The sequence below is a fragment of the Hyperolius riggenbachi genome, chromosome 4 (genome assembly GCF_040937935.1).
Source record: "Hyperolius riggenbachi isolate aHypRig1 chromosome 4, aHypRig1.pri, whole genome shotgun sequence".
Lineage (NCBI taxonomy): Eukaryota > Metazoa > Chordata > Amphibia > Anura > Hyperoliidae > Hyperolius > Hyperolius riggenbachi.
The window spans coordinates 188,916,039-188,988,127 of NC_090649.1; the positions used below are offsets into that span (position 1 = coordinate 188,916,039).

General features: G+C 44.8%; 1 protein-coding gene across 1 annotated transcript; it reads right to left on the reverse strand.

The window, feature by feature from the left end:
* Positions 1-13,145: 13,145 nt before the first annotated feature.
* Positions 13,146-53,501, reverse strand: LOC137571652 (fetuin-B-like). The gene is made up of 7 exons (XM_068281113.1): positions 53,193-53,501; positions 40,803-40,913; positions 37,581-37,668; positions 28,851-29,011; positions 20,607-20,714; positions 16,150-16,245; positions 13,146-13,792 (listed from the first exon to the last, which is right to left on the reverse strand). The coding sequence occupies exons 1-7, from the start codon at positions 53,415-53,417 to the stop codon at positions 13,238-13,240; spliced, it is 1,344 nt and encodes a 447-aa protein (XP_068137214.1). The 5' UTR covers positions 53,418-53,501; the 3' UTR covers positions 13,146-13,237.
* Positions 53,502-72,089: the final 18,588 nt, after the last annotated feature.

A 72,089-nucleotide genomic window follows, 5' to 3' on the forward strand; every position in this document is an offset into this window, starting at 1 on the left:
TGTTCTCTCCGTGTGTCTGCGTGGGTTTCCTCCGGGCACTCCGGTTTCCTCCCACATGCCAAAAACATACAGATAAGTTAATTGAGTTCCCCCTAAAATTGGCCCTAGACTATGATACATGCACTACATGATACATAAATAGACATAGGACTATGATAGGGATTAGATTGTGAGCCCTTCTGAGGGACAGCTAGTGACAAGATAATACACTCTGTACAGCACTCCGTAATATGTCGGCGCTATATAAATACTTACATAAATAAATAAATGTTTCACCATAAGATAAAAGTAATGCGGCAATCTTTCAACAGAAAATATTCATAACACAGCAATGATTCACTTGAAGAAAACCTGAACTGAAAATGTAAAAGTCAAAAATAGCACACACATGTCATACTTACCTCCTGTGTAGTCTACTCCTCAATCTCTTTATCCTCTCCCACGTCCTGTTTATCCATTGTGATCAAGGGAATTCTCCATCCTCCATTTTGAAAATTGCCATTACCCCATAACCGGTTTCTAGTCAGCACACTGTTATATATTTCAGTTCTGACAAAATGTTGTCAGAACTGGAAGGGATCATTGTCAGAAGAAAATGGTGAGCTTCTGAGAGGAACTGATGGCAAGGTAACTATGTAATGTTCATTTGAAGTTACCTCATGTGTTTATTTTAAATAATTTTACTCAGTTCAGGTTCCCTTTAAAATAATCGTAATGCTGCAATCTTTCACCAGAAAATAACCATAACGCAGCAATGATTCACCATAAATAATCCTAACTCAGCAATGATTCATCATAAAATAACCATAACGCAGAAATGATTCACCATAAAATAATTATAACGCAGCAATGATTCACCATAGAATAATCATAATGTGGGCAGCATTCACCATAAAATAATCGTAATGTGGGCAGCGTTGACCAGAAAATAATCGTAATGTGGGCAGCGTTCACCAGAAAATAATCGTAACGTGGCCAGCGTTCACCAGAAAGTAATTGTAATGTTGCCAGCGATCACCAGGAAATTATGCTAATGTGGCCAGCGTTCACCAGAAAATAATCGTAATGCGGCCAGCGTTTACCAGAAAATAATCCTAATGTGACCAGCGCTCACCAGGAAATAATCGTATGTTGCCAGCATTCATCAGAAAATAATCGTAATGTGGCCAGCGCTCACCAGGAAATAATCGTAATGTTGCCAGCGTTCACCAGAAAATAATCATAATGTGGCCAGCGGTGACCAGGAAATTATGCTAATGTGGGCAACATTCACCAGGAAATTATGCTAATGTGGCCAGCGTTCACCAGGAAATTATGAGTGTGGGTAGAGAGGTGGGCAGAGGTAAACAGAGAGGGAGGGAGAGAGTGTAGGTAGAGAGGGAGGGAGAAAGTGGACAGAGATAGACAATGGGTGGGCAGAGAAAGAGAGAATTACTGCCATTCAGCATATTCTGCACACTGAAATTAAGCTACCAGCCTTACAAGCTGACAAGCTGCTTAAACAGGCAGAACCCTCCCTGTACACACTATTCACTAGGAATGTCCTGTCAGGAAGACTCAGTAAAGCTGGCCGTACACTGGCCCGATTTGCCGCCATTCGACAGCAGATTCGATCACTGGGATCGAATCTGCTGCCAATCGATATCCCAAAATCGGATCGGTCCGTCGATCACGGCGTGCGGGAAATTACCGTCGATCGCCCGCGGGTAGGGAGCACGTCGCTAGCGGTGGCCGATCCGATACAGGTATACATTACCTGACGCTGGCTCCCGGGCATCTTCTCCGAGCTGCACCGCTCTGTTCCAGCTCCATCCCAGCGTACATTAACTTTCTGTGTCTGAGGGCGCTCTATTTGAACTTCCTGGTCACGGAGTGACACAGCGTACGCTGGGATGCGGTGCGGGATGCTGGGATGCGGTGCAGCGCGGAGAAGAGGAACCGGAGCCAGCTTCAGGTAATGTATACGGGGGGGGGGGGGGGGGGACGACAGGCGGCAGGCGCAGCTCAACAGATTGTGATCGGTTTCAGGCTGAAATCGATTCACAATCTGTTTGCAGTAAAGGCAGCCATACGATCCCTCTCTGATCAGATTCGATCAGATAGGGATCTGTCACTGTCAGTTGGTCGATCTAATGTGGCAAATCGACCCGTGTATGACTACCTTTAGTGTGCAGTCTGCACACAGAAGGGTGATGGAAAGAATCACTCTAGTGAGCTGCTTATCAGTTAATTCAGTGAGATGCCCGACATTCCAGCCAAGCATACACATTTTTAACAAAATGAGAACAGCGAACCTGACTTTTCTGTATACAGCCACTTAGTGAGATAAGAAGAATAAACACAAGATCTGCTGCCCTAACCCGCGGGGAAGCTGAACTAACAGGGCACATTCCTCCAGCCTTCTAGCCTGCTGTTCGCGCAGTGCATTTCAAATACAGCTGCACAGCACTGCTCATTATCCCTTTGCCATCACAGGGATCCTATTTGTGAAGAGGGCTGAAGCAGGCTGGCTAGTTTGCCCACCCCTGAGCTAGCTGGATGGTGGACCAGGAAGGAATCAGCTGGGCAAATAAGATTGTCCCCTGGCTGATGCTTACCCCTGCTTCAGCCTTCAGTCACTGCTCCAGTGTCCTCCAGAGTCCGTAGGGCTGAAGCTGCACCACCTTCCGATGTCTCCTTGCTGTCACTAGAGGGCGTGTGCACGCACAGTGATGATGACAGCATGTGAGGCAGCAGGTTGCTGGAGTCTTCGCCCCCATCAACCCCAGTGGCACCAGGGGGGAGCTACCACGCAAGAAACCCGGCCAGAGCCCTGCAGCCAGGTAGATATGCGGCCAGAGGTGCAGGAGTGCCCCCTGGAAGCCGGCGCTCAGGTCAAAGGCCGGTCATCGATCCGGCCCAGGTGTGACTGAGGGCATTGTGCAATATCAAAGCTTGGCGGATGAGCTTTTTGACCCTAGACTTGTAAAAATGACTAGGAGACATGATGTGCTCATGGAAGAAAAAAGTTTTTGCCATCTATTTAGGAAATAACATATCCAGAAAATGGCCAGCACAATGGTCAGAAATTCAAGCCGTCTTGTATAAAGCAGGCCATACACTGGCCCGATTTGCGCCCGTTTCGACAGCAGATTCGATCACTGGGATCGAATCTGCTGCCAATCGTTCACGCTACACGCCGAATTTCGATCCATTTCGTCCGATCCCGTCGATCGTGCCGTGCGGAAAATAACCGTCGATCGCCCGCGGGTAAAGAGCGCATCGCTAGCGGCGTTCGAGTGCCCGACGACCGACGCAATAGAGCCCGCATACATTACCTGCTCCGCCGGCACGACTGCAGTCTCCCGGTCACCGCTGCTCTGTCTGCGCTCTGGTCTCCAGGTCCGGCATGCCTCACTTCTTCTAGCCCGGCAGGAAGTTTAAACAGTAGAGCGCCCTCTACTGTTTAAACTTCCTGCCGGGCTAGAAGAAGTGAGGCATGCCGGACCTGGAGACCAGAGCGCAGACAGAGCAGCGGTGACCGGGGGACTGGAGTCGCGCCGGCGGAGCAGGTAATGTATGCGGGCGGGCGGGGGCAGCAGCAGCAGCACCACCACAACAGATTGTGAACGGTTTCAGGCTGAAATCGGTTCACAATCTGTTTGCTGTAAAGGTGGCCATACGATCCCTCTCTGATCAGATTCGATCAGAGAGGGATCTATCTGTTGGTCGAATCTGATGGCAAATCGACCAGTGTATGGCCACCTTTAGTCCATTATGGACAATCTGGCTATTGTTTCTTGGTTATAAGGTGTACCCCTTTATCAAGGCATATCACACAGTGTCCTATCACATTGTTAAAAGCTTCACATATAAATAAGCACTATACCTCAATACCAGTGCACCGATGTTATGTACGTGGGAGAAACTGGACAAACTCTGCGCAAACGTATGAATGGACACAGGCCAGGGCCGGATTTGTACTTTTTACTGCCCCAGGCCCACCTTCACCAGCTGCCCCCAACCGGCAGCATCCTACCTTTCCTCCCTTCCCCCCAACACGACAGAGATTAGATTGTAGGCTCATCTGAGGACAGTTAGTGAAGTGATGGCAAGGATAACATTATAAGCTCCTCTGCGGACAGTTAGTGACATGATGGCAGGGATTAGATTGTAAGCTTCTTGGCGGGCAGCATATTTGGCGAGCTACAGGCAGCTCAGAGATCAATGTAAGTGCCCGTTCGCTGCCCCTTCCTCCCTCGAGTGCCAAATCCGACTGTTAGTAGTCACCCACCGCTATGTGCAAACTCTGTGTAGCAGGAGGAATGTTCAGTAGACTAACTGTTATTACCACCCTGCTGCCCACAGCTCGACCCTAGCTTTCCTGGTGCCCTAGGCCATGGCCTATGTGGCCTTGCCTGAAATCCGGCCATGACACAGGCACACTATTAACGATACCAAATCACTTTCGTTCCAACGGACACAGCATGTATGATCTTTGTGTCACTGCCCTGAAGGGTGGCTTCAAAACGTCAAATGATCGATTAATAGCAGAAACAAAATTTATAAATTGGTTCAAGGGCTTGAATAAGGACAAAAACTTTTTATATTGGTATGAGGCTGATGATATTTAAACTCTTTCTCAGCCTGAATAAATTGTGAACTCAAAATTTACGATATCTGTGCCAGTCCAACTCCCAGGTCTGTGAGCATGGTGTAATCAAGGATCCTTATCTCAGCTAACAACCTCTCACCCCATTTAGATGTTCTGTTTCACTTAAGGCATCTTAATGACATGTATTTATGCTTGAAAAAAATCTATGTTTTCCCTTTTGATGTAGCATGCATGTACAGGATCTTCTCAAAAAATTAGCATATTGTGATAAAGTGCATTATTTTCTGTAATGTACTGATAAACATTAGACTTTTATATATTTTAGATTCAAATACACACAACTGAAGTAGTTCAAGCCTTTTATTGTTTTAATATTGATGATTTTGACATACAGCTCATGAAAACCCAAATTTCCTATCTCAAAAAATTAGCATATTTCATCCAACCAATAAAAGAAAAGTGTTTTTAAAACAAAAAAAAGTCAACCTTCAACTAATTATGTTCAGTTATGCACTCAATACTTGGTCGGGAATCCTTTTGCAGATATGACTGCTTCAATGCGGCGTGGCATGGAGGCAATTAGCCTGTGGCACTGCTCAGGTGTTATGGAGGCCCAGGATGCTTCGATAGCGGCCTTAAGCTCATCCAGAGTGTTGGGTCTTGCGTCTCTCAACTTTCTCTTCACAATATCCCACAGATTCTCTATGGGATTCAGGTCAGGAGAGTTGGCAGGCCAATTGAGCAGAGTAATACCATGGTCAGTAAACCATTTACCAGCTGTTTTGCCCTGTGAGCAGGTGCCAGGTCGTGCTGAAAAATGAAATCTTCATCTCCATAAAACTTTTCAGCAGATGGAAGCATGAAGTGCTCCAAAATCTCCTGATAGCTAGCTGCATTGACCCTGCCCTTGATAAAACACAGTGGACCAACACCAGCAGCTGACATGGTACCCCAGACCATCACTGACTGTGGGTACTTGACACTGGACTTCAGGCATTTTGGCATTTCCCTCTCCCCATTCTTCCTCCAGACTCTGGCACCTTGATTTCCAAATGACATGTAAAAGTTGCTTTCATCTGAAAAAAGTACTTTGGACCACTGAGCAACAGTCCAGTGCTGCTTCTCTGTAGCCCAGGTCAGGCGCTTCTGCTGCTGTTTCTGGTTCAAAAGTGGGTTCATGCTTCCATATGCTGAAAAGCTTTATGGAGATGAAGATTTCATTTTTCAGCACAACCTGGCACCTGCTCACAGTGCCAAAACAGCTGGTAAATGGTTTACTGACCATGGTATTACTGTGCTCAATTGGCCTGCCAACTCTCCTGACCTGAACCCCATAGAGAATCTGTGCGATATTGTGAAGAGAAAGTTGAGAGACGCAAGACCCAACACTCTGGATGAGCTTAAGGCCGCTATCGAAGCATCCTGGGCCTCCATAACACCTGAGCAGTGCCACAGGCTAATTGCCTCCATGCCACGCCGCATTGAAGCAGTCATATCTGCAAAAGGATTCCCGACCAAGTATTGAGTGCATAACGTAACATAATTATTTGAAGGTTGACTTCTTTTGTTTTAAAAACACTTTTCTTTTATTGGTCAGATGAAATATGCTAATTTTTTGAGATAGGAATTTTGGGTTTTCATGAGCTGTATGCCAAAATCATCAATATTAAAACAATAAAAGGCTTGAACTACTTCAGTTGTGTGTATTTGAATCTAAAATATATGAAAGTCTAATGTTTATCAGTACATTACAGAAAATAATGAACTTTATCACAATATGCTAATTTTTTGAGAAGATCCTGTATCATCCCGTCTGTACCACCAGGCTGCAAGCAAACAGGATGTAAGCCCGACGAAGGCTGCAAGGCCGAAAGCTTGCTTATTCTGATTCTTTTTAGTTAGCCAATAAATGGTATCATCCTGATTTAAAACTTCTTTTCATTACCAGTGTCACCCATGACATTTCCAAGAACTCCCCATTAAAGTGAACCGAGCACTATTTTAACACTTGACCTGCACTAATTCTTCCCCTTCACATCAGTTAACTACTCCAATTCTTTTTTCCCTGTTAGTGTTTACAGAGAAAAAAGTTATAAATCACTTTCCCTCCTCCGACCGCAAGACCCCTCCGCAAAGTCTCGCCGGCCGGCTGCACGCAGAGATTCCTGGGATGCCAGGAATGCATTGCACAGAATTCTGGGTAGAGTAGTTCTTTGTTAATCTGCTTGTTATCGCGCGAGAGAGCATCCCCAGGGACACGTGCACATTCCAGGAAGAGCAGCAGGCCGGTCAGCTGTGACAAAGATCATGGGAGCAGATAGCCCACACAAGATTTATTGCTAGAGGAGGGGTAATGTACACAACTCATTTTACTTCTCGAACAGAGGGAAACCTTGCAGGTCTTTCTGGCACTTATTATGCTCAAGGTGTCAGAGCAATGTGAAATAGAGCAAAGAATTGATGAAACTAGTAGCCCGATTGAGACTAATGGGCTTGTAGCTATAAACCATAGCACTGTCCAGTCCTGCAAGTGTGTTCCCTGTCTAAAGTTGGCAAACAAAATTAGGATTATAAATCACAGGACATTGTCTCACAGCTCTGCCTTTGCGAGAAGTATTGAATCTGCTCTGCCTTTGTGATTCAAGTTCAGGTCACCTTACTTAGCATGCAGGTAGCCACAAATATGTCTAGAAGCCATTATCTTTAAAATGTTTGTTTTTTATTAAAGTTTATATAAACGGTTCTCCTGATGGTCACAGTTTTACTGCTTTCCTTTTGTCACAAACTATGGCTAAAAATGGAAGTGCGGCTGGTTAAAGGGTACCAGAGCAGAAGAAAAAAAGCTTTTATACATACCTGGGGCTTCCTCCAGCCCCATACGCCTGGATCGCTCCCACGCCGCCGTCCTCCCCTGCCTGGATCCGCCGCCACCGGGTCCCGTCATTGCCGCGAGTCGGCCAGTCGGCCGGCGCACGCGGCCAATTCTCCGCATCACAGCGTGTTCCTTCCATACATGTACGCATGCGGCTGCTTACTGCGCAGCCGCATGCGTACGGATATGGAGGGAGCCCCCGTGATGCGGACAATTGGCCGCGTCCTCCGGAAGTGACGGGCCCGGTACCGGCGGATCCAGGAAGCGGCGGATGGCGGCGTGGGAGCGATCCAGGCGTATGGGGCTGGAAGAAGCCCCAGGTATGTATAAAAGCCTTTTTATATTTTACAAAACGATTCCCCTCTGGTTCCCTTTAAAAGCAACTGAGCTTGTGTAGTCCTTTGTCCCTGTGATGGTCGCCTTCCTGCCTGCAACCTGCCACACTTCAAAAGACCCATGTCTGAACCTCACTCCTGGCTGCAATGCATGTTGAAGCTTTATGCCATAATGCATGCTGGGAGCTATAGTTTGTAGATGTCCGTGCATCTCCTGCGGGGGAGATGTATGCACTACATCTCTGAGCATGTTTTGTTTTGTGGCCGTGAGCAAGCTTCAGACATGGGTCCTTTGAAGTGCGGACAAGATGGCGACCATCAAAGGGCTACACGAGCAGCCCTCTGTTTGTAGCCAATTGTTCTCCGCTGCCCTAAACCACCTTCTGACATCTTTAGCTGTAGCACTTGGCGCTAGTCTACTTTAGGGGACCCAACGCAAATCCCCATAGACACTTTCAGCTGTGCTGCAAAACGGAACAAATGTCTGCTTTCACCTTGTTTAAACCCCCACAAGCCTTATATCCATGGATAGGTAAGCATGTCCTGTAACGAATTTTGAGGTTTTCGGAAAAAAAAAAACGTTTAAATTGGCCATGTAGGAGCTGCCGAACGGCCTAAATCTCGGGTCCGTCGGCCATGTTAGTTCTGCTGTGCAGGTCATTTCTTCCTCCTCATTGGAGGGTTTGGACGCCCCCACCTAACAACAATCCCTCCAATGAGGAGGAAGTAACGACCTGCAGAGAACAACAAAGATGGCCGACGGACCCGAAATTGCGGCCGTTCAGCGGCTCCTATACAGTCAGTTAAAAGGTTTTGTTTTACCAAAAACCGCAAAATTTGTTAGAGGGCATGATTAGCTACCCGGGGATATAAGGCTTGTGGGGTTTTAAACAAGCAAACGGAAGACATTTGTTCCGTTTTGCAGCACAGCTGAAAGTGTCTATGGGGATTTGCGTTGGGTCCCCTAAAGTAGACTAGCGCCCAGCACTTTACAGAGTACATAGTACTGATTGTCCTCAGAGGAGCTAACAATTTATTTCTTGCTATAGTCATAGTGTAATGTTCTAGCATATTATTATTATTATTATTATTATTATTATGTATTTATAGAGCATTGGTATCTTCTGCATCACTTTACAGAGTACATTGTCATGTCACTGACTGTCCTCAGAGGAGCTCACAATCTAATCCTACCATAGTCATAGTCTGTCCTACCATATTATTATGTATTTATATAGCACTGACATCTTCTGCAGCACTTTACAGAGTGTATAGTCATGTCACTGACTATCCTCAAAAGGAGCTCACAATATAATCCTACCATAGTCATAGTCTAATGTCCTCCCATATTATTATTAGAAACACAGAAATGGAGAAGCCAAATGCTCTGAAACCCCCAAAGCAGAAACACTCCACTGGTGCAGGATCAGGCAAGCCACGCCAGAAGTAGAATCAACAAGGAAGGGTCCGCAGTCACAGCGAAGTTGTAAAAGCTGGTATTCTTTATTGAAACACGCCACAAAAAATGACACACATAGGACCAGGGAATGACTGACGCGTATCGGGCTCAAAAGTCATTCCCTGGTCCTATGTGTGTCATTTTTTGTGGCGTGTTTCAATAAAGAATACCAGCTTTTACAACTTCGCTGTGACTGCGGATCCTTCCTTGTTGATTCATATTATTATTAGAATGTATTTATATAGCACTGACATCTGCTGCAGCACTTTACAGAATACATAGTCATGTCATGGACTGTCCTCACACAAGCTCACAATGTATGTCCTGTCATAGCGTAATGTTGGGCAGCATGGTGGCGTAGTGGTTAGCGCTCTTGCCTTGCAGCACTGGGTCCCCGGTTTGAATCCCAGCCAGGGCACTATCTGCAAGGAGATTGTACGTTCTGCCCGTGTCTGCGTGGGTTTCCTCCGGGCACTCCAGTTTCCTCCCACATCCCAAAAACATACAGATAATTTAATCCTAGCATAGTCTAATATCCTACTATATTATGAGCTGTCCTCAGAGGAGCTCACAAGCTAATCCCAACCATAGTTATAGTCTAATGTCCTCCCTTATTATTATTATTATTATTATTATTATTATTATTATTATGTATTTATACAATGCTGTAAAAAATAGTGCTGATTGGTTGGCTGTTGTGGGTTCCTGCGATTTCCACAAGGCACAATTTCTGCCATTGATCTAATTCTGGGAACACACATTTAGTTACTGCGAAAGAATCTTTCCGATCGATGCCTTAGATTGTTAAAATTCCGTCATGTCAGATTCTCCGCTCGATTGTTTTTCTCTCGTTTTCTCATCGAAGTGAATGTTAAGAAAAACGGATGGAAGATAAGAGAATCGAGCAGAGAATCGACCGCGCAGAGAATCGACCGCAAGAAACGTATTGTGTGTCCCCAGCATAAAGTCCAAATGCAATCACCAGAGAGGAGGATGCTAGAGTCAACAAGACTATAAAGAAGCATTTCCCCTGTAGCAGTCCAAGTACCATAGCTACCCACAAAATATCAGATGGATTACAATAGCTCAGTGGCGTAGCTTAGGAGCTGTGGGCCCCGATGCAAGTTTTACAATGGGGCCCCCCAAGCACTCTATACATAACAATCGATATGGCGCACCAAAACCTACCAATGACAACTACAGTGTCAGAGGTGCAAGAAGGGGATGGGAACAGTTTGTTAATGATTACCACTATTCAAAGTATCTATAGAAGTGATTATTATGAGCACATGACCAATAGAAAGCTAATACTGTAGTTGAGGGAGGGCCCTTTGGGGCCCCTCTGGCCCAAGGGCCCTGATGCGGTCGCTACCTCTGCACCCCCTATTGCTACGCCCCTGCAATAGCTGACCTGTAAATGGTGGCTCCCCACCTCCCCCAGTCTGTGACAGGACCAGGACATACACACAGGGGAATTTCTGTGTTTCTGTGGGGATTGCTGCTGTTTACTTTACACATACCTCAGCTAATGAATCTTCACACTTGGGGGAAGGACAGGCTTCTGTGCAAGAACTGGTTGTGTTTACCCAATTAATCCTTTCTTTGTAGTGTGAGATAAGATGGCATCACATTGCCATGGATACTCTCCCCCCTCCTGCTGAGCCACGAGATTACAGGCACATAATGAGGATCATGGGGGGAATCAGGGAAGCATCAGATGTCGCTACCTTGCTTCTAGGAAAAAACATGGCAGCCCCCTGCTCTGCTGCTGAACATAGTAATAAATGCAGTAACAAGAGAAAAGTGACAGTCCATTGTTCTGGACTTTCAATCATTAATATTTGGAAATACACTATCCTTTTACACTTACTTTTTTAAAAATACATTTTATATGTGCTCAGTTCCCTTTAACCCTTGCAGGTGTTACTCTCCTTATCAGCAAGGGTTAATGAGTTCTTGGATTTTTTTGTGGGACACTGTGTGATAAAGGGGTTCACATTATAACCCCAAAACAATTGTTGAATTTGTCCATAATGAACGGATAAAAGATGGATGTCTGGTGTGCTGGCCATTTTATGAATATTTGGTTGTATGCGGGCGTTGCCAATCATCCTTGGCTGCAGCACCCATAACACATGGAAGAGGTGTGCCAACACTAATACTGACTTATTGAGGAAAGGGTTATTTACAGTAAGATTGATTAAAATGAGGAATGCATAACCACAGGAAGTGGTTTAAAGAGTAACTGTCAGGCTGCAAAAGCTAATTTAAACCTCTATTCTCCTGTGTTAAACAGTTTAGAAGGAAGCCAAAAAGGCAATACTGAAGTTAAAAATCTCTCTTACTTTTGATGTGTGCTGACAGCAAGGCTCTGTATTCCCAAGCCCTTAAAAAGGACGAGAGGCCGCATACCATACAGCAAAGCATTCTGGGGCCCTCCCCTCGGCTGCTAGTGAGAAGTTACAGGCTCAAGTTACAACAGCATGTAACTCACAGCACTGATAAATCTCCGGGCAGAGTACACTGCAGGAGTCCGCTATTGTTCCTAGCCACATGGCTAATTAATATTCACTGCACAGTAGTGTTATTCATTACGAGCTTTTTTGTGAGTGGAATCATCAGGAAGCAGGGAGGACATGACGACCCAATTGGCTTCATAGGAGACAGACAAACATGGAACCTGCCATGAGCTGTCAGGAGCATCATTCTCTGCAAATACTATATAAAAATTCTGTGAAGTACAAACGTGGGCAGTGAAATGCATATGTAATGTAAGTACAGCCAATCTTTAGCTACTGATATATGTGTTTATTTTCTCTGAGACCTTATACCTAACAGCTCCTCTTTAAAGGCATAGAGGCATAGATGCTTTCCTTGCATTGAAGGACATCCATGGCAGTGTTGATTCAAAGATTTTATTGGATTGCCATCTGGAGTCAGAAAGATTTTTTTCCCTTCTAGTGCTAATTGGTCCAAGCCTTGTAAGGGTTTTTCACCTTCCTCTGGATCAGCTAAGATATGTGAGGGAACAGGCCAGTGTTGTACCATATTTGACGATATACACACATAGCCGCTCACTCTGCTCCACCAATGAATTTCGCCTGACTGCTCCCCGCATCACCCAATCCCATGCACACCTCCAGGACTTCTCAAGAGCTGCTCCAACACTATGGAACTCCCTACCCCCCCCCCCCCATTAGGGTTTCTCCCTCCTTCAACATCTTCAAGAAGGCCCTCAGAACTCACCTTTTTACTCTGACCTACCCACCCTCACTAGTGCTCTAAACCCACAGCTGAACTCTGGACCCCTAGTTTTCAGGTCCCCACCTCTCTCTCTAGATTGTAAGCCTTCGGGCAGGGTCCTCCTTATGTCTCCTACCTGATCATGCACCTACATTACTGTACACCCATCCTATGGATCTGAGTGAACTAGACTTGCCTAATCACCATGCTCCCATCCAGTGACTGACTAAGCATTACCTGGTACTCATACTGAGCTGTGTGATCCGGTTTGCATGTATTCATGTATTGTTTTATTGCTGTATGTCACCTCTAAATATTGTCTGTAACCTTAATTAATGTACAGCGCTGCGTAATATGTTGGCGCTTTATAAATACAATAAATAAATAAACAATAAATAATTTCTGCTTTTCTGCCACTAATCTCATAGGAATAGTGTGTGGGTAGCTTTAGTTAACAAGTCAAGACGCTTGCCATATGTTTACTGCATTAATAAAGTGCAAACTTTTTCTGCTAAGAAAACTCTTTCAGTCAAACTACCATGTGGCTACTAAAAATAAAATGCTGATTTTTAATCATTTTTATATTCCTAGTAAAAAAAAATATAAATATGTGTAATATCTGAAACACACTAAACAAATGAATTAAACAAATATGAATGTATTATTTATTTATCTTGTTTTCCAGTAAAAGTAACATCAGAAACGATTCACAGACAGATCCTCTAATAAGTTTTCTACTTTGGGATTGTTGTTGGATCTTGTGGGGCTTCTATGACAAGAGTGTCTTCTTCCTTTGGAAGATTCTGTGGCTTTCCAGGGCATTGCTGTGATGGTGAGGCATTGTCGGGGAAAGGTCTAATGAATGGTGCAAGTAGTTTTCCTCTTCCCACAAAAAAATCTCCTCTTTTGGGTGGTTTTCCCCCTTTTTTGTCTTGACCTTTGGGGTCTGACGGGACTTCACCTCCATTATGATATGTAATTGTACCCGTAGGTTTTTGTGGCCCAGTTTGTGGACCATGGCCATTTTTGGATGGGCCATGATGGTGCTCATAATTGTGAAGATGTTCATGGTCATGCACATGTTCTTGCTCATGACTCTCACTGTGGCTATGGTCATGCTTGTGTTCGTGGCCATGTTTGTGATCATGCTTATGTTCATGTCCATGCCCATGTTTTTGGCCATGCTTCTTTCCTTTACCTTTGTCACCCTTCTTTCCATGGTGATCCTTTTTGCCACTCTCTGTTAATGTCTCTCCATCTGTATGTTTTTGCTCCTCGACAACAGCAGCCTAAACAAGTAAATAAATATTTATGTATTTAAGTCAAAGAAAAACAGGTAACTAAATTATGACATGAGTGTTATAGCAGGTTCATGCCCTGGACCATTTTCTGCAGACAGAATACATCAATCAGTTTGACCCTGTCTTTCGAAGACAACATCAGGTTACCCCAACACATATGTCTATTTTCAACAAAAGACTTGAGGCAGTATGACGGTAGAGGGGTTGAAGACTGAAGGCTTATTCCTATTAGAGTTAACAACTTAGGGACAGAGTAAAAGACTCATATAAGACTCATAGCAGTGGCTGAATGGAGTAATGGCTAAGGGCTCTGCCTCTGACACAGGAGACCAGGGTTCGAATCTCGGCTCTGCCTGTTCAGTAAGCCAGCACCTATTCAGTAGGAGACCTTGGGCCAGTCTTCCTAACACTGCTACTGCCTATAGAGCGCGTCCTAGTGGCTGCAGCTCTGGCGCTTTGAGTCCGCCAGGAGAAAAGCGCGATATAAGTGTTCTGTGTTTGTTTGTTTGTTTGATATATTTACTGGCATCCCCCGTGTCAAGGCATCCCTGCATGCTGACAGAAATGCTGGTGGCTAGTAGCAGAGGGGCAGAATTAAAATGCTTCCTGAATTTCTTTCTGCACTTGTTTTCAGCACCTATTCCAGAGGATGGGGGCTGTTTCTCATGCAAGGTGTTTTTTTTATGTGACTGTGCTTGAGTCTTCTCTGTTCGGGACACAATGATTCAGATTGATGATGTCACCAAGCCATGTCATCGTTTCCTAAACAGATAAGACTGGAGCTGCAGCGGCAGAGATTGGGTGCGATTGTGGAACAGAGAGGCTTGAGTGGCTCAGTAAGTATTTGCAGAGCAGGGCCAGGGAGCATTACAGAGGGAAGGGGTGGAGAGAGGACTGGGATTGCTACACACAGAAGGGAAGAGGAAGGGTGGGCTAGCACTGCAGACAGGTAGGGAGAAGAGGGGGGGGGGGGGGGTCACTCAATATACAGACAGGGGAAGAAGGGAGGGGGAATGCAGCTGCAGCTTCTCTGCTCTGCTGGCTCTTGATCACATAAGGGCTTCCCCAGGACAGCTGAATGCCTGTTAGCACACTGTGAGTAGCATAGATCGCTGCCCACAATGTGCTTGCAGGCTTCCAGCTGTCTTAGGGAATCCCTTATAAGTAAAAAAAAAAGTTGAGCTGGCGGAGCAGAGAAGCTAGAAATCTCCTCGGCTGCAAGAACGAGTGTAGCTCGTCCTTACTGTTTTCAGCATTTTTTTGCTGGACGAATCACACTCGTCCTTACTGCTAGTGAGGTTATAGCGATCAGTGGTGCTCAGCAAGATTACGGATATCCGAACTACCCAGATAATCCGAACTTTTTCCACTATCCGAATATGGAATAGCAATTTGGATATTTTTAAAAATCCGAATAGACTATCCGAGCAAACTCGCTTTTCCTATCTGAAATCTGAAATCCGGGCAGATAGTTCAGATATCCGAGCAGAAGCCAAAATCACCTTCAATGGCAAAAATCCCTTTCGAAGGCATCCAGGCCTAGAGGGAGAGAGAGGCCTCCGAAAGGGATTTTTGCCATTTGAAGACACACTTAGAAGCATTTTAAGCCATTTTCAGGTCCCTTTCGGTTTTGTATCCGGATATCCGAATCTGGACGGATATTGGGTTCGGATATCCGAGTTTACTCGGATACCAAAAAGTTCAGATTCGGATATCCGATTTGGATCCGGATATCTGGGTATCTGGATCCGAATCAATTCGGATTTTAAAAAGGGGTATCCGAGCACCCCTAATAGCGATCCCTAAACGCCCAAAAATTGCTCTAGTGGGTTCCAGCCATAAAAATGTTCCTTTGACTTTTCAGTTTCTGCCACGTAAAGTGAATCTGAGTCTAGCTCTTTATGGAACAAGTAAGTTTCCCTTCTCTTAATAAGGTGTTCAAAGTTTCACTAATGCTGATGCCCACTAATCCTGTCACCAATATCACAAGACTAGAGATGGTGACAGCTGGCCACAGGTTCACCGCAATACAATTTGCCAGCCTTTATCATCTATTGCATCATTGCATTCCAGCGGTTCTAGAGGTGTGTTTAGCTTCTAAGGGTACAATGGTTAATTTGCATATGTTCAGCAGTGTTGCATCTTTGACACATCTCAAGCTCACTCCAACCTGAATTATCGCAAATTCTTTGTTTTAGGAAAGCAAACTTTTGTTTATCATCTATATGACCCAGAGAAATGCCAATACACCTGCTTGTCTAGTCTGTCATTTCCAACTGCTATATAAATCACAATTTAGTATTCCTACAATTACAGTAAGTTAAATGAAATAAAGCAACACATACCTCTGGTTCAAAGATATCACAGAGGACAGACGTCACATTCTTATCATCTGGGGCGCTCCAGTGTGCTATTGCCACAGATTTACAATAGCCAGTGTGCTGGGTGAAAGAAAAACAAGTTGTTTAATGTGCACACAAAATACATTTTGAAAAAATAGTTTTATTTAATAGCTTATGGAGAGTTCTAGTTTGTTACATGTGCCAGTGGAGAAGATATTCAAAACCCTATGACATCACCTCTTAAAGCATCTGTGGTACAGACCTGTCTCCAGCCTCCCCTTCTTAGGTAAAGTTATTGAAAAGGCTTTCTATCTGCTACTTGAAACCTGGCTGTCAGTAAACAACATCCTGGACCCTCTACAATCTGGCTTTAAGAAACACCACAGCTGTGAAACAGCCCTCATGCAAGTCTGCAACGATCTGCTCATGGCAAGGGACAGAGGGGAATGTTCCATCCTAATCCTGTTGGATCTCTCAGCGGCTTTTGATACAGTTGACCATGAAATCCTGCTTAACAGACTGCAGGAGTACTGTGGCATCAGTGGATCAGTCCTCCAGTGGTTCAGATCATTCCTGACTGACAGAACACAGAGAGTATCCCTAGGACCTATAATGTCCAAACCTGCACCTCTACAATTCTGAGTGCCACAAGGATCAATCCTATCCCCTCTGCTGTTTGCAATCTACATGTTGCCCCTCGGTACACTTATCCAACGACATGGCCTGACGTACCACTGCTACGCCGATGACACACAGCTATACCTCTTCTTCAAACCTGGTGGAACAGACCCTACTCCAAAAATAAACTCTTGCTTAGCTGAGCTACAGGCATGGACCATGCCGCATGGATGAATAACTGGTTGAAACTGAATGCTGACAAAACTGAGGTCCTCTTTGTCCAAAGCCAGTGCTCTCCATCAAAACAGCTCTATCCTAAAGCAACACCAATCAGGATTGGGAATTCAGACATAAACAGCTCCAACCTTGTGCGCAGCCTTGGCGTACTAATCAATGGGGATTTGAGTTTCAGAAACCAAATTTCATCTGTAGTTAAATCTTCCTACTTTCATCTGAAGAACATTGCAAAGATTAAACATCTGATTCCCCCAGAGGATCTTCCAACCCTAGTTCACGCCTTCATCACATCACGGCTGGACTACTGCAATGCCCTTTATGCTGGCCTCCCCAAAAAGGACCTGTGTCGCCTCCAATTAGTGCAGAATGCTCCTGCCAGATTGCTAACAAACCAGCCTCGCCACTGTCACATTACACTGATCCTTTGCTCACTGCACTGGCTACCAGTAGAATGGAGAATACTCTTCAAGATTGGACTGCTGACATTCAAATCCCTGCACAATCTGGGCCCTGGATACATGAAGGACTTGCTGAAGCTGCACCACACCTCTCACAACCTCAGATCAGCAAGTTCTTTAAACTTGGTCACTCCCAGAGTGCACCTCAAAAAATCTGGAGATAGAGCCTTTTGTCATGCTGCCCCTACTCTTTGGAACATCCTGCCACACCCAGTAAAGACAGCACCATCCCTGGAGCTATTCAAATCCAGACTGAAAAGCCACCTGTTTAACCTGGCATTTCCGGACTTCTAAAATTCTTCCTCTGTACCACGATGGTCTGAGCCATGCTTATACGCTTTGAGTCCTATGGGAGAAAAGCGCTCTACAAATGTTATTTGTTGTTGTTGTTGGTATCCACCAGAGGGGGGGGGGGGGAAGTTACATACTCACCTAAATAGAGGGAAGGCCCTGTTTCCTTTAGAGCTTTCCTGGTCCTCTCTGCATCCCCTCATTCCACCACCAGGCCTCCTGTTCCAGCATCCAATTTTAATGTCAAAGATGTCATCGGGTCTACTGTCAGACGACAATCAGGCAGTTTGTTTGAGTGTGTGTACGGGCCTTTCAGCTAACACTGAAAATTACACTGCAATCTGACAAGATTGTTCATACAATTGAAAGAAGACTTCTAGAGATTACTGAATGCCAATCAATTCTGAAGGGACACTGCTTGCAATCAAGATATGGAGAGGCTTCATTCAAGCTGGCAGATCTAGATGGCTACTTCAAGAAGAACCCCAAAGATTTCAGTCAACATAAATGATTACGATTTTACCACAGTCTGTGTATGCGTGTTTATTACATTTACAGTTAATATTGGTTAGAAGATTCCTGTTGTTACTAACTGGGGAAAGGATGCTTATCTAGTTGCTCCATTATTGCAATGATCAGAGAGCAGTATTAGCCATTGTCCTCCATTACCAGACACCCCAAAAGGACAATGATGGTGCCCATTAAGCTCCACACCAACAATAGATACAGTGCTTTGTGGGTAGTGGATAGAAAGACTTGCCCTTTGCTAATAGCCATAGGGTGCTGGTAAACAGAGCTAGGGGGCACAGTATGCTTTATGGGCCATCCCAGTGCTACTTACTAGCCACAATGTCTGGGAGCTGGAATTGGTATAGTCATGTGCCATTCTTTTTTTTTATCTATTTACTACTAGAAATATTGGTTGTGAGCTGAACAATACTTTACAATGCTTTTTTTTCATGATAATTTGTTGTATGTTATCAGTTAAGACCTACTCCATGCATTTACTTAATCCATAGTGTCTCAAGCTAACATTTTTTCCCTTCCTCCTCATCAATTAACTTGTGCTGCTTTCCTCCACCCAACCCCCTTATTATATTTGCCTTGTTCCGACTCTTAATTCTCCCAGTCACCATCCCATCATGTGCTCTCTCTCCTTTCTGCAGTCATCTCCACCTGATCCCACATGAACCATGGCCTAGGGTGTATTATCCATGTAAAAGATGTTGGTCATGATAGAGAGGGCTGCTGCACATGGAACAGATGAAATGTAAATTGAATAGGAAGGCAATTAATAGGAGAGGTGCTGCTGCTGCACAATTTGGATGCACATGGAAGAGAGGAGCTGCTGCTTATGGAAGACTTTGAGTGCAAGAGTAGGGACTGCTGTCCTTCTCCTCCATCCATTAATATGAATGTCTTAACTTTTCATTGGAGTTCAGTGGTTCACACTATTCCAGTGAGCCCTGCACAGTAATCATGGGTCATACTAAACTTTTCATGTCACTCACTGTTGGGGTTCAAAAATGCACAAAGTTTGGAAGTCATGTTCTGATGCTCGCTTTAAGGAACTGTCTGGATAATGAACTCTAGTGAAAATTCAGATAACAGTACCACAAGAGTAAATCAGTGTTGAATATGCTTGGTTGAACACAGAAGGTTTTTTTTTATGGTGGCAAAGACATTGAAGATTTAATAAGAGTCATTACTGCTATGCAGGGCTTCCTTGCTTGTCACTTAGCAGTAGCCATTGAACACCAATAAGTAGTTTTTTTGCAGTGAAACTCTAGGCACATACCCCAAATGCTCAGGCCTAGCAACGCACACATGTTTTTTTTTTGTTTTTTTTTTGAATGAGCAAGGCATTGTTTCATTTGATTGTAGATATTTCCCTTTTGTGTAGAGTAGTGGCCTTGTCTTCACAAATCCTGATCGTCAAAGTCCAAATAAGTGGATGGGAATAACATCTTGACAAATAGCATGAGGACAAATCACAGGACCACTATTTTGGGATTACAGAGAAGTATTTCTGTTTAGTGTCACTACCTAACTTTTATTGGCTGGAAGCAGATGTGCAAGTGTTCATACTTTTTATACATCATTTTATGTAACTTTACGTTGAGCTTTTCAAATATGTATATTTTATGTAATATTCAATAAAAAACATGCTTTCCTACTTTTTATATGCCATACGGTTATCATATTTGCTTTTGTGCATAAGTATTATTATTCATTAAGATATTATAGGTTCCCAAAAGTACAGTTTTTTTTGCTTTGTGAGCTGACTTTGCATTTTATTAATAACTGGTTTTATTCATTATGTAGTGAAGGCAGACATGCTTTGACTCTTTGTTTGTGTGGAGCTGCTTCCCCACAGTCAGAGAATAGGTGCGTACACACGAACTACCTAATGCAACGACGGGTCCGCCGGACCCTCCCACTGAGCGGGCTTTAGCCGACAGTATGCGCGTGTGTACGCGCTGTCGGCGGACTGATAAGGTTGTTTCTGAGTGATCCGCTGAGTGACAGTTGGCTAAAGACCGCCCAGCGGGAGGGTCCAGCGGGCCCGTCGTTGCATTTGGTAGTGCATGTGTACGCACCTAATGTGTCACATTCCTCACTTGATACATTTAAGTAAACACAAGATAACATTATCTAAAGTTCAGATGCCCCCACATTTCACTGCACTGAACTTTCAAGCTCTGTGTAACCCTTCGAATGCTGGTCTGGTAAAAAAAAAAATTCTGGTTGCATTTAATATGCTGTAAATAATGTTTTAGAGCAAAGATGAAATGCTGGGTTATATTCTGCTTCAAATACAGTTTCTGTTGAGCAGTATTCCTGCTTATTACTTACTGCAAACTCACAGTCCTGGGGCTTGCACTGGGATAGATCTTTCACTGATTTATTGCATGAAGATTCATGAATGCTGTATTCCACATGATAAGCTGTTCCAGCAACGACCTAGACATCGGAACATTTGAAAACAGAGCAATGGGTTAGTTTCAGGCCGATAGTTAAGATTTACATTTCCGTTTACATTTATTTTCATATTAAAGTTGTGTACATGGGGAAAGGTTCTGTGACTTGTCATGCGGATGTCATGCACTACAACATATCATTCCTTTTTAAGAACTTTGATAGACAGCAGAATTTTGTGAATGGTACAATAAACCATTACTCATAATTTCATTCCAAACATTAACAAATCGGTTCTACACAATTCAGCTAAGACAAATCCATGCCGATATCAGCTAAAAGGTGCCAGGTTTGAGTGCTGCATTTACAGCAGATGCCAATGTCATCGGCAGACTCCTCGTGTGGAATTTCATGCAGAAATGATCAGTGAAGTCATTGGTTTTTGAAAGTTATTAGCTATAGGCAGCAGAACTGGGCATCACACACTGAAACAAGAATGGACAGTGGAATGTGAGTATTGGTTAATTTTATGCAGGGATTTGGATGGCTCGTGTCAGGGGGCAGGGTAATGCTGGGAATACACGGTTCGTTTTTGCCTTCGTTTAAACCTTCGATTCGTTCGGTAAACGAATCGAGTGTTGAAAACGTATGTGAAAATAGTCATAATCTCATTATAGTTTCGATTAATAGACCCCAAAAACGAACGACTAGTAATCGAACATGTTTGATATTATCTCTCTTTATCCATCTAATCGAGCCATTGGTAGGCTTGATGGCTGTTCAGATCGATTATATATTCGTTTATGCTAGTCCGTCCCTGTAAAAAGGGATTTTCGTTTCGTTTCTTTGCAGCCTTCGATCATTGGAAAAACGAAACCATCAGAATCGAAAAAAAAAACGAAACCGTGGGTGGTGATATTAACTATATGACCGATTATTTCGGGATCGAAAAGGACAAAAGGCACAATCGAAACGAAGGTTTAAACGAAGGCAAAAACGAACCGTGTATTCCCAGCATTAGGGAGGTTAGCTCTAGTTATTGTTGGGAGGTTAAGAATCATAAAGGGGTTAATGGCAAGCACGGTGGCATGGTGGTTCGCACTCTCACCTTGCAGCGCTGGGTCCCTGGATTCAAATTAGAAAGAGAGGTCCACTGCTCAAACCACACAAAACAATTCCAGAAAACAGGGAGTCAACCAGCAGCCTCCACCTGGATTTGCGATTTTAGCTTAATTTATTGCATGGTATCATAGCCGTAAAACAGCATAACATTTCGGCACGCAGGCCTTTGTCAAATGTTTCAGGACTCTGTGCCGAAACATTATGCTATGATACCATGCAATAAATTAAGCTAAAATTGCAAATCCGGGTGAAGACGCGACTACCGTTTTTCTTCACTGGATTCAAATCCCAGCCAGGGCACTATCTGCACTGAGTTTGTATGTTCTCCCTGTGTCTGGTTGGTTTACTCTGGGTACCTTTCCTCCCCTATCCCAAAAACATACAGATAAGTTAATTGGCTCCCAAATAAATTGGTCCCAGACTACGATACTTACATAGACCATATGACTATGGTAGGAATTCAATTCTGAGCTCCTCTGAGGCACAGTTAAGAGACAAGACAATATATTCTGTACAGCACTGCAGAAGATATCGGCGCTATATAAATGCTAAATAATAATAATGGTAGGGGGTAAGTTAAAGTTTGACATCATAAAGGAGTTAACAGCAAGGGGGAGGTTACTTATCAGAGAGGGGTATGGTTAACATTAAAGAGAATCTGTACTCTAAAATTTTTACAGCAAAAAGCATACCATTCTATTCATTGGCCTCAATTCACTAAGCTTATCTCCTGTCTTTAATAACATTTCTAGAGTTATCACCATGGTGATGAGGCATGTCGTATTCAGGAAATATTTTACCTCAGGCAAACCTAAAGTTAACTTTTCTGTCTTTAAGTTAACTCTTCAATCCTTAAAATAACTCCAGAGTTAAAGACAGGCTGTTTATTAACTGCATGTGAAAATAACTACAGAGGAGGTAAATTAACTAGAGAGGAGGTAAATTAACTACAGAGGAGGTAACTTAAGGAATGAAGAGATAAGATAACTCTCTTACTGTGTGGAGGTAAGTTTTCTCTTGCCTTATTATCTCCAGCATTATCTTAGTGAATTGAGGCCATTATGTTCTTCTGGGCCCCTCTGTGCTGTTTCTGCCACTCTCTGCTGCAATCCTGGCTTGTAATTGCCAGTTTTAGGCAGTGTTTACAAACAAACTAACCAGCTTGTGATAGGCTCACATAAGCAGAGTGTGTGAGTCATACAGACCCTGCAGGGGGCCTGCAGAGGGTGTGTATCGCTTCTATCCAATCACAAGCAGCCCTGCACATTCCACACATTCAAGCCTTAGCCTGACAGAGCCGACAGAAGGAGGAAGATTAGATCATATAACAGAGATAACACAGCCACTGTGCAATTATTAAAGGCTGCAGTAAGCCAGAGCACATTAGAACAGGCAAAGGAACTTATAGGATAGAAGAACTAAGGCTGAAAATTTTGTTACAGAGTCTCTTTAAGTGGAGACATCAGATGTAGACATCAAGAAAAGGTTAAGGTTAAAGGGAACCTTAAAGCGAATCTGTATTGTTAAAATCACACAAAAGTAAACCTACCAGTGCGTTAGGGGACATCTCCTATTACCCTCTGTCACAATTTCGCCGCTCCTCGCCGCATTAAAAGTGGTTAAAAACAGTTTTAAAAAGTTTGTTTGTAAACAAACAAAATGGCCACCAAAACAGGAAGTAGGTTGATGTACAGTATGTCCACACATAGAAAATACATCCATACACAAGCAGGCTGTATACACCCTTCCTTTTGAATCTCAAGAGATCATTTGTGTGTTTCTTTCCCCCTGCAGTTCTCATGCACTGAAGTTTCAGGCTGCTTGTTTTTCTCCTGCAAACAGCTTTGCCCTTGTCTGTAATTCTTCAGTATGTGAAAGCCCAGCCAGCTCAGAGGACGATTTATCCAGCTTGTAAAAGATAAGAGAGAAGAGAAGCTGCCCTAATCTAAATAATACACAGGCAGTGTGCATAGAGGGGCCTGGAAGGGGGAGTTCATAGCAGAACCACAACACTGAAGAACTTGGCAGCCTTCCAGACACAGGCCGACAAGTCTGACAGGGGAAAGATACATTGATTTATTACAGAGACTGTCATAGCAGAAAGTGCTGCAGTAAGCCAGAACACATTCGAATAGCTTTTGGAACTTGTAGGATGATAAAAAACAGGATGCAATTTTTGTTATGGAGTCTCTTTAAGTGACATGTGGCATGCGTATGTAAAGTGCCAAGCAAACAAATACATATGCAGTTTTGTTTTTCTGTTTAACTCTTTCTCTGCCTGAAAGAGTTAATATTTAGCAATGCAACTGACAGTTTCTCTCCAGTCAGGACGCAGCTGGATTATAGCATCTCTCAATCATAAGGTAGTACAGCCATAAAACTCTTGTCTGCAGAGAACTGGGCTTCTGAGAACAGGGGATAGATAGATAAGATAGATAAACTAATATATATATATATATATATATATATATATATATATATATATATATATATATATATATATATATATATATATATATATATATATATGCTCACTTAGACACAGGACAGACTTCCTTGAGCTGAAACAAAATAATACATTTACTTTTTAAGTGAGGTATCTAAAAGTCATTTTAGGAATAGAAGGATAGATACAAATTTTATCTCATCAGTTTAATCAGTCTATTTTTAATTAAGTTTCTCTTTAAGTGAGGTTAGGCATATGATTGGTGGTTCATGTAAATGAAAGGGTTTGTGTAGGGCATTAGGAAGGATCTAAAGGTGGATAAGATGAAAACGCAGTTAAAAAAAAAAAGATCCAAATAACAAGCGTATTTGCAAACACCTTCAGAGTGAAAGGATTAGTATTAGCATTGCCAGTGCTTAGCACCATGTCAAATCCACAAGCACTGAATTCAAAATGAAATACTGCAGAACATTGAACTGTAGCCCCCTTTTCTGTTGGCATATATCATGTAGTAAAACCTATGGTTATTGCCGCTCAGCTGTATTAATAGATTATAAAGTGGCCCTGTCTCTCCCCCTGCTGGCTGAGATTTGCAGAAGATTTCAGCATCTTTAAAGGTACGTTTACAAAGCAGAATCACAGCCTCTCCTGAATACAAACCATTTGTTCTCACCATGAATTGATTACTTTACATCATACATGCCAAACTCCGGTCCATGGGCCACATTTGGCCCTCAGAGCCATTAAATTTGGCCCTCAAGTGGTTTCCCCACTTTGCATTATGTATCGCCCACTCTAGACCACCAGGGAAGCTATATTGAAGGTAAAGCCCTAGAACACCAAGGAAGCCATTTCGGAAGGTAGGGGGAAAGCACTACACACTAGGGAACTGTATAGGGGAGGGTGGGGGCCACTACACACTAGGGAACTGTATAGGGGAGGGAGGACCACTAGAAGCCACATAACTTTATAAGGGAGGAAGGTGGCCAGTAGACATTGAGGTTGGCCTGCGACTAGGCCCCAGTGTATAATTTTGACCCGCAACTAAATCCCAGTGTACAATTTTGGCCCGTGACTAGGTCCCAGTGTACAATTTTGGCCCGTGACTAGGTCCCAGTGTACAATTTTGGCCTGCGACTAGGTCTCAGTGTACAATTTTCACCCGCGACTAGGTCCCAGTGTTCAATTTTGGCCCGCGACTAGGTCCCAGTGTACAATTTTGGCCCGTGACTAGGTCCCAGTGTACAATTTTGGCCCGCGACTAGATCCCCGTGTACAATTTTGGCCAGCGACTAGGTCCCAGTGTACAATTTTGGCCCGCGACTAGGTCCCAGTGTACAATTTTTGGCCCGTGACTAGGTCCCAGTGTACTATTTTGGCCTGCAACTAGGTCAGGGGTTCTCAAACTGGGTGCCGCGGCACCCTGGTGCGCCCTGAGCACCTGTCAGGGGTGCCTCGGCGTTCATCCCCATCCTTTGGGGGGTGCTGCTGAATAAGGGTCGTAACAGCATTTCAGTAGTTATTTTTGCCGAGGGGTGCCTTGAAAAAAATTTCAGAGCCATCAAGGGTGCCTTCAACCGAAAAAGTTTGGGAACCACTGAACTAGGTCCCAGTGTTCAATTTTGGCCTGCGACTAGGTCCCAGTGTACAATTTCATCCCACTTTGTATTTGAGTTTGACACCCCTGCTTTACAGGAATTTAATTCACTTATTAACCTCTTGACGACCAGCTAACGCCGATCGGCGTAAACTGGTCGTCTGCGGGTTACCATGGAAACGGCCGCTCGAGCGGCCTTTCCATGTCAGTTCACGGAGGGTGTCTCCGTGGACAGCCGGAGAGCCGCCGATCGCGGCTCGCCGGCAAAATGTAAACACGCGGGGAAGAAATCCCCGCTGTTTACTTCATACGGCAGATCGGCGATCCCCGGCCTCTGATTGGCCGGGGATCGCCGGCATCTGATAGGCGGAAGCCTATCCTTCAATGCGCAGGACAGAACTCCGTCCTGCGCATAACGGAGAGAGGAAGGGAGGGAGGTAAGGAGGCAGAGGGCGGAAATGGCTGCGGAGGGGGGCTTTGAGGAGCCCCCCCGCAAAACGCAGATGGCCGGCGGCGATCAGACCCCCCCCGGCAGGACATCCCCATAGTGGGGAAAAAAGGGGGGATGTCTGATTGCCCTGGCATAATACTGATCTGTGCTGCGGGCTGGAGAGCCCACGCAGCACAGATCAGCCAATACAGCCCTGGTCGGCAAGTGGTTAATTAATGAGCAGTGTATTGAAATCTCATTAAAATCGAATTGTTACACTTTATTATATCTTCATGATCAAATATATGTGGATACTAGACAACTCCTCTGATATATGGGCCTGGCTGTTTCAACCACCATAATTTGGCTTCCAGAAATAGCCACAAGTAGAATATCAATAAATTACCGACATTCTACAAAGAATCTCTGCATAATTAGGATAGTAGAATATCAGTAATCTTGGCATTCCTTGAATCAACAGTTTGTGCCCTTCTACACAAAGTAAATGCCTTTAGAAAGTCGCTTAATCAGTCTAGTTTAGAAGAACTTTGGATTGTGCCGCGCCCCCTTTGAGAAAGCCGGAAGTCCGGCGAAACATGTCAGGACAGCGTGGCTTGGCGTCCTGAGGCTGTCCGCACCTGCCAGCTCATGCCGCTGTGCACTGCCTGACCGTTACATCCCCTGGCTGGATATTGCTCTTTTCTATCATGCTCTCTCAGCTTTGAAGCGGGACTTCTGTCAAGGCATTCCTAACAAGCACCCTTTGGTAGGGCGCAGGGAGTCTGCTGATGTTCACAGGGTTGAGCTGCATTTCACACTGGACATGTTCATCGGACACACTGACAGGAGCCGACGTGATACCTTCTACATGGTACTGTGTGCACTGCCCTTGACAGTCTGGAATATGTTTCATGTTCATCCGTATTTCTATACATTGGCTGCATGCAGTGATGGACTTTGCTGTGCTTTTGCTTTTGTGTGCTCTCTGAACTCTGTGCTGGATCCTAAGGACAAATAGAGAGCTTGCCTTTTTTGCCTCCCTGTATAGCTGCTGTGCCTTGCTGGACCTTGCCTTGCATTCATTGACTGTTTACCTCATATTCAATATTAGAAAAGATGTGGTCCGCAACAAGTTCTCCACACAGATTCCGTAATTTATTTAGGACGTGTCCTTACAGCAAATATAAAGTACATAAGCTGACATGTTTCAGGCCATTCGGCCCTTAATCATAGCACACATATTCAATATATTAGACTCCCTATCTGAGGAATACTCATGGGGGGTACCCTATTGAAAATCAGTTTTTGCATGGAAAACATATCAATTTGAGCAATTGTTATTACCAGAACCAGGTGGCCAGGTGTGAATGTTGTAGTGCATATGTGGTATGAATGAGGGGTGTGCTGATGGCCATTGGGCTGCTTCTTTTTAATTTTAATGTTCTATATATGTGTGTGTTCTTTTGATATTCGATAATTAATAAAAAGTTTTTGATATTTTTTTAAGAAACGTTTTTGTTGTTTGGACTGGAGTATATGCCCTGCTTTAGTACCTCCTAAATTGTTTTGCCTAGTTTAGAAGAACTTCATTGACCTGCTTGATGCCGAGACATGACCTCCTCTCAACAATTTTAAGAAAAACTGAAACACTAATGTGCCTTGTGTCCATCAGCTCAACATCTGTGCCTCTATCAGCTCAACATCTGTGCCTCTATCAGCCCAACATCTGTGCCTGACTTCACTGATACTCCTGTGTCTGAATTGCAACACACCTCTGAAAAATCGAATTGAAAACCTTCCCACAAGATAAAAGTTGGAGCTATAATAATGTCAGATGGTGAGTCCAGCTCCACATTAATGCTTAAAGGGAACCTTAAATGATATGTGACATGATGAGATAGACATTTGTACATACAGTGCCAAGCATACAAATTCCTATTCTGTGTTCCTTTTTCTTTTTTTTTTTTCTGCCTGAAACAGTTAATATTCACCTATGCAACTGACAGTTTCTCTCCAGTCGGGACCTAGTTGGAGTATGTTCGCGCACCTTCATGATAAGGAATTACAGCCATAAAATTCTGGCAGAGAACTGGGCTTCTGAGAGCAGTGGCCATGAAGCATACTTAGGGCTCGATTCACAAAAAGGTGCTAACACAGTTAGCACATCTAAAAGCTTTGGATGTGCAAACTAGGGTGCTAAGTAGTTTGCACGTCTAAAGCTGTTAATGATCGCGCGTTAAGTTGGTCCGCTCGAAACGTTGCACCGGTGCGCGTGAAACAGCGTAAAATAGCTTTTCATGCTATTTTGCACGCGAACGGTTCAGGCTATTTTGCACACGACCAGTGCGCCATTTCCCGCGCACCGCGCAACTTTGCATGCGTAAACACTTGCGCGCACATTAGCGCGTGAAGTGGACGTTTTCGCGTCCTTTTCACTGGCGTGCTATCACTTAGCACTCTTTAGTGAATCGAGGCCTTTGTTTTATACTTCCATGTTAAAAACAAGGGAACATGAATAACTATAAATTCTAAAACTTTTTTGGGGGGGAATTACTAACAAAGTGCTGTTCTAAAAGACATCTTCACCTGACTTGCTGCCTTTGTGATGTTTCCAAGAACAAAATATTTGTTGAGGTTGCTCTCCTGGTTGTATTTGTCCAAGCTCTTCTTTGCAATTTCAGCATATGCAGGATCATTCAGCGGTTGTGAGAAATGACACCCAACACAGCCAATATCATCGCGGGCAGCTGATTCGAAGAACAAAAACAGAATTTTCATCATCTCAGTTTATTTTAAAATGGGTAGAAAATAATAACAACTGTGATCAGGTAACATAGACGTTTCCACCATTAATGTATTATTTAATAAAATGTATGGTAATAAAATACATTTTGTTCCCAATAAACTGGTTCAAACACAATTATTTTTCATCCAATAAAATTTGTGCATGAATATCTCATTAGAACAGTGGTTCCCAACCTTTTTGGAGTCATGACACATCAAACCAAACGTTCAGATCTCCGTGATACGTAGACTAAATGCATGTAATGAGAGACAGCGTTTCCCCACTAAATGCACATAAGAGACAGCGTTTCACCAGTAAATGCAGGTAATTACTCCACGCTACCTTCGAGAAAGCTGGTCGCTTACCAGCGAAACATGTCAGGTGGACCTGGCGTGGGTTTTTAGCTGGACGCTGTGCCCCTGCGAACCTGCCCAATAGCACCGCACACTGGGGGATTTCGATTTGCAATAAGCTTCTGCCTATGCATCCAACCGCATGACCATCTGAGGCTGGAAGGACTTTACATTGGAGGTCCAACTTGGGTGTCAATAACTCCAAGACCCCTATGTATAACAGTTACAGTGGCCGGCATCCTATATCCTGGATACAGGAGCTCAGTACCATCACGGATCTGGTTGAAGTATCTGAAGATAACAAGGTTGTACAACCATTTTTTGACATCCGGATGGTAAGATATAACTGCTAACCTTTATGGAGCTGGCTTCCTATCTTGCATTGCTGGCTATATGTTTCCAACGGCTTACTGGTCTGCATTGTGGCTTATACGCTTACACGCTTCTGATGGATGTGTCGCTGCTTTATGTGCCCTATTGAAGGACATTATTCAGCTAGCTTGAATGAACAGTCGAGCATTTCACGCAGTATCCATTATTGGTTATGCTGGCAGCCAGTGCTGCCTACTACAGCTGCTGTTTGGAACTCTGTTTGTGAACATAGGGCTTCTGGGTTATCCCAGTTGGCTCTTTCCAAAGAAAATAAGAAAATCGGAATCCTCCTCTGTTTTTTGATTTCTGTATCTGGATCTTGCAATTCAGAATATTTTGTGTCAGTATGAGTGTGAAGGTACCGGCATGGTCGCAGGGTGGCCACCCAGCTAATTTTTAATACTGATTGTTTGTGTGTCTGGTTTTGTCTTTTTGATATAATAAAGGAATATAATCTTAGAAATCTTGACATTAACTGTGGGCTGTGTTAGCTTCACTCTCCACTCCCTCCCTATCCTGTTGTTTATGAATAAATGCAGGTAATGAAAGACAGCCTTTCACCAGTAAATGCACGTAATGAGAGACAGCATTTCCCCAGTAAATGCACATAATAAGAGACAGCTTTTCACCAGTAAATGCACATAATAAGAGACAGCTTTTCACCAGTAAATGCACATAAGAGACAGCGTTTCACCAGTAAATGCAGGTAATGACAGACAGCCTTTCACCAGTAAATGCACGTAATGAGAGACAGCGTTTCCCCAGTAAATGCACATAATAAGAGACAGCTTTTCACCAGTAAATGCACATAAGAGACAGCTTTTCACCAGTAAATGCACATAATAAGATACAACTTTTCACCAGTAAATGCACATAATAAGAGACAGCTTTTCACCAGTAAATGCACATAATGACAAACAGCCAGTTGTCCCCAGTATATGTAGCCAGGGATATATGTGCCCAGTATATGTAGGCAGGTGTATATGTCCCCAGTATATGTAGCCAGAGGTATATGTCCCCAGTATATGTAGCCAGAGGTATATGTCCCCAGTATATGTAGCCAGGGGTATATGTCCCCAGTATATGTAGCCAGAGGTATATGTCCCCAGTATATGTAGGCAGGGGTATATGTCCCCAGTATATGTAGTCAGAGGTATATGTCCCCAGTATATGTAGCCAGGGGTATATGTCCCCAGTATATGTAGCCAGGGGTATATGTCCCCAGTATATGTAGCCAGAGGTATATGTCCCCAGTATATGTAGCCAGGGGGTATATGTCCCCAGTATATGTAGCCAGAGGTATATGTCCCCAGTATATGTAGGCAGGGGTATATGTCCCCAGTATATGTAGGCAGGGGTATATGTAGGCAGGTGCATATGTCCCCAGTATATGTAGGCAGGTGTATATGTCCCTGGTATATGTCCCCAGTATATGTAGCCAGCGCCCCCCCCAGGAGGAGAGAGCGAGGGGTGCTCTCAGGGTGCTCTCCCTCCCTCGCTCTCTCCTCCGGAACAAAGTGCGGTGTCTGGCAAAGGGGCGGAACTTACCTTCCGTGTCTCTGTCCCGTCTCGTCTCGTCGCCGGCGCGGGATGATTTGCCACTACTCTGGCCTGATCCAGACCAGAGCAGCGGCTGCAGAACCAGAACTCCCGGCCGGCGCTTGGAGTGACACGGAAGGTAAGTCCCGCCCGCTGCCAAGTGCCACCACAGTTAGTATCGGAGGGGAGAGTGAGGGAGGCAGAGCACCCTAAGGTGAGAGAAGGGGGGGAGATGGCCCCCTTCTCCGCCGTTGTCCACAGCTCTCCCTCCACTGCGCTGCTCCCCTCCGAGAGAGCCGTGACACATACCCAAAGCTGCCGCGACACATGTATGTGTCGCGGCACATGGGTTGGGAACCACTGCATTAGAAGATATTGGCAACAATTCACTAAGATTATGCTAGTGATAATAAGGCAAGTGAAAACTTCTCACCACATATTGATCAATAGTTAACGTGTTAATTCACTAAAGAAGCTTGCCTTATTAACATGTAGTGATACGTTTTCACAGTAAGCAAGTTCTCTTATCACTCTAGACCTAAAAGAACCACTATTTGGAAATTTATAATAAAAAAAATAAAAACTACTGATACTGAAGTGAAAGCAAGTAGCAGGAAGAGTACAGGGTTAATAGTTAGTTAAATAATAAATCACCATTTATATTAAAATGACAGTCTTGCCTAAAGGTGCGTACACACATGCGACTATAGTCGTTTGTAACGATCGTTCCCCGATCTTTACCAACGACGATCGTTACAAAAAACGAACCACCGACTATTAAGGCAAACGACGAACGAGCCAAATCGCTACAAAAGAAAGTTCTGTCTCGGCGGATTTAAACCAATGACGATCGTTTGCAAAAGTAGTACATCGTTGGAAACGATCGTTCGTACTAGGCTTGACATGCGCATTTCACTATTTCTCCATGGAACTTCTCATTTTTATGCGCAGGCGCAATAGTTGCTTTCTGTGATGTAACGTTCGTTCTAACGATCAGATCGTTACACACATTTTAAAACTACCTTTACTTAGGTCGTTCTTTCATCAATTAAAAGTTCGTTCGTCGTTCTTAACGAACGATCGTTGTCGCATGTGTGTACGTAGCATTAGGATGCTCTTACTAAAAGCTTTTGCTATGCTTCACTGCGGGCCTTGGGAGAGCAAGAAGCAGCTAATGGACCATTTTGGCGCCCCATAGGCACTAACATAGGCACTAATGCAAATATTGGCTATTAGGTGCCCAAAACAGAAATTTGGACATGCGATAATTATTGTTTTGAAATTACTACATTATAGTTTTTGAAATTTTTCATTTTGAAAATTAGAACGTTATAGTTTTTGACATTTTTAATTTTTTTGTATTTACAAATTATTCATTTCCAAAAATTGTTTTGAAATGTATTGTTTTGAACATTACAAGGTTAGGAGGGGGCTTTAGGGTTAGGCATTAGGAAGGGGGGGGTTATAGTGTTAGGCATCAGGAAGGGGGGTTTCAGGGTTAGGCATCAGTAAGGGGGGTTATAGGGTTAGGCATCAGGAAGTGGGGTTTCAGGGTTAGGCATCAGGAAGGGGGGTTATAGGGTTAGGCATCAGGAAGGGGGGTTTCAGGGTTAGGCATCAGGAAGGGGGGTTATAGGGTTAGGCATCAGGAAGGGGGGTTACAGGGTTAGGCATCAGGAAGGGGGGTTATAGGGTTAGGCATCAGGAAGGGGGGTTATAGGGTTAGGCATCAGGAAGGGGGGTTTCAGGGTTAGGCATCAGGAAGGGGGGTTTAGGTGTTAGGCATCAGGAAGAGGGGTTTCAGGGTTAGGCATCAGGAAGGGGGGTTACAGGGTTAGGCATCAGGAAGGGGGGTTTTAGGGTTAGGCATCAGGAAGGGGAGTTTTAGGGTTAGGCCTCAGGAAGGGGGGTTTTAGGGTTAGGCATCAGGAAGGGGGGTTATAGGGTTAGGCGTCAGGAAGGGGGGTTTTAGGGTTAGGCATCAGGAAGGGGGGTTTCAGGGTTAGGCATCAGGAAGGGGGGATATAGGGTTAGGCATCAGGAAGGGGGGTTTCAGGGTTAGGCATCGGGGTTATAGGGTTAGGCATCAGGAAGGGGGGTTTTAGGGTTAGGCATCAGGAAGGGGGGTTATAGGGTTAGGCATCAGGAAGGGGGGTTTCAGGGTTAGGCATCAGGAAGGGGGGTTTTAGGGTTAGGCATCAGGAAGGGGAGTTTTAGGGTTAGGCATCAGGAAAGGGGGTTTTAGGGTTAGGCGTCAGGAAGGGGGGTTTTAGGGGGGTTATAGGGTTAGGCATCAGGAAGGGGGGTTTCAGGGTTAGGCATCAGAAAGGGGGGTTATAGGGTTAGGCATCAGGAAGGGGGGTTTCAGGGTTAGGCATCGGGAAGGGGGGTTTCAGGGTTAGGCATCGGGAAGGTGGGTTTCAGGGTTAGGCATCGGGAAGGGGGGTTTTAGGGTTAGGCATCAGGAAGTGGGGTTTTAGGGTTAGGCGTCAGGAAGGGGGGTTATAGGGTTAGGCATCAGGAAGGGGGGTTATAGGGTTAGGCATCAGGAAGGGGAGTTTCAGGGTTAGGCATCAGGAAGGGGGGTTATAGGGTTAGGCATCAGGAAGGGGGGTTATAGGGTTAGGCATCGGGGTTATAGGGTTAGGCATCAGGAAGGGGGGTTTCAGGGTTCGGCATCAGGAAGGGAGGTTATAGGGTTAGGCATCAGGAAGGGGGGTTTCAGGGTTAGGCATCAGGAAGGGGGGTTTTAGGGTTAGGCATCAGGAAGGGGGGTTATAGGGTTAGGCATCAGGAAGGGGGGTTATAGGGTTAGGCATCGGGGTTATAGGGTTAGGCATCAGGAAGGGGGGTTTCAGGGTTAGGCATCAGGAAGGGGGGTTATAGGGTTAGGCATCAGGAAGGGGGGTTTTGGGGTTAGGCATCAGGAAGGGGGGTTATAGGGTTAGGCATCAGGAAGGGGGGTTTCAGGGTTAGGCATCAGGAAGGGGGGTTATAGGGTTAGGCATCAGGAAGGGGGGTTTCAGGGTTAGGCATCGGGGTTATAGGGTTAGGCATCAGGAAGGGGGGTTTTAGGGTTAGGCATCAGGAAGGGGGGTTATAGGGTTAGGCATCAGGAAGAGGGGTTTTAGGGTTAGGCATCAGGAAGGGGGGTTTCAGGGTTAGGCATCAGGAAGGGGGGTTATAGGGTTAGGCATCAGGAAGGGGGGTTTCAGGGTTAGGCATCAGGAAGCGGGGTTATAGGGTAAGGCATCAGGAAGGGGGGTTTCAGGGTTAGGCATCAGGAAGGGGGGTTATAGGGTTAGGCATCAGGAAGGGGGGTTTCAGGGTTAGGCATCGGGGTTATAGGGTTAGGCATCAGGAAGGGGGGTTTTAGGGTTAGGCATCAGGAAGGGGGGTTATAGGGCTAGGCATCAGGAAGAGGGGTTTCAGGGTTAGGCATCAGGAAGGGGGGTTTTAGGGTTAGGCATCAGGAAGGGGGGTTTCAGGGTTAGGCATAAGGAAGGGGGGGTTATAGGGTTAGGCATCAGGAAGGGGGGTTTCAGGGTTAGGCATCAGAAGGGGGGGTTTCAGGGTTAGGCATCAGGAGGGGGGGTTTCAAGGTTAAAAACATTTCAGAAGAAAGTGCAGCAGAGGTTTTTCTTTTTGCGCCAACTGCAAAAAAAATGGAATACCATGTGAGCTGCTTAAAGTGGACCCAAATTAAAAATACAAGATTTCAGAAATAAAATCTATTTTCTAAATTATAATAATAAATAGCAGCCTTTTTTCAGCTGCATGATGACAAATATAAAATATTTTACATTTATTGGAGGAACCCCTCCCTTCCTTTCATATTGCCAGGACAGAATCCGGCAAACTGCTGGAGTAGGTGGTGTCCGGCAATGGAGGAATTGCTAATGGCTGCCACCTGTATAACCCTAGTTATGAAAAGAGAAGGGTGAAAAGCAAGCACTGAAATGCTCATAGGCTTGAAGGAGTGTTTATTTCTCTTTGTATGTGTCAGAGTGGTGCAACTAAATATTTTTAATTAAAAAAATGTTTGGTTTGGGTCCGCTTTAACAGCTTTAACACCTCTACCGCTGAATCCATTTTTTGATCCTCCCTCATAGTCTGGTATGCCGGCTGGGGCAACCACTAGAGCCAAGTACAAACAGCGCTGCAGAAAAGATCATAGGATCGCTCCTGTCACCTCAAGACCTCCTCCACACTGCCAGAATGAGGACGAGGGCCACCAGGATTTCGCATGACCCCTCCCACCCAGGCAGTCGTTCCCTTGAGCTCCTCCCATCAGGCCGCTGTTTAAGAGCCATCCCCTACAGAACCACCAGGTGCAGGAGCACCTCCTTTCCCCAAGCAGTTCTCCTACTGAACTCCAGCCCCCCCCAGGCCCCCACACACACACACACAAATACCCCACACACACACGCCAGGTAAGCCTGTCTGTGGCACCCTAGTTTCTTGGCCAGCATTAATTCCCTTGATGCCCACCCCAAACTCCAAGCACTCCTGTGCAGAACTTTCCCCACACCATAGCTGTTCTTGCTTGTCCCCTTTGCTCTGAATGTATGCTTCTCATTTTTTTGCCTGTACAAACGCTCATGCTGTCAATGCTATGTCTGTCTTTGTGCTGGTGCCATTGCCATGTGTGCCACAAATAATTCCAGGTACGTGTCAGGGCAGCACGGTTGCGTAGTGGTTAGCACTCTTGCCTTGCAGCACTGGGTCCCCGGTTTGAATCCCAGCCAGGACGACATCTGCAAGGAGTTTGTATGTTCTCCCCTCTGGGCAATCACCTCATGGGTTTCCTCTGGGCAATCCGGTTTCCTCCCACATCCCAAAAACATACAGATAAGTCAATTGGCTTCCCCTGAATTGGCCCTAGACTATTATACATGCACTACATGATACATACATAGACATATAACTATGGTAGGGACCAGAGCCTTTGGGGGTGGAAAGTGGGTCAATCGCCCCAGGCCCCGCGCCTGAAGAGGCCCCGCACTCTCTGCAGCGGTGGGGAGAGCGCGCATAGTTGTTAACTCACGTTTCTTCCTCCGATGCTCACAGCTTCCATCTCTTTCCTGTCCCGGCATCTGTGTATTGGTAACAACGCCCCGTGTGGTGACATGCAGTCACGTCATCCCAGGGGGCGCTGTTACCAATACACAGATGCCGGGACAGGAAAGAGATGGAAGCTGTGAGCATCAGAGGAAGAAAGGTGAGTTTTTAACAACTATGCCCGCTCTCCCCACCGCTGCAGCCACCTTCCCATCTAACATGTACTGCAGGCACCTATCTAATCTATACTGCGGGGCACCTACCTATCTAATCTGTACTGCAGGGCACCTATCTAATCTATACTGCAGGCACCTATCTAATCTATACTGCGGGGCACCTACCTATCTAATCTATACTGCAGGGCACCTATCTAATCTATACTGCAGGCACCTATCTAATCTATACTGCGGGGCACCTACCTATCTAATCTATACTGCAGGCACCTATCTAATCTATACTGCACACACCTATCTAATCTATACTGCGGGGCATCTACCTATCTAATCTATACTGCAGGCACCTATCTAATCTATACTGCAGGCACCTATCTAATCTATACTGCCGGCACCTATGTAATCTATACTGCGGGGCACCTACCTATCTAATCTATACTGCAGGCACCTATCTAATCTATACTGCGGGGCACCTACCTATCTAATCTATACTGCAGGCACCTATATAATCTATACTGCGGGGCACCTACCTATCTAACCTATACTGGGGGCACCTACTTATCGAAACTATACTGCAGGCACCTACCTATCTAACCTGTACAGAGTGTGTGATTCCACAGTGTGTGCGTGTGTTACCACAGCGTGCGTGCGTGTGTGTGTGTATCCACAGCATATGTCTCTAGGCCCTGCATATGACACTCGCCCCAGGCCCTGCGTACTCTAAGGCCACCTCTGGTAGGGACTAGATTGTGAGCCCCTCTGAGGGACAGTTAGTGACAAGACAATATACTTAATACAGCACTTCGTAATATGTCGGCGCTATATAAATACTTACATAAAATAATGTAATTTATACTTGGCGTTTCAAGAATTTAAACGCCAAGAGCTGTAAAAGAATTTTACAGCTCGCCTCTATCAAGTTCTAGCTGTAAAGCCGTCATTATACTTTACAAACTCCAGTCATGATTTTTTTTTATGTCAAATCATAATGTCATCATTACATTTTATATTCTGCTATTGATATTTACTATACCTGGTTGCAAAGTGCAGTCGTAACTGTGTAGTTGAGCAATCCGTTTTGCTTTGCTAAGTTGAAAGATCACCTTGCACTGCCCGAACACCTAGAAAAATCACACGAAGGCAAAAAAGAAGTATTCAGGTGTTTTTGTTCACACATGATCAACATAACAACAACCAGGGCCGGATTTCTGGAAAGGCCAGGAAGGCCATGGCCTAGGGCCATAAAATTAGATAAGATAAGAAGGGCGGCATGACTTGGAGAGAGAAGAGGTCATATGTCAAACTAAATCATCTCTTCTGGTCCCGCAGCGCAGCCAGCCAGCGTCCTGCTCTGCACTAATAGCTGAATTCCAGAGTTCCCCAATCCCTGCATCTCTCTCACTTCCTGATGTGTTAAAACAATCAGGATCAATCATAACGGTCACCTGATAATCCATTCCTTTGTATGATAGACTTACAGATCGATGTGAGAAATACCAGAGATTTACATTACAAAGCAGATAAAACTAAGTTCCGCTGAGTTTTAATGCAGGCATTCCCAAACATCAGTGGTTCTTCACCTCTTTTACAGCTTTGACACTGACCCCAGCAGTTGTTAATTTATCTAATCCTAATTTATGACTGTGTTTTTCTTTTTTTTTCCCTAGTAGCAGTGGTCGCTTCTCTTTCTTAGTTAACTCTTTCCTGACTCATTTTCTGTCCTCCAGCTCCTACCATCTATGAGACTGCAGGATAAAAAATGCTGTTTTCTTCCCTTTCATTGCTAAACTCAGGGGCGTAGCAATAGGGGTTGCAGAGGTAGCGACCGCATCGGGGCCCTTGGGCCAGAGGGGCCCCGAAGGGCCCTCACTCAACTACAGTTTTAGCTCTCTATTGGTCCTGTGCTCAAAATAATCACTTCTATAGATACTTTGAATAGCAGTAATCATTAACAAGCTGTTCCCCATCCTCTTCTTTCACCTCTGACTCTGTAGTTGCCATTGGCAGGTTTTGGTGCGCCGTACCAATTGTTATGTATAGAGTGCTTGGGGGGCCCCAATGTAAAACTTGCATCGGGGCCCACAGCTCCTTAGCTACGCCACTGGCTAAACTGTCATTTTAAATGACACCTGAGCAGTGGTGCTCATCCAATATTTGGGTATCCGAACTACCCAGATAATCTGAACTTTTTCCACTATCCGAACTTTGAATAGCAATTCGGATATTTTTTAAAATCTGAATAGCACTATCCGAGCAAACTCGGATTTCCCATCTGAGAGAGAGAGGGGGATTTTAAGTCCCCGCATCATTAAAAAACATGATGCTACATGCATCATTTACCCTAAAAAAAAGTTTTAAAGGCAATTTAAATAAGCCTTCTTCAGACTTTGTTCCCGTATACTATCAATATGTTAGAGCACACCACCATATGTACATTCAGCATTCAAAAGAGATGCATAAATTTTTCAGCAAATATAAATAAATGTCATTCAGATGCTTTAACCTTCCTGGCGGTAAGCCCGAGCTGAGCTCGGGCTATGCCGCGCAGGAGGCTATCTCAGCTTCTGGTGGGGCGATTCGCCCCATTTAAAGTGCTGTGCGCGCAGCTAGCACTTTGCTAGCCACACGCACAGCATGAACGCTGCCGCTCTGCGGCGATCGTCCACACGCAGCGGCGGAACAGGGCCCCCACCAGAGCCCTGCGCTGCCCGGACCAATGAGTTCCAGGCAGCGCTATGGGCTGGATCGGAGGTGTCTGACGTCAGGACGTCGGCTGACGTCCATGACGTCATTCCGATCGTCGCCATGGCGACAGGAGAAGCCAAACAGGGGAACGCGTTATATATGCGTTCCCCTGTTTGCTATTGATGCCGGCGACGATCGCACTAGAGGGACACATGCGCCCTCTAGTGGTGTTTCATGTAGCTACCACTCTGGTAGCTTTACATGAAACAAAAAAAATAAATAAAAAAAACGGATTTCTGCCTATTTGGCAGAAAAAATCAGCCGCCAGGAGGGTTAAAGCGGAGCTGAACTCTTGCACAGGACAGAAGGAAAACAGAGATATGTACCATGTATGTATTTCGAGAGGCTGTCTAATTCCCCCTCCTCTGTCTCACAAGTTGTAATTTGATCTCTACACTGTGAGTGTCACCTGACTGCCACAACAGCTAAGCTCATTTGAAAACACAGGATGTTAACAATATGTCTGCTTCAATAAAAGCAGGAAGTAGACACACTGCAGATTTATTGCAGGATTTATATTAGCTGTAACAAAAATGTTTTTATCTAAAGGTTATGTTGTTGCGTATCTTTTAGAGCAGAGAGGAAGTTCTGAGTTCAGGTCCACTATAATTACAACAGAACATCCAAAGTGGGTCTTGAGAGGATGTTTGCTACTTACCTGTTCTCTGATTTGGATGGGCTTCTCTCCGTTGCACTGCCCTGCCAGTTGCCACCTGTTGTTGGCTCCTACTGCAGCCAGTCGCACAGAGGACAAAGAAGCAGCGCATGCTCTGGCCACTCGCGCTCCCTGTCATTTCTCGCTCCTGCCCATGGCAGGTACAGTTTTATGCATTCTTGACAAGTACCGGTCATACATCAGCGTCATTTCTCAAGTATGCATGCCCAGAACACTATCGGCTGCTGTGCACATTCGGGCAGGAGCGCAAATTACAGGAATAATTTGTTGAATGGGGGGCAGAGCAGCACAACTGAGATGAGTCCATTCAAACCAATAATCGCTAGTCAGAGTGTTGGACAATTTTTTTTTTGGGGGGGGGGGGCGCTTGGTTGGTGACAGCAGGCCTAGGGCACTGGAAAGTACAAATCCGGCCCTGACAACTACATTATTTAGTTCAAATTTAAATTATGAAAGATTGTCAATAACAAATGTAACATGATTTCCACATCAGCATGATCCATTATACTTTATGCAGATCATGTACATTTTTTATGCACAACACTACATACCATTTGTAGACCAGGCGATATTAATGAAGAGTACTTTTAACTTTTGTATGTACAAGAACCTACTACCAAGTTTTATGAATGGGAACTAGAGCATCGGGAAAAATCTCATGCTACAGCAGGAGAACATACAAACTCCCTGCAGATTATGTCCTTGATTGGATTCTAACCCAGAAACATACAGCTGAAAAGGAAGTATACTGCTCATCATTTGACCACCAACCACTTTAGTTTTTAAGTTTTTTTGGTGCCTAACATTAGCAAACATCTCTAAGAATGTACTTACAGCCTCATGACGTGGCTTGCCTTGACATTCTTTCCAAAGTTTCCGGCTCAGGACATGACATTCTGTGTCCAAAACATCCAGTGTAATGTAAAATACAGAGCCATGTTCTTCCTGTGGAATAAAAGTGGTAGATCTTAAAGCATTTGTTACAAAATGCATATGATGGCATATTTATTGAAGGCTAAGAAAAGTGTATTGTCAACTAAAGACAACAAATAATTATGCTCCCATCCCAGCCATACCCTTCTTTAACCACTTGAGGACCGCGGTGTTAAACCCCCCTAGTGACCAGGCCATTTTTACTTAATTGGGCCACTGCAGCTTTAAGGCCTCGCTGGAGGGCCGCACAACACAGCACACAAGTGATTCCCCCCCCCTTTTCCCCCCACCAACAGAGCTCTCTGTTGGTGGGGTCTGATCGCCCCCACATTGTTTTTTTTATAAATATTTAAGTAATATATTTTTAAATAAAATTTACGATTTTTTTCTTATTACTTTACCCTCCCTCCCCCTCCCTCCCTTTCCCCAGCCAGCCAGCCAGCCAGCCAATCACGCAATCGGCTGTCATAGGCTTTAGCCTATGAGAGCCGATCACTCTCCTGTGGGCCAGGGGGACAGCCGTGTCACACAGCTGTCCCCAGTACAGCGCTGTTGCAGATCACAGCGCTGTACAAAGTAATTAGATGACGAAACCGCCGTCTAACAGTCTCCCAAGCGGCAATCGCCGCTCGGAGACTGAAGGCGGGGCGGAGCTCCACCCCCCAAGCAGGAGATGCGTGCGCAGCCTGCGCGCGATCTCCTGCTAGCCCCATAGAAGACCTTCACACCAATCGGCGTGGAGCTGTCCTGGGGCTGCCGCACTGCTCACGCCAATTGGCGTGGAGCAGTAGGCAAGTAGTCAACATTGACTATTGCTATCCCACCATGTCCTGACATTTACCCCCACATAACTGATGTTGTATCTAAAACCCTTCCACCATATCATTCTATTCCTCATGTCGTAGCAAGCCCTTTCACCTACCTACTGGAAATTTAACCACCCAATATAAGCCCCTCTAGTTAAAACAAAAACTTCCCGCTCCAGGCTTTAGAGCACCCCAGCACTCAACTGAAATATTCCATCACACCCCAAAATAAAAGAAAAGACCCAAAATACTCACCTCAGGTTTGCAAAACTGGGGGGAGGGAGCAATGCTACCTGGGGAGCCTGGCATAGGTGAGTAGACAACGGGAGAATCCCAGGATGGCCAGCATACAGCAGCGGCAAGCAGCAGATATCAGTAGTGTGCCAGGGTGCCCACACCATAGCAGCAGTTAGCGGAGGGTCTAAAAAGATGTTCCACTAACATGGAGCGCCTGTAGGGGTGTCTGGCATGTAGCCATGGTAAACGTTGGCTGTCAGAAGTATGTTGGGGGGCCTTGCATAGTAACACCTGCAAACGATGGTTGCAACGTTAGTACTGATGGGATATAGAGTGGTATTGTTCAGTATGATAGATCCCTATGCTTTCCAGCTCAGCCATCTTGTATATACCAGCCTGAATGGTGACAAGGGGTTAAAGTAAAGTTTAAGGGGTAACAGGGTATAAAGTACAGGGGTAAATGATAAGTGCATGTGTGCCCCCGGGGTTCACCCGGAATGCCTAGATCAACCATTATTTGAGATGGGCCGAACATCAAATTTTAGGTTGGCGAATTTCAAACGCAAATTTCTGCAAAAATTCGCAAATCTGCTCCATAGACTTACATGGCAGGCGAACGGCCACCAACTTTAGTGGCTTAGAGCAAAGCCCCCTTGCATGCTAGAAGAAACACCCCACGTCATTTTTTTTTAAAAAGAGACTCAGAGATGAAAAAAAATAAAAAAGAATCGATACTTACCCGGGGCTTCCTCCCACCCCATAAACACATCTAAGTCCCTCGCCGTCCTCCCGCGGTCTGCCATTAAGCCACAATCAACAGGCTCAGTCTCGGTCTCGTCAGTCCGGGTCTACTGTGCATGCGCAGTAGGTTCGCACATGCCCAGACTGATCACGACTGAGCCTGGTACTGTCAGCGGGCGGACGGCGAGGGACTCAGATGTGTTTATGGGTCTGGAGGAGGCCCCAGGTTAGTATTGATTCTTATTATTTTTTCATCTCTGAGCCTCTTTAAATTTCCCAAACTCTGAACATTAAAAAAAAATGTTTAAAAAAATAGAAAAAGTTGCCAGGGATCTTTATACAGTCATATTGCGGCTGTATAGCGATCCCTGGCCAAAGCGTTGCCACTTCTACTGGGTTTCCAGGAGGTCTGAATGCACTGCGTACGGACTCCCTAGAAACCCTGTGATGAAATTAATTGCTTTTTCATTTGATATATGTAAATTTATACTACCATTAGGTCTGCTACATTATCTGTCATTTACCGCATTTAAATGTATTCTTTTTTCCTATGAAAATTAAAAGTCGATCTTCTCAAAAACTATAAGGTCTTTTTGAAAAATGTTTTCATTGAAAAAATTTTTTCCTCTTGTACCGACTGTCCCCTCCACATACCCTGAAAATTTGGAGTTTCTAGCTCGTATGGGGGCTTTGCTTATAACCGCTAAAGTCGGTGGCCGATCGCCTGCCATTTAAGTCTATGGGTAAAATGTGAACTTTTTAAAAGAAAATTCACATTAACCGCTAACAGTGAACACCTTTTGTTCGTTGCAAACTATTCACTGGCAGAACAGTTCGGCCCATCTCTAACCATTATTGACTAATGGAATATGAGGCCAACAAGTCTGGTTGGTAAAAGGTGTATTGCACTAAGGGGATGAGCTGGAAGAGGAGGACAGCGTGATGCTTTTGGAACTAAAGTAAGGATTGTGTATAGTTTTTAGACATAGGCAAACCAGGCAGATGCCTGGGGGGGGGGGCTGTAGGTAGGGATGGTCGGAATGCCAATTTACGATTCCGCGGTAAATCCGCATTCCGCCATTGCCAATTACCGATTCCGCTTTCCGCTACCAATTCCGGAATTTCCGGAAATCGCGGAAATTCCGCCCAACTTTAACATCGATTTTCTCAAAAACTATAAGGTCTTTTTGAAAACTTTTTTTGCATCTTGTTCAGAAGATTATGTTTAATAAACCCTGTAAATTTTGTGTTTCTAGCACTTAAGGGGGCTTTGCTATTAACCGCTAAAGTCGGAAGATTTTTACTGTAATGTAAAATGCAGAAATCAGGCAGATGCAGATTTTCTGCATTTTAGCTTATAGCAGGTATGTCAAACCAGTCCTTTGAGGGCCGGAGTCCTCACACATTTTTGACACAGCTCAAATTAACTGATGGGTCTGAATCAGGAAAGGTGTGGTCCATCAGGTAGAACACATTCCTCTCTTTCTCAGTCCATCCTAAACACTGGCATGGATCTGGCCCTCCAGGCCTGGAGTTTGACACCTGTAGCTTATAGTAAAAATCCGCCGACTTTAGCGGTTAATAGCAAAGCCCCCTTAAGGCCTAGAAACACCAAATTTTCAGGGTTTATTAAACTGAATCTTGTGAACAAGATGCAAAAAAAGTTTTCAAAAAGACCTTATAGTTTTTGAGAAAATCGATGTTAAAGTTGGGTGGAATTTCCGCGATTTCCGGCAGAAATTTCCGCGATTTCCGGCGGAAATCCGCCTACTGCACTTGCATTACTGATTTCCGCATTCCGATCGGAATTTCGGAAATTGCATTTCCGTGGAATCCGAATGAGCATCCCTAGCTGTAGGGAGGGCACCATAGAACTCTTAGCACACTGTACTTTATAGAATACTTATAGCCAACTGCTAGTTCCACTAACAAAAGAGATGGATAGTAAGTTTAACACCTAAATGTTCACTGCTTGTTACAACTCCAATTTGATTTCCAGGACAATATTCTAACCTGTAAAGGCCCAGGCTGTACATTAACAGTACAGTGTTTATAAAGTAGATACAAACCCCTCGAAACTTATTGGCAGGTTTTGTTATATGGGTTCAGTGATTTTGGGCCGGTCAGATGTACAGTGGTGTGAAAAACTATTTGCCCCCTTCCTGATTTCTTATTCTTTTGCATGTTTGTCACACTTAAATGTTTCTGCTCATCAAAAACTGTTAACTATTAGTCAAAGATAACATAATTGAACACACAATGCAGTTGTAAATGATGGTTTTTATTATTTAGTGAGAAAAATAACTCAAAACCTATATGGCCCTGTGTGAAAAAGAAATTGCCCCCTGAACCTAATAACTGGTTGGGCCACCCTTAGCAGCAATAACTGCAATCAAGCATTTGCGATAATTTGCAACAAGTCTTTTACAGCGCTCTGGAGGAATTTTGGCCCACTCATCTTTGCAGAATTGTTGTAATTCAGCTTTATTTGAGGGTTTTCTAGCATGAACCGCCTTTTTAAGGTCATGCCACAACATCTCAATAGGATTCAGGTCAGGACTTTGACTAGGCCACTCCAAAGTCTTCATTTTGTTTTTCTTCAGCCATTCAGAGGTGGATTTGCTGGTGTGTTTTGGGTCATTGTCCTGCTGCAGCACCCAAGATCGCTTCAGCTTGAGTTGACGAACAGATGGCCGGACATTCTCCTTCAGGATTTTTTGGTAGACAGTAGAATTCATGGTTGCATCTATCACAGCAAGCCTTCCAGGTCCTGAAGCAGCAAAACAACCCCAGACCATCACACTACCACCACCATATTTTACTGTTGGTATGATGCTCTTTTGCTGAAATGCTGTGTTACTTCTACGCCAGATGTAACGGGACACGCACCTTCCAAAAAGTTCAACTTTTGTCTCGTCGGTCCACAAGGTATTTTCCCAAAAGTCTTGCCAATCATTGAGATGTTTTTTTAGCTAAATTGAGACGAGCCTTAATGTTCTTTTTGCTTAAAAGTGGTTTGCGCCTTGGATATCTGCCATGCAGACCGTTTTTGCCCAGTCTCTTTTTTATGGTGGAGTCATGAACAATGACCTTAATTGAGGCAAGTGAGGCCTGCAGTTCTTTAGATGTTGTCCTGGGGTCTTTTGTGGCCTCTCGGATGAGTTTTCTCTGCGCTCTTGGGGTAATTTTGGTCGGCCAGCCTCTCCTGGGAAGGTTCATCACTGTTCCATGTTTTTGCCATTTGTGGATAATGGCTCTCACTGTGGTTCACTGGAGTCTCAAAGCTTTAGAAATGGCTTTATAACCTTTACCAGACTGATAGATCTCAATTACAGTACTTTGTTCTCATTTGTTCCTGAATTTCTTTGGATCTTGGCATGATGTCTAGCTTTTGAGGTGCTTTTGGTCTACTTCTCTGTGTCAGATTGCTCCTATTTAAGTGATTTCTTGATTGAAACAGGTGTGGCAGTAATTAGGCCTGGGGGTGACTACAGAAATTGAACTCAGGTGTGATAAACCACAGTTAAGTTATTTTTTAACAAGGGGGGCAATCACTTTTTCACACAGGGCCATGAAGATTTGGAGTTTTTTTCTCACTAAATAATAAAAACCATCATTTAAAACTGCATTTTGTGTTGAATTATGTTATCTTTGACTAATAGTTAACGGTTTTTGATGAGCAGAAACATTTAAGTGTGACAAACATGCAAAATAATAAGAAATCAGGAAGGGGGCAAATAGTTTTTCACACCACTGTATATGGCCTGGTAATAATTTGCGTATCCTATTCAAAATTATTTTAAGGAACCACATTATTTATTAATTTCTATGTAAACGAACAATTTCTTATTGGTGCCCAAAAAACAAATTGATGTAGGTTATGATCTTCCTGTTCACAAGATTGAGGTAGTGATACCAAGAATGCCTTCCTGGGGTGCCAGAATGGGCAGAAACAGCCCTGCTCTGTATAGAATGATCTTGGCCCCCTTGTTAAACCTATGTGGCACCTGGCATATGTTAAGAGGAAGTACATTTTTTATCTTTTATCTTTTTATATTTGAAAATGAAGAATAACGAATATTAAAAAGTACAGTTTCAGGAGGGGCATAAAATTCTTTTTTTATATTTATTTAAAAAAATAATAAAAATGTAGCCCCTCCTCCTCCAAAGGTTTTATTAACCCTTTGTCACCCATGCTGGCTTCCCCTCTCCTACAAAGCCCTGTCCATATCATGGACGAGAGGCTCATGTCCACCTCTATGCACTTTAGATGGGAGTAACTACTTCCATGTATGTGGGGATAGGTATTGCGGGGACCTATGTGATATCTGGAACTCTCATTTAATAAGGAGACTCCCAGTTGCCTAACCAATGCCTGTGTGATCTGAAGGAAGTCTAAGTAAATGTCAGGGGTGCTAACTCCTGGCCTGGGTAGCCAGGGGGCCATGGTCATATGTTTACCACCAAATTTCCTTAAAGAGACACTGAAGCGAGACTAAATCTCGCTTCAGCTCTCATTTATAGCAGGGGCACGCGGCTGCACGAGGGTCCCTGACCCCCCAACCCACCCCCCGCATACCTTGGTCGTAAAACTTGGTCGCAGATTAGCCCTTCCTAGAGGCAGGGCTAACGGCTGCAGCCCTGCCTCACAGCGCGTCTATCAGACGCGCATCGCCGCCTCTCCCCCGCCCCTCTCAGTGAAGGAAGACTGAGAGGGGCGGGGGAGAGGCGGAGATACGCGTCTGACAGATGCGCGTGGGGCAGGGCTGCGGCGGTTAGCCCTGCCCCAATGCGGAAGCGCTCCCCCGCATTACGGAGGGGATTTGGGGGGACAGGGACCCCCGTTAAGCCGCGGGATAGCGGCGTTTTAGCAGGGGCACACGTGCCCCTGCTATATATGAGGTCTGAAGCGAGATCTATTCTCGCTTCAGACTCTCTTTAAAGCCTTCTTTTTCTATAGTTCAACTCTTTTTACCACATGTGATGCTGCTTGGCACATTTTCATTATTTCAATGCTTTTCAATGGAAAATCTTCATCATGTTTATAAATGTGACCTAATGTGTATGTCATGTACTGTAAATATATCTGGAACAAGCATAAGTTTTAGGCTTGGTTCACATTAGCTTTTGCCAACGGAACCGGCCGTACGGTTCTGTGGTCCGTTCCACTGACAAAAAAATGCAGCAGGACTCAATTTTCCGGACCGTTTCGCTCCGCGGAATGGAAACGGAAAGTTTTGCAGCACAATAAGAACCTATGGAAAACGGACGTTTTACAGCACACTGGTTGAAAAATGGATCAGGATCCAGATGGCCAGATCCGTACGGCCTGCTCTGCAAAAAAACGCAGATGTGAACCAGGCCTAACAGGATAGTGTCATGCACATGCAAGATAATGCTCAGCTAAGACAGTATTTTTATTCCATCTCAACTGAAACCTAAGCATGAGTACAATTCGATGGACGTATGTCTTTTTTCAACCAAAATAACTATGTAACTATGTAACTCTTTCACTATGCTGATTAGTGATTGCTAATGCTAAATGATGAGTTACAAATAAGTTACAAATACAAATAAGTCTTTCTGTGGACACCACTAGCTCATTCACTGCCCAAAATCCCTCCTACTATCTCCATAAGGGCCCTTTTCCACTAGAGCGATTGTGATTGCTGAATCGCAAAATCGCAAATCGCTAGTGATTTTTAAATCGCTAGAGTTGTTACTTTATCATAGAAATCACGAGAAGTATTTTCCACTACAGTGATTAGATTTGGAAATCGCTAATCTTGCTTGCTGGAGCGATTTTTACAATGATAATGCAATGCAAATGAAAATCACAAATCGCAATCGCATAACACAATTAATGAAAAATCGCAATCGCAATCGCTGGCGTTTGTGATTTGTGATTGCGATTGCTAGTGCAAAAGGGCCCTTAAACAGCACAGGATGCTTAGCGATTGCTAAGCAGCATGTCTGTACAGTACTGCTTTCTTAAAATATTGCTCTAATAAGCAATTAATAAATGTAGGGGGACAGAAATTTAGCATGTGCACAAAGCTTAATCTGCAAGCATATTTGTTCATTGCTTCACTTTAACTGTGTTCACTTTGGACAGCAAGTGAGCTTGATACAACAAAAAGTAATGGCCGATGCTCATAAAGGACCCATTTCCACTAAGCCTGAATCCGGGCTGAACCTGCAGCATTTCCACACAGGCGAGTGAGGCAGGGAAATGCTGCCTATCTCTATGATGGGCTTGCAGTCCAGATGGCAGTGTGTACCCAAAACCCTTTGGCCCTGCATGGTGGAAACCGGCCCTCAGTGATTGGTCATGATTAAGGACCACTATCCCGAAAAAGTAGGCAGTTAAAATCTGACAGAACCGACAGGTTTTAGGTCAGTCTATCTCCTCATAAGGGCCTCTCAGGTTTTTTTCTGTTTTCAACAACATTTCCTGAACAGCAGTTTAACTGCCAAAAGATACCAGCCAGCCTCCCTACTCGCACATTATGTTGTTAGGGCCTGTTTCCACTACACACAGATTGGATGCAGAATAGATGCAGAACAATTGACTCCAATGACTGTCTATGGGAAAATCTGCATCGGAAAAATCGCATTTAGTGGAAACAGGCTCATAGGCATTCATTGGAGTCAGTATTCTGCATCCAGAGTCCATGTGTAGTGGAAACAGGCCCTTATGACTTTGCAACTGCTGTGCAGGAAATGCTGTTGAAAACAAAGAAAACCCTGAAAATCCCCATGAAGAGCCTGTCGGTTCTGTCAGATTTTAACTGCCTACTTTTTCGGGATAGTGGGTCTTTAATGAAATCATGACCAATCAATGAGGGCCGGTTTCCACCATGCAGGGCCAAAGGGCTTTGGGTACACATTGCTATCTGGACTGCAAGCCCATCATAGAAATAGGCAGAATAACCCCGCCTCACTTGCCTGTGTGGACTGTGGAAACGCTGCAGGTTCGGCCCGGATTTAGGCTTAGTAGAAACGGGTCCTGCCATCGGCCATTACTTTTTGTCGTATCAAGCTTACTTCCTGTCCAAAGTGAAAACAGTTAAAGTGAAGCAATGAACAAATATGCTTGCAGATTAAGCTTTGTGCACAAGCTAAATTTCTGTCACCCTACTTATTAATTGATTATTAGAGCAATATTTTAAGAAAGCAGTACTGTACAGACATGCTGCTCAGCTATTGCTAAGCATCCTGTGCTGTTTTATGGAGATAGTAGGAGGGATTATGGGCAGTGAATGAGATAGTGGTGTCCACAGAAAGACTTATTTGTATTTGTAACTTATTTGAAGGACTCCAGGTAAGCCATGCTATATCGTAGAAGCTTGTCTAGGCAATAGTAGCCATAGGCTAAGATGCTGAAAACTCACTGCTCGCCAGTTTTGTTTTAAAGGAAACCTGAACTGAGAGGGATATGGATGCTGCCATATTTATTTCCTTTTAAACAATGCAAATTGCCTGGCTATCCTGCTGATCCTCTGCCTGTGTAATTTAGTGTTTAGTCATAGACCGTGGGCCCGCAGATCATGTTTGACTGAATTTGCTTGTTTCAAGTGTGTGATTCAGACACAAGATAGATCAGGAGGACACCAGGCAGCTGGCATTGTTTAAAAGGAAATAAATATGGCAGCCTACATATCCATCTCACTTCAGGTGTCCTTTAACCAGCTAGTGAGGGGCATGTTTGTAGAAGATACTGCAAATCCGGTGTAAGAAAAGTATGTGTAATTTCAGGCATCTGGTTTTACGGTAATTTCTTTCTATATCTGTGTAAGTTATAAAAGTTGTTAGCTAGCACTGCTGGAGCTAAATCAATCTCCTAGTGTTCTTATGCTGGGAACACATGATGCAATTTCCCGCCCAATCGATGGCGATTATTTCCGACATGTTTAATCCGTGTCCGATCAAGAAAGGGATCAATTTTGCAAAGTTATCATTGGAAAATCGAATGGCAAAAATTTTTTTGTTCAGGAGAAATTTGGACATGTTCAACGTCCTGTCCAAACATCAGTCATTTGAACAGGAAATTGCATTGTGTGTTCCCAGCATTAGGTTTAACTAGAAATGTTGATAAGATCTACACAGATGATAAACATTACAGACAGATAATTACATTGAGAGAGGAAAGAACACTGTGTGGGTATTAACAGAGAACATTTTAGAAACACATTTTAAACAGGGATCAACACGTTTTGTAAGTAGTTTACTATCACCAGGGCAGCAAAGTAACAGCTTAGGGCCCTTTTCCACTGCCCTGCATTTGTGATCTGATTCTGATTGCTAACAGAATGCAAAACGCAGGGTGCAATAAAACGAATGGCCTTTTCCATTATTTCAATCCGACTGTGTTACGATTTTGCCCCCAGCGCAATCGTTGTCCTGCCGCGTTTTGGATGCGATTGAGCTCCTATACTGAGTATAGTAGCTCATTCACAAACGCATTAGTGGAAGCTACTTTGAAACACGATTGCAACTCAGCACGATTGCGTTTCATAATGGAAAGGAGCCCTTATACTGTACATCCTGGAGTTACTGTATGGAGCTCAAATCAGTAATGCCAGTATATTGCATTACTAATTAGGTCCCAATTTTAAGACATAAAATGCTTAAATATAAGTACTCTGGTATTTTAAATCAGTATATAGACTTCTTAACAATATAGCTGAGAGGGCATATCTCTCTCTCAGATCTATTTATCAAACAATAGATCATTAAATCAGCATAGAAAAAAGGTACGTGGGACTATTGCAGTCCCATGAAATAAAGGACATAACATGTTCATGTAAGCTGTCCTAACTGAAATGAATGTAAAAGGTTGCTACCACATTTTCATTGCATATCAGAAGCCCTCTACCTGCTCCAGTGTGACCAGGCATTCAAATATCAGATGCCCTCTGCCTGCACCAGTGTGACCAGGCATTCAAATATTAGATGTCCTCTGCCTGCACCAGTGTGACCAGGCATTCAAATATCAGATGCCCTCTGCCTGCACGAGTGTGACCAGGCATTCAAATATCAGATGCCCTCTGCATGCGCCAGTGTGACCAGGCATTCAAATATCAGATGCCCTCTGAATGCGCCAGTGTGACCAGGCAGTCAAATATCAGATGCCCGCTGCCTGCACCAGTGTGACCAGGCATTCAAATATCAGATGCCCTCTGCCTGCACAAGTGTGACCAGGCATTCAAATATCAGATGCCCTCTGCATGCGCCAGTGTGACCAGGCATTCAAATATCAGATGCCCTCTGCATGCGCCAGTGTGACCAGGCATTCAAATATCAGATGCCCTCTGCATGCGCCAGTGTGACCAGGCATTCAAATATCAGATGCCCTCTGAATGCGCCAGTGTGACCAGGCAGTCAAATATCAGATGCCCGCTGCCTGCACCAGTGTGACCAGGCATTCAAATATCAGATGCCCTCTGCCTGCACAAGTGTGACCAGGCATTCAAATATCAGATGCCCTCTGCATGCGCCAGTGTGACCAGGCATTCAAATATCAGATGCCCTCTGAATGCGCCAGTGTGACCAGGCAGTCAAATATCAGATGCCCGCTGCCTGCACCAGTGTGACCAGGCATTCAAATATCAGATGCCCTCTGCCTGCACAAGTGTGACCAGGCATTCAAATATCAGATGCCCTCTGCATGCGCCAGTGTGACCAGGCATTCAAATATCAGATGCCCTCTGAATGCGCCAGTGTGACCAGGCAGTCAAATATCAGATGCCCTCTGCCTGCGCCAGTGTGACTAGGCATTCAAATATCAGATGCCCTCTGCCTGCGCCAGTGTGACCAGGCATTCAAATATCAGATGCCCTCTGCCTGCACCAGTGTGACCAGGCATTCAAATATCAGATGCCCTCTGCCTGCACCAGTGTGACCAGGCATTCAAATATCAGATGCCCTCTGCCTGCACGAGTGTGGCCAGGCATTCAAATATCAGATGCCCTCTGCATGCGCCAGTGTGACCAGGAATTCAAAGATCAGATGCCCTCTGCCTGCGCCAGTGTGACCAGGCATTCAAATATCAGATGCCCTCTGCCTGCGCCAGTGTGACCAGGCATTCAAATATCAGATGCCCTCTGCCTGCACCAGTGTGACCAGGCATTCAAATATCAGATGCCCTCTGCCTGCACGAGTGTGATCAGGCATTCAAATATCAGATGCCTTCTGAATGCGCCAGTGTGACCAGGCATTCAAATATCAATAAGATGCCCTCTGCCTGCGCCAGAGTGACCAGGAATTCAAACATCAGATGCCCTCTGCCTGCGCCAGTGTGACCAGGCATTCAAATATCAGATGCCCTCTGCCTGCACCAGTGTGACCAGGCATTCAAATATCAGATGCCCTCTGCCTGCACGAGTGTGATCAGGCATTCAAATATCAGATGCCCTCTGAATGCGCCAGTGTGACCAGGCTTTCAAATGTCAGCCTCTCAGTCCAGTTACTGATATAAACAGGCTTGATCACCCTTAATACTTACATCAAATTGTTCCTGCGCATCGGAAATTCGTTTAAGCCCAAATGCAAACCCCTCCTTCCGATTTGAATTTAGTTGGCGCAGAGACAAATCTGCAGCTGCTTCTACTTGTGAGTCATTACAAGCAATGGGGGTCAGCTGCGGTTCTTGCTTGCTTTGTCCTTTCGGTCTTGATGTTCCAATGTGGAGTACACTGGCACACACCAGCAGCAATATCGCAAACTTCATCCTTCCGTAAAGAAGGAGACAATCTTAGATCCACTTGATTCAACACAACCCTAACTATGATGGACCATACAAAAAAACAGAAAACACCATCAGAACTTATATATAATGCAAGCATCTGGACAGCTGCATCACCTTTGACCTACCAAAGTCATCAGTAAACAAAGAAATCAATGATTTGGTGAATGGATAACATTAGACTAGAAAGTGAATCTTTAAACACAAAATCAATTAGCTAATCCTGTTGTATGCTAATAACCTCGAGTATCTTTTTTACTAATATGTTGTAAGGACTTTTTTTTTTATTCAATTGAAATCAATATACAAGCAAAATGAACCCAATATTCTTAGCAAAATAAAATTAACTTCTTAAAAAATGTATAGTGTATTTTAAGTTTTATTTGTTCATTCGGTTTAGTTTTAAAATATTTTTTTATTTCGCAGATATTATAGAAACAAATGATATTGTGATATTTGCTCATAGCTCCACCTGCACATTTGACTGACACATTTTGAAAATTCAAGGAAAGCTGGTTGTTATTATTATTATACATTTATAGTTGGGTTGGGTTGACACATTTTCTACACATTTTCTTTTTTACAGAGCACTAAAAAAAGTCCCGTCACTAACAATCCCTCAGTAGTTTCATAACCTAATATGCCTGACAATTTTAGGTAGAAGCCAAATAATCTACAAGCATGTTTGGAATCTGAAGCACTGGGAATGAACCCATGCAAACATACATAGAACCTATCCCATGCATTGCAAACATACATAGAACATATGGCAGTGGTGTAGTGGTTAGCACACTTGCCTTGCAGCGCCAGGGCACTATCTGCACAGAGTTTGTATGTTCTCCCCGTGTCTACATGGGTTTCCTCCAAGGCTCTTCAGTTTCCACCCACATCCCAAAAACATACTGATAAGTTAATACACTTCCCCTAAATTGTCCATAGTAAATTATATACACTACACAATACATTTATAGACATATGACAATGGCAGTGGCGTAGCAAAAGGGGTTGCAGAGGTTTCGACCGCATCGGGGCCCTTGTGCCACATGGGCCTTGAAGGACCCTCCCTCAACTGCAGTATTAACTCTCTATTGATCCTGTGGTCATAATAATCCCTTCTATAGATACTTTGAATAGTGGTAATCATTAACAAACTGTTCCCCATCCCCTTTTTGTATCTCTGACTCTGTAGTCGCCATTGCCAGGTTTTGGTGCGCCGTATCAATTGTTATGTATAGAGTGCTTGGGGGGCCCCAATGTAAAACTTGCAATGGGGCCCACAGGTCCTCAGCTACTCCACTGGACAATGGTAGGCAGAGCCGGGAGGACACAGAGGCCCGAGAGGCTCCGGCCTCTGAACGGAAGGTCATCAGGTCAGGATAGGGCGCTTCACAGGCATTCCAATCTTCAGGCACCCCAGGAAAAAAAATTCCACAGTCTTGAGAGACACAGCTAAGGGAGCGAACATAAAAAGCTCTTTGCACAGTTGTTCTGAAAGACTGCAACTAATAAGGAGTCATGCATAGTTTAGATTACTAAGATTGGTAGACAGTTCCTTGTTTGTTTTTTTAACTCTTAATCACTGACTTCTGTCAGTGACGTCATCCAGCTGCTCCCCCAGGAAGCCGCCCAGTCAAGCATGGCTGGCTGATGGAGAATGGAATTCTAACGGAGAAAGGTATGTGTCCTCCATCCTGAACCTGTGCTCTGAAAGTCAGGGAGACAGGCTGTAAAGGCTTCTGTACTTCCCCCTACCCCCCTTCACTCCTAGTACTGAAAAGGACCTGAACTTACAAAAATGACACTGCAGTGTCCTAATGCTGCCATGCTAGAGCAAAGGCAGCCATACATCAGAGGCGGACTGGCCAGGGGGGAAGGGGGGCAATCTCCCCCCAGGCCGCCTTTCATTCAGTGATTTAGGGCGGGTCTGGTGTATTCAGGTTTGTTGTAAGGCAATCTGAAACACTAGGCTAGCTGATAAAAGTGCAACTGGAGGGCAAGCAAGTTGGTAACTTTACACAGCATGATGCAGAGCTTGCCTGGAGGGTCTGTGGGCAAAAATCTGTCTGGTCTCTCCCCTATGTTATAATGACTGCATGTGTGGATAAGGTGTTAAACAAGTTGAAAAGTTTTTGACAGTCCCTAGACTCCAGGAGGGCTGCTTTTTGACTTGTGTGAGAGACTGGCAGGGACATGAGTCAAATTACAGGCAAGTCGCCTCTGTGTGATGTGGGGCTGCAATTCTGATAAGCTCTCTGCTCTTTCTCAGTCTCTCTCCACTCCTCCTCTCTCTGGGCTAGTGCACGCCAAAATCACAATAGCAATCACTAGCAATTTGTGAGTGTGATTTTGTGAAGCGATTTTCAGAGCGATTTTTTAAAATGAATCGCTCCCAAAAATGCTTCATGCAGTGTGTTTGCGATTTTGAAAAAATCACAACGCTGCTGTGAGAATACAGTAATAGGGTAACAATAGCCAATCGCTTTTCAAATCACTGTTGATTTGAAAAACGCTCAGACACACCGTTGGTGGGCATCCCCAGCTTCTGCTGCATCCGCCGCCACCCCCTAGTGTATAAATGTGCCCCCAGTGTGTATTTATACATAACCTGTCCTGTGTTGCCCACTGTGCTGTGCCCATACATCTTCTGCTCCTCCATTTGCGCTTCACATGCCGCTGGCATTTAGCACACGTGACATCACACATGCGCCACACACTATATGCTGGTGGCACTGGCATGTGAGCAGGGCAGTTTCTAGGCTAAATTTCACCCAGGGCGAGGGAGTAAAAATCGCCCCCCCCCCCTTCCCCGCCATGGAGCCAGGTATAGGTGCCCACAGTTTAGGTTAGCTATGTAGGTGCCACCAGTATGAATTAGATAGGTAGGTGCCTGCAGTATAGGTTTGGTAGGAAGGTGCCTGCAGTATAGCCTCCCTGGCGGTTTTTTAAAATCCGCCAGGGGGCAGCAAATACCTTTTTTTTAATTTTTTTTTTTTTCATGTAGCGAGACAATGTCTCGCTACATGATAGCCGCTGCTGAGCGGCATCCCCCCAGCCCCTCCGATCGCCGCCGGCGAACGGAGATCAAGAGATCCCGTTCAAAGAACGGGATCTCTTGGAGGGCTTCCCCCGTCGCCATGGCGACGGGGCGGGATGACGTCACCGACGTCATTGACGTCGTGACGTCAAAGGGGAATCCGATCCACCCCACGGCGCTGCCTGGCACTGATTGGCCAGGCAGCGCACGGGGTCTGGGGGGGGGGGGGGGGGCGGCTGCAGCGACGGGTATAGCGGCGGATCGGCGGGCAGCGGCGGCGATCGGAGGTTACACGCAGCTAGCAAAGTGCTAGCTGCGTGTAACAAAAAAAAAATTATGCAAATCGGCCCAGCGGGGCCTGAGCGGTGCCTCCCGGCGGCATAGCCCGAGCTCAGCTCGGGCTTACCGCCAGGGAGGTTAAGTTAGGTAGGTAGGTGCCTGCAGTATAGGTTAGGTAGGTAGGTGCCTGCAGTATAGGTTAGATAGGTAGGTGCCTGCAATATAGATAGGTAGCTTAGATAGGTAGGTGACAGTATAGGTTAGATAGGTAGGTAGGTGACTGCAGTATAGGTTAGATAGGTAGGTGCCTGCTGTATAGGTTAGATAGGTAAGTGCTTGCAGTATAGGTTTGGTAGGTAGGTGCCTGCAGTATAGGTTTGGTAGGTGCCTGCAGTATAGGTTAGATAGGTAGGTGACTGCAGTATAGCTTAGATAAGTAGGTGCCAGTATAGGATAGATAGGTAGGTGACTGCAGTATAGGTTAGATAGGTAGGTGCCTGCTGTATAGGTTAGATAGGTAAGTGCTTGCAGTATAGGTTAGGTAGGTAGGTACCTGCAGTATAGCTTAGGTAGGTGACTACAGTATAGCTTAGATAAGTAGGTGCCAGTATAGGATAGATAGGTAGGTGACTGCAGTATAGCTTAGGTAGGTGACTGCAGTATAGCTTCAATAAGTAGGTGCCAGTATAGGTTACAACGGTAGGTGACTGCAGTATAGGATAGATAGGTAGATAACTGCAGTATAGGTTAGGTAGGTAGGTGCTGCAGTATAGATTAGGTAGGTAGGTAGGTGCTGCAGTATAGATTAGGTAGGTAGGTAGGTAGGTGCTGCAGTATAGAGTAGGTAGGTAGGTGCTGCAGTACAGATTAGGTAGGTAGGTAGGTGCTGCAGTATAGATTAGGTAGGTAGGTGCTGCAGTATAGAGTAGGTAGGTAGGTAGGTAGGTGCTGCAGTATAGAGTAGGTAGGTAGGTGCTGCAGTACAGATTAGGTAGGTAGGTAGGTGCTGCAGTATAGATTAGGTAGGTAGGTGCTGCAGTATAGATTAGGTAGGTAGGTGCTGCAGTATAGATTAGGTAGGTAGGTGCTGCAGTATAGATTAGGTAGGTAGGTAGATGCTGCAGTATAGATTAGGTAGGTAGGTGCTGCAGTATAGATTAGGTAGGTAGGTGCTGCAGTATAGATTAGGTAGGTAGGTGCTGCAGTATAGATTAGGTAGGTAGGTGCTGCAGTATAGGATAGATAGGTAGGTGCTGCAGTATAGGATAGATAGGTAGGTGCTGCAGTATAGATTAGGTAGGTAGGTGCTGCAGTATAGATTAGGTAGGTAGGTAGGTGCTGCAGTATAGGCTAGGTAGGTAGGTGCTGCAGTATAGATTAGGTAGGTGCTGCAGTATAGATTAGGTAGGTAGGTGCTGCAGTATAGAGTAGGTAGGTAGGTGCTGCAGTATAGATTAGGTAGGTAGGTGCTGCAGTATAGATTAGGTAGGTGCTGCAGTATAGATTAGGTAGGTAGGTAGGTAGGTGCTGCAGTATAGATTAGGTAGGTAGGTAGGTGCTGCAGTATAGGTTAGGTAGGTGCTGCAGTATAGGGTAGGTAGGTAGGTGCTGCAGTATAGGGTGGGTAGGTAGGTAGGTGCTGCAGTATAGGTTAGGTAGGTAGGTGCTGCAGTATAGGTTAGGTAGGTAGGTGCTGCAGTATAGGTTAGGTAGGTAGGTGCTGCAGTATAGGTTAGGTAGGTAGGTGCTGCAGGCAGCCCCGTTTCTATGGGCGTGCGATGCGTGCAATCGCCCGGGGCGCTGGATTGTTGTGGCCGGAGGGGGGCGCTGTGGTGGTGGAAGCGGGTATAATAGTAATAACTCACCTTTCTTCATCTGCAGCCGAGTAGCCGTTCCCACGCTGCTGCTTCAATGTACTTCCTTTCTCGGCATCTGTCTCAGTAACAGCGCCCCCTGTGATGATGTTCCGCATGTCAACACAAGGGGCGCTGTTACTGAGACAGATGCCGGGACAGGAAGTACATTGAAGCAGCAGCGTGGGATCGGCTATTCGGCTGAAGATGAAGAAAGGTGAGTTATTACTGTTATGCCCGCTCCCACCACCGCTGCAGCACCTACCTAACTACCTACCCTATACTGCAGCACCTACCTACCTACCTACCCTATACTGCAGCACCTACCTACCTAACCTATACTGCAGCACCTACCTACCTAACCTATACTGCAGCACCTACCTACCTAACCTATACTGCAGCACCTACCTACCTAACCTATACTGCAGCACCTACCTACCTACCCACCCTATACTGCAGCACCTACCTACCTACCCTATACTGCAGCACCTACCTAACCTATACTGCAGCACCTACCTACCTACCTAATCTATACTGCAGCACCTACCTACCTACCTACCTACCTACCTAATCTATACTGCAGCACCTACCTAATCTATACTGCAGCACCTACCTACCTACTCTATACTGCAGCACCTACCTACCTAATCTATACTGCAGCACCTACCTAATCTATACTGCAGCACCTACCTACCTAACCTATACTGCAGCACCTACCTACCTACCTAATCTATACTGCAGCACCTACCTACCTAATCTATACTGCAGCACCTACCTAATCTATACTGCAGCACCTACCTACCTAACCTATACTGCAGCACCTACCTACCTACCTAATCTATACTGCAGCACCTACCTACCTAATCTATACTGCAGCACCTACCTATCTATCCTATACTGCAGCACCTACCTATCTATCCTATACTGCAGCACCTACCTACCTAATCTATACTGCAGCACCTACCTACCTAATCTATACTGCAGCACCTACCTACCTAATCTATACTGCAGCACCTACCTACCTAATCTATACTGCAGCATCTACCTACCTACCTAATCTATACTGCAGCACCTACCTACCTAATCTATACTGCAGCACCTACCTACCTAATCTATACTGCAGCAGCTACCTACCTAATCTATACTGCAGCACCTACCTACCTACCTAATCTGTACTGCAGCACCTACCTACCTACTCTATACTGCAGCACCTACCTACCTACCTACTCTATACTGCAGCACCTACCTACCTACCTACCTAATCTATACTGCAGCACCTACCTACCTAATCTATACTGCAGCACCTACCTACCTAACCTATACTGCAGTTATCTACCTATCTATCCTATACTGCAGTCACCTACCGTTGTAACCTATACTGGCACCTACTTATTGAAGCTATACTGCAGTCACCTACCTAAGCAATACTGCAGTCACCTACCTATCTATCCTATACTGGCACCTACTTATCTAAGCTATACTGCAGTCACCTACCTAAGCTATACTGCAGGTACCTACCTACCTAACCTATACTGCAAGCACTTACCTATCTAACCTATACAGCAGGCACCTACCTATCTAACCTATACTGCAGTCACCTACCTATCTATCCTATACTGGCACCTACTTATCTAAGCTATACTGCAGTCACCTACCTATCTAACCTATACTGCAGGCACCTACCAAACCTATACTGCAGGCACCTACCTACCAAACCTATACTGCAAGCACTTACCTATCTAACCTATACAGCAGGCACCTACCTATTTAACCTATACTGCAGTCACCTACCTACCTATCTAACCTATACTGTCACCTACCTATCTAAGCTACCTATCTATATTGCAGGCACCTACCTATCTAACCTATACTGCAGGCACCTACCTACCTAACCTATACTGCAGGCACCTACCTACCTAACCTATACTGCAGGCACCTTCCTACCAAACCTATACTGCAGGCACCTACCTATCTAATTCATACTGGTGGCACCTACATAGCTAACCTAAACTGTGGGCACCTATACCTGGCTCCATGGCGGGGAAGGGGGGGGGGGGCGATTTTTACACCCTCGCCCTGGGTGAAATTTAGCCTAGAAACTGCCCTGGCTGCAGTATAGGGTAGGTAGGTAGGTGCTGCAGTATAGGGTAGGTAGGTAGGTAGGTGCTGCAGTATAGGGTAGGTAGTTAGGTAGGTGCTGCAGCGGTGGTGGGAGCGGGCATAACAGTAATAACTCACCTTTCTTCATCTTCAGCCGAATAGCCGATCCCACGCTGCTGCTTCAATGTACTTCCTGTCCCGGCATCTGTCTCAGTAACAGCGCCCCTTGTGTTGACATGCGGAACATCATCACAGGGGGCGCTGTTACTGAGACAGATGCCGAGAAAGGAAGTACATTGAAGCAGCAGCGTGGGAACGGCTACTCGGCTGAAGATGAAGAAAGGTGAGTTATTACTATTATACCCGCTCCCACCACCACAGCGCCCCCCTCCGGCCACAACAATCCAGCGCCCCGGGCGATTGCACGCATCGCACGCCCATAGAAACGGGGCTGCATGTGAGCCACAAATAGAACAGACGAAGCTGAAGGTGGATGGGCACCGTGTGGTATAAACGACACAGGACAGGTAATGTATAAATGCAGACATGGGGGCACATTTATACACTAGGGGGAACCGCACCAGAGGTTTTGTCGCATCCATCACTCTCACTTTACAAAGTACATAGTCATGTCACTGACTGTCCTCTGATGAGCTCACTTTCTATTCACTGCCAAAGTCATAATCTAATCTTCTACCATATTATTATTATGTATTTATATAGCACTGACATCTTCTGCAGCACTTTACAGGGTACATAGTCATGTCACTGACTGTCCTCAGAGGCGCTCACAATCTAATCCTACCATAGTCATAGTCTAATACCCTACAATATTATTATTATGTATTTATATAGCACTGACATCTTCTGCAGCACTGTAGAGAGTACATAGTCATGTCACTGACTGTCCTCAGAGGAGCTCACAATCTAATCCCTACCATAGTCATAGTCTGATGTCCTACCATATTATTATTATGTATTTATATAGCCCTGACATCTTCTGCAGCACATTACAGAGTACATAGTCATGTCACTGACTGTCCTCAGAGGAGCTCACAATCTAATCCTACCATAGTCATAGTCTAATGCCCTACCATATTATTATTATGTATTTATATAGAACTGACATCTTCTGCAGCACTGTAGAGAGTACATAGTCATGTCACTGACTGTCCTCAGAGGAGCTCACAATCTAATCCCTACCACAGTCATAGTCTAATATCCTACCATATTATTATTATGTATTTATATGGCACTGACGTCTTCTGCAGCACTGTACAGAGTACATAGTCGTGTCACTGACTGTCCTCAGAGGAGCTCACAATATAATCCCTGCCATAGTCATAGACTAATATTTTCACTATAGGATTGTTTGGGGGGAAACCAGTTGACTTATTAGTATGTTTTGAAGATGTAGGAGAATATGAAGTATCTGAATGAAATCTGGGGGCACTTATACCTGGCTTCCTATATTGGTGGAACCTATACCTGAAGTGATACTGGGGGCCCCTATACCTGTACCTGGCTACCTAACCACGGGGCACCTACTCCTGGCTACCTAAAACTCATAGCACAAAAAGACTTCAAGTGATCTCCACTACTGATGATTACTGTATGCGTGCCAAATGCAGTCCTGTAGAGCAGCTCACTATATAAACCACCCCGTAAAGAGAAACAATAACTAAGATGTGGCCGATTGGGGGGGGGGGGGGGGCTCACTTGGGCAGCTCAGCCTCTGTTGGTGGTAGACCTTGTCCCGGCCCGGCACTTATGGTAGCGATTAAATTGTGAGCACCTCTGAGGGACAGTTAAGTGACAAGACAATATTCTCTGTATAGCACTGTGGAAGATGTTGGCTCTATAAATACTAAATTCTAATAATACTAATTCTATGCAGATAGTTTCCTGGCCAGGATTTTAAATAGTAGCTTAAACCCAGGATAGAGTTTCACCCCAATTAGTAGTGAATATCCCTTTAAAAATGTTTCCTTTGTGTAATAGTTCACAAGGGACATCTGTGTGAAAACTCTTCCACAGTGTGATGTTTTAGCCCTGGCTATGACTACCCAAATGATGGCTGCAAACCCTCCCCACTACAAACTGGCAATGTATAATAAATCCAAGCATGATCTGGAGGATTACTAATGCTGTTCTATGATAATCTCCACCACTGAGAATATGTAGCATCTATCGGTGACATACTCCACTTAATATTGCCAGGCAATTACACCCACAGGCATCAACCATGATCACAGTACTGCAGAGGACATGATCAACAATGACATGCACAGATCTTTGACTTCTAACAGTGCTCTATATCACTGTTTCTCAACAATATTATAGCATGTACCCCTTTATTAATTACATTAGCCAAGTACCCCCAAATGTGGGGGAAATCATCTCAAGTGCCCTTGACACAAATGTATTTGCTAGGAGAACTCCATAATTGTGTATAAAAACATCAAACATTCCTTAAAGAAGACCTGTAATAAAAAAAAACCCTCTGGGTGATACTTACCTTGGGAGGAGGAAGCCTCTGGATCCTAATGAGGCTCCCTCTATACTCCAATGTCCTGGCAATCCAGCTGTAATGATCTGCTAGTATGTGAGGGACACTAGCAGACAGGCAGATATCAGACGCTCCCAGGCAGGGAAACGCCGTACAATACAGTCAGTGACAGTAGAAGGCAGAACTGACACTGCAATACAGATACCGAGAATGGTCAGGCAAATCGAGTCGGCAACAGATCAGATTGGCAAGGTACAAAATCGGCAGGCAAAATCTGAGTGAGTATTCAGACAGAGGTCAATACACAATATCACAGAAATAATCAAGGCCTGAACTAGTGTGAAATCCCCGGGGTCCTGGCTGCCGGTTCAAAGCACACACGGACTGACTATGGTCTGAAGCCTTCACAGAGTTGTGTTAGCTAGAGCAGACAATGCAAGACTGACAGAATGAGGATTAAGAAGCCCGGGGAGACAAGAAAGGCACGCCCCCATCATGCCCAGCAAATTAGAATCCGGAGTTGGATCCATGCATGTCAACTGACCGGCTGTCAGCTGACACGCTTCCTAAGGGCATAAGGGGCGCGACGCTGACAGCGCACACGCCCGCCCTAACTCATCATCTGGTTCGCGTGAGAGCGATCCCCCACCAGAGCGCCGCCGACGTCATCAGCGCTGGTGCGGCTGGCAGACACGGAAGTTTCGGATGCGCCGCCAGCCGCGGCGGCAGAGGTATTCTCCGCAGATCTAACACCAGCATGGCGACCCCCCGAACAGCGGTGAGGTAAATATTTACCTACCACGATCCTGAAACTCCAAGAGAAGAGACCCAGCACCGTCTTCAAGCGTATTATAAGCTCTTTTATTAATTTAAAGCATCAAAAAAGACAAAAAGGGCAAGTCTGTGCGACGTTTCGAGAGGAGACTCCTCTCTTTCTCAAGCTGACAAGCCCTCTCTGAAATAATAATCTCTCTATAAACTCCTCTCCCTCCCGACCGGCGGCCACCAAATGTGGCAGCCGGTCGGGGAGGATCGGGAGAAAAAGAAACAGAACCAACCTAAAAAGAAGACTCCAGGCGTCCAGATCAAAAAATCATCAGCAAGACATCTATCCATAAACACATGGACCCAACTCGCACTCCCGGTTGAGACCCCCTGGACCAAGGGCATCCAGCTTCCTAATCCAAAACAGCTCCCGTCTCAATAATAATTTGACCCTATCACCCCCCCTTCATGGCGGGGGGACAGAGTCAATCACCTGGACCCTCAACTGGCTAACATTATGGCGACAGGCAGAAAAATGGCTAGCAACCGCTTGTTCAGATGTGCCAGAGCGGATAGCTGACTTATACGCTGAGATGCGCTTTTTAAGTATCTGTGTGGTCATCCCCACATAAATCAATCCGCAGGGGCAACGAAGAAGATACACAACATATGCAGAGTCACATGTGTAATAGCCATTGATTGAAAACAGTTTCCCTGTAGTAGGGTGTGTAAAAGTATCTCCTTTAACAATGGAATTACACATATGACACGACAAACAGGGAAAAGTCCCTCTTCTTATAATAGTTGAATTAGCAGTCCGAGAGCCAATATCTGCCCTCACCAAAGTGTCACCAACTGTAGGAGCCCGTCTGTATGACATAAGTGGATATTCCTGAAATTCTATAATCTGTGGAAAGCCTTGTTTTAATAAAGGCCAGTGTTTTCTGACAATTTTCTCAATCTGTTTAGAATTGGTTGAAAAGGTGGTAACAAGAGAAATCTGTCTGGAGCGTGGTCTTTTAGCTGAGGAGGATCGACTAAAAGGATTGCACAAATCTAGAGGATAATCTCTCTGAACAAATCTATTGGCCATTTCTTTCAGACGTGTATCTCTCAATGTAACATCAGACACTGTTCTATTTACATGTTCAAATTGGTTTTTAGGAATATTATTAGCAATATGAGAAGGATGGAAACTCCTATAGTGGAGCAATGCATTTCTGTCAGTAGACTTCCTAAATAGATCGGTGGTCAATTTTCCTCAAACTTTCGTGACCACCGTATCCAAGTAGGACACAGAATCTGTACTACAAGTGTACGTAAGGGAAATGTATGGACAACATGCATGCAGATCTTTAATAAAGCATTCACGGGTCAAACGTGGCCCCGCTCAAATAAAAAAACATCATCAATGTATCTCCACCACCCCTTGGAGTGGCGGAGAAACAATTGATTCGTATATACAAATGAATCTTCGTAAAGACCCATGTATAAATTAGCATAAGTTGGGGCCATGTTTGCCCCCTTAGCCGTACCTCTGCATTGTTCATAAAACGTGTCCTCAAATAAGAAATAATTCCTCCTCAAGATCACCTCCAACAGATCGATAAGAAAACGTCTCTGGTCATCAAATACATCTGAACAAGTTTGCAAATAATGAGAGCCTGCCTCCACACCTCCATCATGAGGGATGGAGGTGTAGAGTGACTCTACATCAATTGTAACTAGTAAGTCATCATCATCTAGATTCTCAAATTTATCAATCACCTCCAGGAACACTTGAGTGTCCCTAAGTTGAGACGGTAAGGCTACTATCATAGATCTAAGACTGCAATCTAAGTATTTAGAAATTGGAGAAAATAATGAATTTACACCTGCAACGATTGGCCGACCAGGTGGATCGACCAATCGTTTGTGTATTTTTGGAAGCACATACATAACAGGAGTCACAGGGTTGTCCTGATCCAGAAAAGAAGCTAGATCCCTATCTATGATGTTTTTGTCCAAAGAATTCTTCAACAAACGATCTATCAACCTTCTCAAATCCCAAATTGGGTCTCGATCTAAAATTCTATAGACACTTCTATCCCCCAACTGGCGTAAAATCTCAGCACGATAATTAGCAGTGTCCATTACGAAAACTGAGCCCCCCTTGTTGGCGGGCTTAATTGTTAGGGCCTTATTGGCCTTAAGACATTTAAGAGCTTCCTGTTCTTGTTTGTTAAGATTATTCATTACTTGAGAGCCAGATCCTTGTAGCTCCTGAATGTCCCGTTGCACATTCCCTAAGAATGTATCAATCGCCTGGTTGGACGGGGGGCAGAAAGAGCTCTTATTTCGTAATGGAGTGTCCTTAAGTCTCAAGGGCCCCATAGTTGGTAAGGGAACCTGAGTTGGTTTCTGAATATTGCTAAAAAAGCATTTCAACTTCAAAGTCCCATGGTTGGTAATACTGAATGAGAGACCTCGGTTAAGTACCCTAATCTGAATATCATCCAAGACATATGAAGAAATATTAATAACTAAGGATTCTTGCGTTCTCTGAGTGTCATTGGAGAGGCTGAGGGTTCGACGCGTTTCTTTGTGCTTTTTGGCAAGCTGATATTTTCTCCCACCTCTCCTGATCCGTCTGGAGGGATATTGGCCGAACTGTCCGAGGGCATAAAATCGGATTCTGATTGCTTTTCCTCTGTAGTTGTTATGGAATCATGAATGGGTCGAGGTTGTACAGGCCGTGGACCCTTAGGTGGAGCTCCTCTGGGACGGGGTCTGGGTTTACCCGGCCCACGGGGTAAGTTAGAGGAAGGTTGTTTTTGCCATATGTACACATAACCACTTTCATAATCAAGTGAGTCTCGTTGGAACTTCTGACGTTTAACACTTTCAAGTTCTTTACGGTATTTCTCCAGGTTTTTAGATAGAAGTTCCTCATAAGCTGAGATACCATCTGTAGACAACAAGGTTCCCAAAGTATCTTTCAATGAGGCAATCTTACTGTCCACAAAATTTTCCAATATACAAGATAGCGCTCAGCTGTGTCCTGTTTCCACCACCATACACCCCGTGTGGGATTGAACTCACCCAGCAAGTTTGACCACTATTAGACTGGTCAATGAGCGCCCAGCAATGTGCGACTCCAGCACTTTGGGGTTGCCAACTCCTCTCAGAACACGGTATCCTGAATGATGTATGTTGGTTGATGCGTACCTCATATAAAGAAGAAAGCTTCCATAGCGTAATTCAGTTAAAAGATGTAAAGTTTTATTAAAAAGTTACACTCACAGTCTCGTTGCGGTTAATCAGGCACAGAGTTTGAAACAGGCTCTCCCCCGTTGCCTCCCGGGTAGGCTAGAAGGTGTAGTCCCGCTCTCGCCGCTGCTACCACATCACCGTTACTTGCCGGACGTCCAGGAAGTAACGGTGATGTGGTAGCAGCGGCGAGAGCGGGACTACACCTTCTAGCCTACCCGGGAGGCAACGGGGGAGAGCCCGTTTCAAACTCTGTGCCTGATTAACCGCAACGAGACTGTGAGTGTAACTTTTTAATAAAACTTTACATCTTTTAACTGAATTACGCTATGGAAGCTTTCTTCTTTATATGAGGTACGCATCAACCAACATACATCATTCAGGATACCGTGTTCTGAGAGGAGTTGGCAACCCCAAAGTGCTGGAGTCGCACATTGCTGGGCGCTCATTGACCAGTCTAATAGTGGTCAAACTTGCTGGGTGAGTTCAATCCCACATGGGGTGTATGGTGGTGGAAACAGGACACAGCTGAGCGCTATCTTGTATATTGGAAAATTTTGCTAACAGTCTGCCGCGGCTGACATGGAAGCGCACCTGTGACAAAGGACAATTTTTTCATTTAGCACACTGAGCAGTGAAAACTGTTTTTTAATAACTGTCTCATTTTCATTGTTTTATTATAGGTTTTTTTATTATATGTTTCTAACCTTGACTAGTACCGCCACAATAGCGCTTTCAAAATATTGTTGAAATCTTACTGTCCAGCTTAGGTAATTCAACTTGGATTCTTTCAATGGTCAGTATCATAGAATCGAAAGAAGCTTTGTTACAGATTTTCTCCCATTTTAAACGGAACTCCCCATCACGAGGAAACATAATTGGCGCCACATGCGAGCGGATACCTCTAGGTATTTTCCGTTTCTTATAATATTCACCCAGGGTAGCAGCATGTAATTCAAAGGAAATTCGATGTTTGGAGACCCTTTCAATGTCTCATTTGATATTTTTCACATTGGGAGTAGAAAGAAAGTCCGTCTCCGAATCAATGGCAGCAATGATCCTGGAGATCTCAACATCCGAGTGCATGAAGGTATCCACAGAGACAGATGTCATTTCAGTAGTTTCCATGGTGGTGCAATAGCCCAGAGACAGCTGCAGTAGTGGACAAGTAGTTACAGGCAGCACCCAACCATCTAGATGTGACGTGCTTTTGGTCAAGCTTGTCAGCTTGAGAAAGAGAGGAGTCTCCTCTCGAAACGTCGCACAGACTTGCCCTTTTTGTCTTTTTTGATGCTTTAAATTAATAAAAGAGCTTATAATACGCTTGAAGACGGTGCTGGGTCTCTTCTCTTGGAGTTTCTGCTTGCCGTTCCTGGAGACAGAGGGACAACGACCAAAAGCACGTCGCATCTAGATGGTTGGGTGCTGCCTGTAACTACTTGTCCACTACCACGATCCTGTGCAGGCGCACTAGCGGCCCTTCATTCAGGTTGTGGTGGAAATAGCTGAACCCGATCAGATCCGCTCTACTGCACAGGCCAGTCCTTTGAGCCCGCACAGTAGAGTGGATCTGATCGGGTTTGGCTATTTCCGCCTTAACCCGAACAGAGCCGCTAGTGCACCTGCACAGGATCGCGGTAGGTAAATATTGCCCGGCGTCTGTGCACCCTTGTCAAGCCTTGTTAAGGGACTTTTGGGGGAGCCAGCGCTGGATTCCCCCAAGCTACAGAGGATGGGGAAGCCTCATTGGGACCCTGAGGCTTCCCCCTCCCGAGGTAAGTATCCCCAGAGGGTTTTTTTTTCTGTTACAGTGTCGCTTTAATGCTTTTAATTTGCTACACATACTTGTTCAGTTTGTTTATATATATGATTTATTTATATATGATTTTTCAATTGTAATCATGGTGGACTATGTGTTGTGCATGACTACAATCATGGTGGATTTTTGTGGCTGTAATTGCCTGGCAGTATTATGTGAAGGATGTCACTTACGATTTTGTTCAACCTTTTTGGATCTTAGAAAACCAGATTCCTTTACTGACTATATAATATTATTATATTATTCAGAGGATGTGTAGAAAATCAATGTAAATATTTATTCAATACATAATGGATTTAGGGTTCTATTAAAGAGGAACATTAACCTAGGATTGATCTTCATCCTAATCAGTAGCTGGTACCCCCTTTCCCATGAGAAATCTTTACCTATTTCCAAATAGATCATCAGGGGCAGGCCCGGACTTACATCACAGGAGCCTATAGGCACTGATGAGCTGGACTTCACCCTCATTGAACCTACAAATCCCAAACAAACCACACCTCAAGTGTACAGGCTGTCCCTTCTTTCTTAGTTCCCCTGCCCAGTGTAGGTAGATACAGGTGTCCCTTAGCATTAGATAGCCAGAGGCACCCTCAGTATTAAATAGCTAGTGGTGCGCCTGACTGAAGGAAGATCTCATCAGTGAAATGCCAAGAACTGGGTGTGTAACCTCTCATTTATGCTCTGCCCTGGACTCTGCATAGGAAAGGAGGGAGGAAAGCACTAGGGGAGGGGTGTGAGCCGCCCTTCCATTATCAGGCGCCTGTAGACACGTGCCTACAGTGCCTTATGGTAAATCTGGGTGTCTGTATGGCTGATATTGTGGTGAAACCCCTCCCACAGTGTGATGTCATGACCATGGTCCTGAAAGTTTGCTGTCCGTGAACCGCGTTGCATTGTGGTAAATAACGGCATTTCTCCCTTTGTGCATATAAAGGTGCGTACACATGTCCATTTTTGCAAACGACCGGTTGTTCAGACTGGTCGTTTGGACGTCAAATCGGGCGTGTGTACAAACAGTCATTCAGCTGATAACGCTGAAAAATCAGACCTGTGTACGCATCTTAACTCTCAGTAAACGAACATTCTGCACAGATCACCTGACAGGGCTCAAGATGTCACCACCAGTGATACATATCAGAATGTAAATCAGGGAGAGGACGTTATTGTCAGATCTGACAAGATTAGCTGCATGCTTGTTTCTGGTTTAATTCAGATACTACTGCAGCCAAATAGACCAGCAGCCTCCATATACCTCTCACTACAGTTGTCCTTTAAGGAATGGAGGGCTTCAAAAATTATTATATGCAGTAGCCTTGGATTAGGAACCTGATTAAATCAAGATGGAATTTTCCTTCTAGAGTGATGATACATTTTAGCATAGTCATAGGTCAGTTTAGTAAAATTACAACATTTATGTAGCTAAAGATCTGCACAGTGTTTGTCCTGGTCTGTTATCTGCCACCCACACAGCAGGTTTCGGTGCACTGAAGGTTCATTTGCACAGTGCTTTTCAGAAGGGACTTCGTATTTTCGTATCACTAAACACACAATTTCAAAATGTGCGAATAATTAATATGAGCAAATATTTTTTTGCACAATGTTGTGCCCTGCTTGTACGAAATAATGCATCAACCTTGATCTACCGCCCTCACAGTGATTTCATGATGCTTTTTAAGTGTTTTCGTAGTTTAAATCTTTACGTGCACCTCTTTCACCTTTGGTAGGGAAGATCTGCAGATGGCAACCTGCTAAGGGATTTAGCAAATGACTCTTCACTTGAATACATTAAAGCAAAATATGTAACATTTCTCACCCATAAAAATTATCCCATGAAAGATATGCCTCTTTGAGTTATAACCTTAAATCCACAGGTAAATTGATGCTGCACTAACTTTATTAATTATGCCCCCAACAAGTTGTGTGTCTGTGTATGTTGAAAATGGTACCAATCCCAGAACCCTGGATTATTGTGGGTAGCAATAAATGAGCGCATTTCTACAGCGCATGGGTGTGTAATGAACCACACATGCCCAGTAAAAGAAACCGCTTGCGCAAGAAGAAAATAATAAATAAGAAAATCAGAAACTGTACTGGGCATGCACAGTTCATGAACTTGCACATACGCAGTAGAAATGTGCTCATTCACAAGTGCACCTGGGGATGGGGACAGTAAGAAATGAATTTGACTGAAATCATAAAAGTTATTGAAATGATGAACAACTAAAAAGGGATAAGAAATAGGAGGATAAGTACAGCACTAAGAAGTTAAGGTGGTAAGGTGGCAAAGTTAGGGACAACATCACATGTTTAATAAGTAAATTGAAAGACCATTAAGACAATAACGATAACATTTGAAAATACATACAATATTATAAACTGAGTACACACCTTTGTTACAATACTAGGTTTTTATGATGTTAAAAAATGTGACCAAAATGGATCATTTTAAAATTTTTGAGTAACCAAGCAGCTCTGGGTGACCCAACCGCCCCCCCCCCCAGCTGGAGGGGTAGCGGGCAGGACGGGGGTATTGGGCCTAGCGGTGGGGAGGGGGGTCGGACCCCCCCCCTCCCTCGCCTGGGTCCCCCGATCTGCACTCCCCTCCAGCTTTAAATAGTGAGTAAGCAGCCGGCAGTAAGAGGCACGGGCAGGGGATCACTCACCTCTTCCTCGTTCCAGCGTGCGCTCCACTGACGTCACTTCCTGCAACGCCGGCCACTTACAATACAGTGGGCGGCGTTGCAGGAAGTGATGTCAGTGGAGCGCACGCTGGAACGAGGAAGAGGTTAGTGATCCCCCGCCCGTGCCTCTTACTGTCGGCTGCTTACTCACTATTTAAAGCTGGAGGGGAGTGCAGATCGGGGGACCCAGGCGAGGGAGGGGGGTCCGCCCCCCTCCCCACCGCTAGGCCCAATACCCCCGTCCTGCCCGCTACCCCTCCAGCTCGCCGGCCGGCCCCCCGCACCCACGGACGGGCGGATGCCGCCCCTAGAAGTTTGCCGCCTGAGGCAAAAGTTTCACCCCGCCTCATGAGCGGGCCGGCCCT

What these genes read in the sequence shown, in the direction of transcription:
- LOC137571652 (XM_068281113.1), bottom strand. Translation starts at nt 53,417, where the DNA reads ATGAAGTTTGCGATATTGCTGCTGGTGTGTGCCAGTGTACTCCACATT. An exon ending in GCAAGCCACGTCATGAGGCT is followed by an intron (nt 37,669 to 40,802) that starts GTAAGTACATTC and finishes TGATTTTTCTAG; the next exon opens with GTGTTCGGGCAGTGCAAGGT. An exon ending in GTGATATCTTTGAACCAGAG is followed by an intron (nt 13,793 to 16,149) that starts GTATGTGTTGCT and finishes TTACTTGTTTAG; the next exon opens with GCTGCTGTTGTCGAGGAGCA.